The sequence below is a fragment of the Phodopus roborovskii genome, unplaced genomic scaffold (assembly GCF_943737965.1).
Source record: "Phodopus roborovskii unplaced genomic scaffold, PHOROB, whole genome shotgun sequence".
In the NCBI taxonomy this organism is placed as follows: Eukaryota; Metazoa; Chordata; class Mammalia; order Rodentia; family Cricetidae; genus Phodopus; species Phodopus roborovskii.
In genome coordinates, this window is record NW_026125943.1 from 500,873 (window position 1) to 572,961 (window position 72,089).

Consider the following 72,089-nt stretch of genomic DNA (forward strand, 5'->3'; position numbering starts at 1 on the left):
CTTACGGTCACATGTTAGAAAACTGATTTAACTCCCCCAAATTCTTATGTGACAGCCACTACTGGCTTGTTTCTTTTCTTACAGTGCTGGGGATTGAACCCAGGGTCTCCAACTTCCTAGGCAAAGTACTCTACCATGGAGCTATGTCCCTCCTTCCATATCTGAAAGCCAATTGAATCTCATGGTTTAAGAACACACATATATTTTTTATGATTTTACATAGCAATAATTTCCCCCAAATCCCTCTGAGCCATTACATTACACATTTTTTCTGTTTCAAGCACAACCCATGACCACAAAGAGTGGAAGGCAAGAGAAAATAGATGGAAAGCATTTTGAGAGCTATGAAAATGGCCATGAATGCATTTCATCATCTTACGTGCCTGATTAATCAGACACTGGTCCTCAACTACTTCATTTTGTGTCAAACTAACCTGTAATTAGTTTGATACACTCTAATTAGAGGGATGACTCCTCAGGCTTCCAGAGGGTTTATTCCTTTTAACTCTCTTTCATGTACATTCTCCCACATGGTCTTCCCAATCTCACAAGGCAGGAGGAACAAGAATGGCTATAGCCATGTATATTTTTTGCTATGCTCATACTGGGTTATAACTATTGTTAGCACTTGTCTTTTTCATTAATTCTCACAGCTCACCTAAATTATAACATATCTGGATCTGGAAAGTTTGTAACAGAAAGTCAAGAAGTAGAGTATATTCATCTTAATAATCAAATAAAATGTGGTTGAAAGAAAAACAGGTTTTTCCAGATCTGTTAGGACATACTCTTAATGATTAACACAAACATTTGCTAATTTTTTTTAACCAAGAAAGTCATAATCCACATGTTTCAAAACTCAATGAAAAATAATTTCAGACTGTTTCCCCCAATTTCAGAAGATGAATTTTAAAAAAGACAAAAGATTTTATAGGGGGGTAGGATTCGGAGTCTATTGTTTTAATAGCAGTTCCTTGCAAACATCAGTTGGTGCTCACATACTCTGATGTCTCTCTTTTGCTTCAAGACAACTGTTACTGATCTCATGAAGCAGAGCCTAATTTCTGGCAAAATAAGTTCCAGTATTTAATGAGAAAGTGCATGTTTGATGCCTTCACCAAAAAAACAAAACTCTTTATGGAAGAAATCCCTAGCATCTAGTAATGAAATAAAGCTAAAGAACACTTGTGTTTAAGGACATAGACTGACAGACACACACACACACACACACACACACACACACACACACACACACACACGAGAAATGAATGTACAATGAAAGTTTATTTTTAAAATGTACATCAGGGGCTGGAGAGATGGCTCAATAGTTACGGACATTGGCTACTCTTCAAGAGATCCCAAGTTCAATTCCTAGCACCCAGATGGCAGCTCACAACTGTCTGAACTCCAGTTTCAGGGGATCTGGTACCTTCACACAGTCATATGTGCAGGCAGTACACCAATGCAAATAAAAACAAATAAATCTTAAAAGAGAAAGAAGTGTATATTGATAATTTTCAATGTAAAATACATAATTGGGGGTGAGGGTGAATAGCTCAGTGACAAAGAACTTCCCTAGTGTAAGTGAATTTCTAGGTTTGATCCTGGGAAATGCTAAGACTATACCTATCTAAATATGTGCATACATATTGACAGTAAAAGCTACTGAAATAATTAAGATTTTGAAAGCCAGACATTGAGGTGCATGCATGCCTGTAATCCCTGATGGCCAGCCTGAGCTGTACTAAACCCTGTCTCAGAAAGAATTAGATTTTGGAAAAAGACTGCTGATTTAGTACACAGTATCTCAATTATATTCTACGTTTCCTTCAGTTTAAATTCTTCTGTGGAAAGAATAATGAAAATCTGATTCTCCTGGGTTCTAACTCTATTTGAAATCATTTAAGCTTAACAAGTATAGGCCCATTCAAAAGACTTCCTGTGCTGTTGTCATTTATTATGAACAATTACTTTGTCTTGGAAATCTCATACAAACTAAGACTTAAAATACTGAACTGTCTGTCATCTAACCTTGAACCTATCAAGATTATTACTTGAGTTATAATATAGACCTATGTGTTCAACTGATACAACTCTCATCATCTGTAGAAGACTGAGACCTTAATCTGCTTTTTGTTGCCACACTTGAAAAATTTCAGAACTGGAAAGAAATCAGAACTGTTAATATTATGAATTAGAAAGGCCAACTCTTTCCAACTCTGAAATCCTTTCCTTCCAAATTAATGGCTCACATTTCACTCAAGTGTTGGCTCTGTGGAATCGAAGATCCGAAGATCCGTTCTGCACAAGCTCATCTGGTTGCTGTCACCCTCCAGCACCTCCAGCTGAGCTTCCAAATCCTTACTTTCATTGCTTGATCAAAGGGTGGTTTTGTAGAATTGTATTTGTGTGTGCGATATGAGTACATGCACAAGTGTGTCCTAGCATATATGTGAAAGTCAGGAAAACAAGCAGTTATTTTTCTTGTTGTTGTTTTGTTTTTTTTTAACTTCTGCCCTATGGGTTTTGGGGATCACCCAAGTCATGCTTGTTTTTAACCTGTTCAACAAGCTTGCCAGCTCTTAAGAGCATTTAAGGGTAATAACAATTTGGAATTACTGAATTCAGCACTGGATGACAATGTTATTATTACAAAGTTCAAATATATTCTGTATGCAGGAGAACATTTTTTGAAAGGGAGCTGGGTTCATGCCTACAGTCTCAACACTTAAGAGGCCAAGGCAAAGGGGTTGCTGTTTAAATTCACCTGTGACTAAGAATTAAGACCCTACCTCAAAGCCGGATCTGTTGGCAGTCTTTTGTTTGTCTTTTGATAATGACAGTTTTTGACAGTGATAATATTGTCAAAGATTAACCAGTCCCTACACAGATGGCCTGAAATACCTTTCTCTTTTTGAAAACAGTGTCTCATTTATTCTTTCCCTTCTACATGCTGGGTTTACAGGCAACATGTGCCATCACACCTGGCTGGAATATAATGCATTTAAGAACCCATATTATGAGCTGGGCAGTGGTGGGGCGGGCCTTTAATCCCAGCACTCGGGAGGCGGGAGGCAGGTGGATCTCTGTGAGTTTGAGACCAGCCTGGTCTACAAAAGCTAGTTCCAGGGCAGACTCCAAAACTACAGAGAAACCCTGTGTTGAAAAACCAGAAAATACAAAACAAAAATCCCTGATTGTGGATTAGAAGGGACAGGACAATAGCTATGTGAAATAGATACTTGAAAATTTCCATCTAGGAAGTCTGTGTCAGATCAAAATGCTCTCACATTCTGAAAACAGCCAGTATGTAGCCTAGCTCACAAAAATGCCCCATTGCTGCCTGCCTTGACGGCACAGTGGTTCTTGGATTCCTTATCACTTGCTTGCTGGACCTTTGATTTTACAGTGACTTTATGATCTTTGAACACAAACTACTGTGAGGAGAGGTGTGTTAACCACTCATATTTACAACTGTTAACTATTTATATTAACAATTGTTTTCTGGTTCTAGGGATTAAATCTAGCTTCTCATGTATGCCAGGCAGGTGCTATGCCACTGGGCTACACTTCTGGCCCTATTTTAATCTATATTTTAAAGTATTCATTACTTTTTTTTTTGGTTTTTGGAGACCTATCTGTGTAGCTCTGGTTGTCCTGAAACTCACACACGCACCACCTAGCTCATTATTTAAAAAAAAAAAATTTATGTGCATTGGCGTGAGGGAGATCAATCACCTGGAACTTGAGTAACAGACAGTTGTGAGCTACCATTGTGGGTGCTGGGAATTGGACCTGGGTCCTTTGGAAGAGCAGCCAATGTTCTTAACCGCTGAGCCATCTCTCTAGCCCCCATTGAAAAGGGTTTTGTGTCTGTGTGGTGTGGTTCAGTGGGTAAGGGTACCTACTGTTAAGCCTGCTGACCTGAGTTTAATCTACCTTAGTTGGTAGAACTCAGCATACATGAAGTCCTGGGTTTGTTCTTCAATGCTACAAATATCAGGCAATCCCAGCACTAAAGAGGTAAGGGAAGGAGGATCAGAAGTTCAAGGTTACTCATCCATACTGAATCTAAGGCCAGCAGCCTGGGTTGATATATGAAATCCTGTCTCAACAAAAGAAAATCAAACCCCAAGATATCATTTTAAAGAATAGTGCTTTATTGATAAGTCTTATTCACAGAAAAATAAGCTTTAATCTATAACAAAGGACAGATTATAGAGCAGAAAGCAGTTTTCATAAATTTCCATACTGAAAGGTATCCACTAAATGAAAAAAAAAGCCATAAGATTATATTCACAAACATAGTATTCTGTCTCAAAATGCTGACCATAATTATTCACAAAACTAACACAATGACATAAGAATTGGTCATTCTGTCAGGTGAAGTATAACAAAACATGCAAAACCAGAAACTACATTAAAGCCATTATTAACATCAAATTTAAAATGCAAGCTTGCTGTTAAGTATTTACAGAGTGATAAAATAAACTTACACAGTAATCTTAAATGTTACATTAATGATACAGAAGCACATAGTAAATGTCAAACAACTATGAACTTGAGCCTCCAAATGAGAACTCTACCACACAAGCATTAATGGCTTATTACTTAATTTTAAAGTATTAGGGATTATCCTACTGTAACAATTATAAAGCACCATTTACTGTGCAGTGAAAATTAAGAGTATCATGGAAGGAATTGCTAAAAACTAAATATCGGACACTTCTCAGGACAGGCAGCTGGTGTGGTAAAGGGTTTTCCAGCTTCAAACTGTGTCCCAGTAAAGGATCTACCTCAATGATAAAGTGAGGGCGGTGGTGCTATGAATAAGCTATTCTCCAGGGTAATTTCTAGCTGACAGTCTGTGATTTTATTATGTAAGGAAGGAATCTATTATGTGTTAAATGTTTCAGACCCAAATTGAAATATTAGGATGGGAATAAGTTGATTGTTTCTCTTAGGAAAACTCAACTGAATTTAATAAGAAAATTTTTCTAGCTTTTGAAAAAAAAGAATTTAAATCTTTATGAAGGATTAATGTATTTATTGCAATTTATAGTTTCATTATAAGCACCCAGAGAAACGAGTAACAGTGACAAAAAGTTAATATATGAGATTCATTTAAGCTTTAAAGATTACTTTTATTTTATGTGTGTTTGTACATATGTACATGCATTTAGGTACCCATGGATCATGGAGGCCAAAAGAGGGCACCAGATAGCTCAAAGCTGGAGTTAACATGCAGTTGTAAGCTACCCTGTGGCTCTGGGAACTGAACCTTGGTTCTTTGCAGAGGCAGCAAGTAATCTTAATGGCTGAGTTATCTTTCCAGGCTGTTTTTTTAAAGCTATAGTCTAAGTCCTCCATTAAGGAAACCCATGGAAGGCCTACAAGTTTTAGGATGAATCTGGGCTGTAGTGGCACACACTTTTAATTCTAGCACTTGGGAGACAGAGGCTGGTGGATCTGTGAGTTCGAGGCCAGCCTGGTCTAAAGAGTGCGTTCCAAGACAGCTAGGGCTACATAGAGAAACCCTGTCTTGGAAAAAAAATTATAAAAGTTTTTAGGATGAGAGTTAACACTTAGAGCATTTAAGGTGTGTTCTTGAGTTGAGTTGCATCATCTTGGAGAAAATGGTTAAGGTAATACTCTTATTATATAGATAGCTGCCTTTTTGGTTTTTCTTTTGTGTATGTGTCTGAGTATAGGTGGACACCTGCCATGATGCACCTTAGAGGGCAGATAACCCAAAGGACAACCTTCCTACCTTGTTTAACAGTGTTTCTTTGCTAATGCCTAAGCCAAATTAGCTGACCTTGAGCTTCTGGCCATTCTCCTATCTGCTTCCTGTTTCATGTAGGCATTCTGGGATAACAGATGCTTGGGCTAATGTACCCAGCTTTTATGTGGGTTCTGGAGATCTGACCTCATCTTGTGAAGCTTATATGGTCAGCTCATTTCTTTACTGATGGCTAATTTTTAAAAAGAGACGATGTGACTAAAATGCTGTCAAGTATTTTTCCATTTTCTTATTTTTCTAATAGCAACAACCTACAATCTATTTCATCTCTCCTCTTATTCAGTACCTAGGCAGTCACATGTAAAACAAGATTTAGAACTAATGGGAACAATAAATGCAGATAATGCTGGGGTGGTAGTTTCCACTCAGAGAGCTCAACATATAAATTTTACCTACTAAAATTAAAACAGAAAAAAAAATACACATTTTAAATAACAAAACAAAAAAATGTCATAACAACATAGATAAATCACACTATATTCACTTACTACACTAACCTCACCTCTACCCCTAACCAAAGGAAGAGGCAAAAATCTAGCAGGAAAGGGAATACTAAGCCATTAATCAAATAAACTGTATTTATTTAATAAATGCTAGACACTAGCAAACATTTTGATTAGCACAGTAAATTACAAACAAAATTAACTATTACAAAACAACTTCAAATTTCACATGACTAATATGTAGTAAAATAGATGGTTACTTCAAAATCTTAGAGTGAACTTTATACAGAAAAGAACATCAACACACAGATACTGAGAACTCTTGAGGGTGGGTGATTTGGATCTGGTTATATTTTGACCTTCCAAGTGACCAATTTTTTGCACAGCTATGTTGGAAAGGATCCAATGTTTTGTGTGTTTGTTTTTTATACTTTTAATTTTTTTTTTTTCAGCATGAGCTCGGACCAACTCTGGTAAGTCTCCAACAATTTGATTAGAGTTGGAGTGCTGTGTGTGATTTTACGAACCCGAAGCAACAGCATTTTCTAAACAATTCTTAAAATAAACTTGTTAGCCACATCAGCTTCATGAATTCAATTTCGCAACTCATGAAGAAAAAAAAAAAAGGTCTTGCTTAACTCTCAGCACACAAGTTTTAAAAGGAGAGTTTTAATGAACTGAGGCTCCCAGAACAAGAAAAGCCTTATTTAAAAACAATTCAGCTCTTGAATTCTTGGCTAACAGCTAGATTAAACAAACTATCTACGTGACTTGTACCTGAAGTGTCTTAGAAAACATTTTTCTAAATTAACACTTTTATCCCCTTGTGGAATGCTTTAAATGTAAATTTAAATTTAAACCTTAGTCAATTCAGATCAAATTCAACTTAATGACTATATAACTGAACCCAAGTAGGGGACAATGCAAAGAACTAAGGATTTTTATGAATAAGCAAAGAGGAAAAAAAGGGCAGTCATTTACTTAATTCAGTCAATTTCTATTTAAATTTGCAATTAAAATGACATCACTTACCATAGTAGTCAACAGAAGTTAGGAGAACCTAACAATACTCTCTCTTAGAAAATACAACAAAAACCCAAATTGTAACAGTTTCACTCCCAAACAGTGCTCTGTAGTAAAACAGACCAGTCTCTGTAAGAGGTCTATCACCTTAATCGTTTAAGGTAAATTCTGTGTTCTATGAAGCATTTAGCTGGATTTTATTCATAATGACAAGTTGTTAAAAATACTTAAACAACTATTCTTTGTCAGTATGATACAATTTCCAAGAGGGCTTAAGGATCTTGAGAAAATATTTGTATTTACTACGATTACTAGTCAAAAAACAAATAAACATAAAACAGAGACTTACCATTCTGTACTATATACATATTAATCTTTCTAACAGTAAAAAACTCACATGAAACTTTTAGGACACAAAATGACATGAGAATCTCAACATGGAAAGCTGTCACTAAAACTACAAGCAGCATACAAACATGCTTCTACTTTTACCTACATAAGCAGACAGATGTTTAAAATACTGGGTTAACAAAGATCTTTTAGTAAAGTGACTTAGGCAGGCTTAAACTAGCAAGGATTAAGGATGAATCCTTACTAATTAATTGGAAGATCTGAGACAATATTTTATATTTCATTTTACAAAATCAGAAATATTTATTTTGAAATAAGATAAGAAGACATGGTCTATCTGTCAGAAAACTACCACTCAGAAAGATTTTCCATCCATAAAGCAGGTAAAACAAAAACATTTAAATTTCACATTGGCACCAGAAAAGTTAACTGGCCTGCCTTCTTGGATCAGAAAAACTAAAACTGAGCGATAAGTAGTTTTGCAGACGTATGAACATGCCTAAGCCTTTAAATCAGTAAAATATTTCTAAAAATTCTGATTATACAAAAGTAATACATACTCATATAAACTTCAAACAGAACAAAATGAAAAAAAAGAAGGGCTCCCATAAGCCCCTCTAAGACCCATACCCCCACCCCCCTCAAGAAAAAAAAACATATTTAGGAGTATGATGCATATCTTTCCAAATCTTTTTTTGTCCTATATAGATATAAAATTCACACCTTGTTTGGCTTAAACTATACAGTGTCTTGCCATTTGTATTTTACATTTACTATATCTTTGTTGTCTTTCCATGTTGGTATATGTTGGTTAGATAAGCAGTTTACCATTAAATATCTTTTGGGAGATGGCAAAATCACTTAAAAATCATTCATACAAGTACATTTATAATTTTGAAAGAAAATGGACAGAATCCTAAAACACAGAGACATATATCTACAAACCGATGTTTACCCTCCCACCAGTGTGGAACAGTTCATTCCCTGGTCACAATAAACAGAATAAGTGATTGGGTAAATTAACTCCAATCTCTCTGCTTATACTCAACACTCCATTTGTTAAGGTTATCCAAAAGGAATGGAAAATGCTAGTGATTAATTCACTTACACATAGAAGTCAGTGTACTATATATACACAAGGTGAAAAGTTGTACTATTAAGTGCTTCTTTGTCTAAGGCGTTAATTGAGTAAAGTATTGGATAAATGATATAGCTAATAACCTGAAAGTTCCAGAAATTCAAAGTTTAGATTGTAACAGTGCTGTTAACATTTGTTTCCACTTGGGAGCAGATGCTAACGGAATGCAATGCTGATTACTTAAAGTTTGCTCACATCACACATTCAATTAAAGTAAGAAGAACATAACATGCCTACTGTGGCTCTGAATTAAGACATAAAAATTTTTTGCTTGAAAGTGATGATTGTATAGCACATGGGACATTTGTCAACTGCTTCAGCACATTGTTTACAAGTGACCAGATGTCCACAAGGAACAAAAACTACAGCAATATTTCTATCCATGCAGATTTTGCAAAGTTTCTCCTCTTGTAGGCGCCTCAGTTGCTCTTCAGTACTAATGTCTGCACAAAGAGAAAAACAACATATACTAGTTTGGGGGTTTGTTGTTTAAATTGATTCAAACACTCAAACCTCCTGTGTGCTAGACACTCAAGTCTTGGGAGACATTAAGATGACTCATACATGGTACACATTCTTAAGTAGTTTGTATGCTAGTGGGAGCGGCTGTGAAGTGCAGCTAGAGAGGTGAGTGCAAAGTATAAAGTAGTCAGTGCTTTAATGGAGCTACATACAATGGGGCAAGGTGAACAAGTTCCTCTGGCTTATTGGGGAAGGCATCATGAGAAGGAGGAGGACCATGGTGGAGCAACATGTTAAGTACAGACAACAATTTGCAGGCAGAAAAGCAAGGGTGAAGTAAAAGAAACAACATATCTGAAGGGAACTGGTAATTCTAGAAAGGGTTCCATTTGATGGACACTTCTACGTTGGGATAAGTAGGATTTGATGCCTAGATGTGAGGGCTAAAGAGAGAAAGAAGAACTAAAGTTGGGTTTGCTGATGTATCAAGGAGATGGTGATAATTACTGCAAATATAAAAGGAGATTGCCAACATTTGACATGTTGGCAGGACATCCAAATAAAAACGTATTTGAGTATGAGCAGCATACATAGGATACTGAAGTAGCTGCATAGTTGAACTTTTGTCAAAACAGATTATTGTGAAAGTCTAACAAATATGGCTCAATACTGTGATTGTGGTCATATAGAATAGCAAAAATCAACAGTAATAGAGCATAAATATGTGCTAGGCACTACAAATAATTACATATTTTAACTGTCTTTGTAATCACTGTATACGGTTTATATAAACCTGGCCTCAAAAGAGAATCATTTTTCCCCCTTTGGTATGTGTGGAGGTAGGGTGGGGGTGTCAGCGATGTTGGGTATGAAGTCCAGGATATTGTATACCATTTATTGTAGCATAATTCTTACCTCTTATAGCATTTTTTTTCAAAAACAAGTTTTCTTTAAAAAATAATTTATTGTTTTATTTTTATTTGTGTGGGTATGTAGATTGCAGCACATATATGTAAGCGAGAAGGCAACTTTTCAAAACTTGGTTCTCTCTCAAGTTAGGTCTTCAAGCTTAGAAGCAGATGCCTTTACCCACTGAGCAATCATAGCATCCTTGCTAAGTTCTCCCTCTGAATATGGAGATTATATATGTGGACCACTGTCTGGCTTTTTCTATAAAATATAGAGTATTAGGATGCATTTTAATTCAAAGCCTACATAATAGCATTATCCTCTCATGTTTTCATATATGAAAAGTTGAAGAACACTTTAAAACTAAACTGTTTCAGTTACAAAACTTAAGATTCTACACACAATGATAAAAGACTACTGTTCTTTGTCTAAAATACTCTAACCCAAACAACAGTGGTGATGCACTTGGGACACTTGGGAAGTAGAAGCAGGTAGATCTCTGTGAGTTTGAGGCCAACATGGTCTACAAAGTGAGTTCTAGCAGAGCCAGGGTTGTTACAAGGTAAGATCCCATCTCAAACAATCAAAAAAAAATACTCATACTTTTAAAATCAAGGCTGGGGATGTTTGTCTAATACGCACAAGGTCCTAGGCTCAATCCCAAGTACCTCATAAACTAGGTATAATGCTGCATGCCTGTAATCCCAGAACTTGGGAGGCAGAGGTAGGAGGAACAGAAATTCAAGGCCATCCTTACCTATTAAGTAGTTCAAAACCAGCTTGTGTTAAAGACCCTATCTCAAAAAAAAAAAAAAAAAAAAAAAAAAAAAAAAAAAAAAGGTGTGACTCCTGTATCAGATCATCCAACATTAGGTCAGCAACATGAAAAGGGGAGAAGGGGAGAGAGGCTCCTAGGGCCCCACTCTTCCCTGAGAATTCATATGTAGTTAATGGTTATCAGAGACATTTTATTTAAACTTACACTGAAAACTGAATTACCCATTAAAAAAAACAATAAGGTGGAGAGCACCTGAGGAATAATGCCAGAGGTTACTTCTGGCCTTTATTATATATAAAATCCATAAGTCCCCTCCCCAAAGCAAAACCCTAGTGAAACTCATTGGGCCACAAAGGGTGTGGGTAGGTGACATGAAATTAGAAAGGGATTAGTGGAAGGATGGGGGAATGAATGTAAGTATATATGTACATGTATACCCCTAAACCAACCAACCAACATACCTACCTACCTACCTATATAATTGAGGCATTTAAAAATAAAATGGAGAAACTGGTGAATCTTACTTAGAGATTTATTAAAACGGACCAAGTATAGAAACGTTGTAAGAAACTGGAGGAATGAGGGGTGTGGCTCACTGGTAGAGTAGTTGCTTAACATGTAATCAGGCCCTAGGTTTAACATACAGCACTAAAAAAAGGAGGGGTATTAAAATTAACTGGGTCTCTGATGATTTAGAGAAGTGCAATAACAATGTGATGAGGACTGAATGTTTGTGTTCCTAACATTCATGTGTTGCAGCTTTAACATTCCATATAGTGATGTGCAGAGGAAGGGCTTTAGGAAGTATGGTAATGTGCTAGTGAACAATGCTTTGGTAAACCAGAAAACATTATTTGTCCCAGAAGATCACAAGTGAATTGAAAAAATCCTATCAGCCAGCTTAATGTTATGGCATAATGCATCATGTTTGTTACGATGCTGCCATTATCCAATCTCCTGAGCTGCTAGACATATGAAAACATAGCATACAGTTAATGGTTTACATATTACCTTACATTCTTTATTATGAGAATATACTCCTTCATGTAAATAAAACTACCATGAAACAATATGCCATATCATGTCAACAGAAGCATCACAGAAGACATTATGTTTACAAAGTATCTGAATTGCATCAAGAAACCTGATCAAGTGGTTGACATATGCCATCTGTTTGTGTAAGTATATTCAATGACATTCATTCAATGATGACCTTGTTTAACAACACATTTCTCAGAACGTATCTACATTGTTAAGCAATGTATGAATACAATTAGGTTTATATGAAGTCATGACCATGAGAATTCCTGGGGGAATTAACACTCTTGTAAGTAAAGGAAGAAAGACCTGAGAGGTTATTTATATACACTACTTTGGGAAGGCAATTACCTGCAGGAAGACCTAGATTTTGGCCTTCTCAGTCTGTTATAAACAAATGTATTTTGTTTAAGCTATCTATTTTGTAGAATATTGCTATAATAGCCTGAGAAACACAGCACTGAAAGCATGATTAAAAAATAGCCTTCTAGGCATGGGAGGATGGAAGAGAAGAAGGGAGGGAGGGACGGAGAGGGAACTGGGATCGATATGAAAAATAAATAAATAAATAAAAATAGCCTTCTATGTTGAATATATCAAAAGTATTTGTAGATGACGATACACAAGATATCTTACATTTACTTTGAAGTGCTATGGCCAGAAAGATAGGAGATAAGAATCAAGGTGGGAAAGAGTTGCTTATTATTGAAACTGCTTCACTGTTCTTTCTACTTATCATAGTAATACTAAAAATGCTTATTCCATGGGGTATTATAAAATGGAAATGAATGGGCTGCAAAGTTATTTTTGTTTAAAAAAATAATGCATACCTTTCTGTAGTGAAGTCTGATTTGACTCATCCTGTGTATTATCTTTCTGAGCACTCACTAGATCTGCAATCAGAACCTCAAGGGACAGATAGCTGCTCCCAGATGTTTGGATCTTTTCTTCCATTGTTTTCTTAATGTCCCTGAAACTGAATCCCATTCGTATAGCTTCCTGTACCATAGGATTCTGGAAGATGGTATCATCTGAAATCAAAGTTGGGTAGTAGAAACAAGTATTTTCATAAACATGACTAAACAGTGAAACAGTTTAGGGCTTTAGGACTATGATATGGCTAAGGAGGAGTAGTTCACTGGTAGAGTATTTGCCTACTATGTGTGCTGTTGTGGCTCTGATTCCCAAACTTGGAAAGAAAAATGCGAGATAGGTAAAACAGGTAAGAAAAGTATCCAAGGGATGACGATAGGGCTGTTGGAAGAGTGTTTGTTTAGTATACATGCATGCCTGGTGTTTAATCCCCAGCAAAACATCAACCTAGCATGGTAGTGCAGGCCTATGACCCCCCAGAAATGACAAAGTAGAAGGACTAGGAGTTTGAGGTCATATTCAGCTATCTACCAAATTCAAGGCCAGCCTAAGATACACTAGACCCTGTCTCAAAATAAAGCAAACAATAAAGATTGCTGGATTCATATAAGAAACAATATAGATATTTGAGGCTACATAGATGATTCTACATATATTAAATGTCCAAAACAGGTAAAAGCAGTATCGTCAGGGCCTGGCAGTAGGAAAATGGAGAACAGCAGCTGCTGGGTGGGTATAAGGTCTCCTTCTGAGGTGATGACAATTTAACAGTGATGCTGTACAACCTGGTGAATACACTAAGAAATACCACATTCTATACTTTATCAAGTTAGATTTTTGCTATTTGAGTTATATTTTAATTTACAAACATTAATCCAATCCTAGAGCAAGAATCTCATTAATCATATAAAGATAAGTGTTCATCTTAAGGATGATTAAACACCAACTATTCTCTAGAAATACAGAACATTTTTTCTTGTGGGTTAGAACTGAACTTCTACATGCTAGACAAAAATACTATCACTGAAACACAACCCTAGTTCTAGATATCTTTTTGATTTCCCCAGAATAACTTTAAAAATGTATGCTAGACAAAAATGATTTAACTGTTATTTATTGCTGCCAAATCCATACCAAGTAATGTATTTTAAGCATATTTATGAATACATGTAGTATTCTTCTGTTTTGCAGTCTTTGATACACAAAACAGATATTACAATGTCAAAGGATAAGGACTCACCAGGTATTCTAAATGAAACCGTCTATTTTTGAAATATATTGCCTCAACTGAAAAATGAGATCTAAAAATATGAAACATAAGATCTAAAAATATGAAACATAAGGGACATCAGAGCTGGGTATGGTAGTACTTACCTTTCATTTCCCTATTCTGGAGGCAGAAGCAGGAAAGCGTGTGAGTTTGAGGCCAGCCTGGTCTTCATATAGAGTTTCAGGACAGAAAGAGCTACACAGAGAAACCCTATTCCATAATACCACCTCCACCAAAAATTAAATCCACAATGTGTTATGGGATTTAGAAGACCTTGTTTACAGTTCTAGTTCTACTAATAATTTACAATGTCACATGCTTTTAATCCCAGAACTCAGGAGACAAAGGCAGGCAGATCTCTGAGAGTTTGAAGCCAGCCTGGTCTACAGAGTGAGCTCCAGGACAGCCAGGGTTACACAGAGGAACTCTGTCTTAAAAAACAAACAAACAAAAAAATTAACAATAAAAATACAATTTATAATGTGGCCATGATTAGATCATATACCCTCCTTGTTTCTGCAGTTGTAAAGTAGGAATAACTACCTGGGCTGTAGCTCAGAGTACTTATCATGAGAAAGGCTCCGGGCTCAACCACCAGCATCAACAAATAATAAACACCATCACAGGATCTGCTTTTAGCCTAGTGTGGAGGCACACACCTACAATCTCAGCACTTAAAAGATGGAGGCAAAAAGACAGAGAGGTCCAGCCAGTCTGGCCTACACAGTAAATCAGTAAGATGGCTCAGAGGTTAAGAGCACTGGCTCTTCTAGAGGACCTGGGTTCAGTTCATGGCATTCACTTGGTGGTTCACAACCACTTATAACTCCAGTTCCAGGGAATCTGATATCCTCTTCTTGCTTGGGAGACCAGGCATGCATGCATATGGTAGACATTTGTGAAGCTGAACTCCCACACACATTAAACAAACAAATATATAATTAAATGGAACCAAGATTTTAAAATCCAAACTTCCAATATCTGCATTGCTTAATGTTTTCCTCTCTTCCTCTTTATTTTAATCCATGAAGTCCAGATTAGCCACAGATGAAGACTTCTCCTGCTTTAACATCCTGAGTGCTAGGATTACAGATTTATGCCACAACACCTGGCTGGCTTTCTTTCTTTCTTTCTTTCTCTTCCTTCCTTCCTTCTTTCCTTTTCCTTGTTTTGTTTTTTCAAGACAGGGTTTCTCTGTTACAGCTCTGGCTGTCCTAGAACTTGCTCTAGGGACAAGGTTTGCAGGGTACTCAAGAGATAGATCCACCAGCCTCTGCCTCCCAAATGCTGGGATTAAAGGTGTCACTACCTTCACCCAGTAACACCTGGCTTTCTATTAACATCCTCACTACAGAAATATGATATAAAATTATAAGTATCTCATAAATTTATAGCAACCTCATTAAACATCTATAATAATTTGGCCACAAAATTAAACAGATTTATTTTAATAAACATATTTACCAATTCTTTTAGTTAGTGAAGCTGTTTTTTCAGCAGTTCTTACCTAAAATAGAAATATGAATGGTAAGAATTCACTTTAGTGGAAAGCAATTTTTTTCAATTTGAAAAGTTAATAAACTTAAAACAAACTGGCTTTATTCTAATTTAAAACATGACTATCCATAAGGGCACAGCCTGGTGGAACAGAAGTAAGACTATTTAATCCATTATCACTACTTTACAGACAAGAAGGTGAGGGTCAATGAGATCAAATGACTTCCTGGAGGGGAAACAAACACAAACTAAACTAAAAAACTAAAGGTAGAACCATCATGTCAACTCTAGACTCCCATTCCAGTCCAGGGTTCTTTCCACATCTTATTGATGCTGTGACTACCCTTGTCCTATGTATCTATTCAGATATATTTTCATATTTTTTGTACCAAGGCTTTGTTTATGATAGCCAGATAAGATATAAATGATATATTTTGCAATTTTAAGTACTATGGCTCAGCAGTTGAGAACACTTGCTGCTCTTGCAGAAGAACAGAGTTCAGTTCCCAAGAATCCACATTGGGCAGCTCACAACTGCCTATAACTGTAACACCAGCTCTGCAGAGCTGATGCTCTCTTCTGTTTTCCTTAGGTACCTGTGGTGCACAGGCGCATGCAGGCACACACACTAGATCATTCAATGATTTTTTTGTAAGGTGAAAACTACCAGGCATGATGGCAGATACCTCAACATTCAGGGGACAAAGGCAGGCACATCTTGTGGGTTCACAAGGTCGGCCTGATCTACAGGGCGAGATGCTGGCTTTTTTTTTTTTTTTTTGTTTTTTGTTTTTTTAAGACGGTATAAGCTATTTGTGAGTGAAAGTATATTACGCAAAAGCCTGGTTTCTGAAGGCTAAATGATTTCAGTATTTTGAGTTCTTCATACCCATTCAGACTACAGTGATATATTATTTTGCCTTGATCTTTTCAAAAATTGCTTCAGAGTTAAGAATTAAAAGTTTTCTTCAAGTTCTCCCCTTTAAAGTTTACAACACATTAACTATAATAGTATACCATATGCATTTCACTTGAAGAAATGATATAGAATTCGGAAACATGTACTATATAACAGGCAACTTACCAAAGATTCCCCAAGTGAATGGGTTAAATGAATATTATTTATATATTCTTGCCCCTTCTCATCCAATAGATATTTACACCTAAAAGATTAAAGACATTAAACTCTATTAGCTGATACATTAGTGAAATATTGGTAAAGTTAGTCCTTATATGATTCAAGCTGGTCTTAAACTTGCTATTTAGCCAAGGATGACCTCAGACTTCTAATCCTACATATCTCAATTGCTGGGATTACAGGCAGGAATAGGCACAAATCACCCTGGTCTTTTAAAAATACAACTTTTTCTTTGAGATAGGGTCTTGATAAATCGCCCAGGCTGCCCTTGATTGAGCTTTCTAACCTAGACAGGCCTTGAAATTTCCTATCTTATCAGACTCCTAGGTAGCTAAGATTAAAGGCCTTAGCTTCACTGTTGCTAGGGAGCCACAAAGCAAACTGCTACCCAATTCCTTATCCAGCTGTCATTTCAAGGCTAAAACAATGCTCCTATTATTCAAACTAACAATATCAATTTTAGAACTTTCAATTTCCAAGCAAGAATTACTAAATTAACCAATTTTGATGGTATATGCCAGCAATCCCAGCACTTGGGAGGCTGGGTAGGAAGATGACTGATCTGAAAACTAGGTTAGCCTGGACTACATAGACAGAACCTGTCCCCCAAAAGGAAGAAAACAACAGCCAAAAAAGTAGTTAGCCAGTTACAGTGGCAAACATCTAGATACATGCACCTAGGGGGTTAAGCCAAGGAAATCAGAAGTTCAGAACCACCACTGGCTACATAGTAAATTCTTGCTAGCATGAGCTCCAAGAGTCCCTGTCTCAAAAAAAGAAACAAACAAAAAGGCAGGCATGATACCACACCTCTATAATACTCAAGAGGTAGAAACTGGAGTACTGCCACAAGCTTTAAATCCAGTCTGGTCTACATAGGAATTTGCAGCCACTCAAGGCTAGATATATAACAAGTCTCTCTCTCTCTCTCACTCACACACACACACACACACACACACACACACACACACACACACACACACACTTAAGGCTGGATATAACAAGCTTATATTACACACGTGTGCACACCCAAAGAAAATCCAAAACTGAAACTCCCCACTCCTGGCCCCATGTACTCCTTCAGAGGGTGAGGCTTCCCATGGGAATCAACAAAGTCAGTCACAAAAGGCCCTCCCCTCCTGTATCTAGGCTGAGAAAGGTTATCTCATAGGGAATGGATGGGCTCCAAAGGACCTGGGGTAAACCTTTTTTTAAACCAATACTGAACACTTAAAACCTTAGTTTTTATTTTCCCATTTAATTTTAAGGTAGCTTAAGGATGATTCTTCTAAAATTTTAAGGTATATTATTTCATATATTATAAATTCATAAAACTTATATAATCGAGTATTTCACAGAGGCAAGATGACAAAGGAACTTAGACAGGAGAGTTTCATGATGGAGGCCAGCCTGAAAGACATTGTGAATTCCGGGACGTGAGCTAATGTGAGAAATTGTTTCAAATTAGAACCTAACAAAATATAAATAATAAATAATATACATTATGACAGCTCTTCAGGACTTCTCATTGTACCATGGCTCAGGTCAATCGCCAAAGAGAATACTTCTGAATAAAAAGCATATATTTTTTATAGGGTACTAAATAAAAAGTACACATTTTTTTACAATTTGTTGTTTAGAAATGGAACCCTCTAAGTATCATATATGAACAGTAAATGCTTTGGTTACCAGAAGGTCTTAGGCGGTTTTTTCTTTTCTTTTTTTTTTCCCTACAAAGTAGGTGACCCCATTTCTATTAACCTGGTGTGAATTTCAAGCCATAGTGAAAGCAAAAATAGTTGAGGTGAAAAGTAATTCAAGTCTTTCCACTGCACAATGTCCAACTTGCCTATTCCTGAGCAACAATTAAGAATCTTACCCTGGGTACCACTTAGCATGCTGTTCCCAAGGGTCTTCACTTGGCTTCCAATCTGTGAGTCCTCCTCCACAGTGAAAGCACTTCACTTTATCACCTTCACCTAAGAAAACATGCAGGTAAAACTATGTGTATCTGTGCAAGTAGACACTTTCAGAAAAATGCCCATTCTAACGTTTAAGGGGGGGGTCTAAGTTACATAAAATCTCATGGCTTAAAAGAAAATATTCACGTTCCATCTAGATATATTTTTTTTATCATTTGAGGGGCAACACATACTAAATTCACCATCTCAATATGGGGTGCTTTGTAGAAGACAATGAAAGTAAATATCAAAGTTTTTATGTTACAATCTACAATTGAACCATTACTATTACACTTACTTCATCAAACTGAAATTTGTACAAGTTATATTCCAAATGTTAAGTACCATAAAATTCAGCATAAATTACAAAATGTCTTTAAGGATAGAACTCTCTGACATGAAACAGACCTTTAAGATTACTATGTTATATAAATGAAAAGATTTGAAATAATTTGTATTTTGAATTTGGCATTATTCAGTCTTAAAATAAATGGGCCAGGCATGCAGATATAAAACATTCCTAGAAGCCACCATACTACTGGCTTTTCTTGATACACATACAGGAACTGTTTGAAAAATACTCTGAAGCAGTAATGCCTAATACAGGGCAGCTTTCAAATATATAGTGTATGTTAAAGGAAGATGTTAATTTTTCTTTGCTATTTTTTGAGAGGTTATCATGATGTAGCCCAAACAGCCATCAAACTCATTCTGACCTCAGCCTATGGACTGCTGGGACTACAGGTACGTGGCACCATGCTTAGCTTGATGTCAATTTACCAGGAACCAAACTAAATTCTCTGTTAACTCTTTTTACAGGGTCGTAGTAAAACTTAGAGAAAATCCACGTAATAAGTATTTTAAGCTACAGAATAGATGTTCAATAAATGGTAGCTATTCTTACTTTTAGACCCATTATCTTTCAGGAATCAATACCATCTTTTTTATTCTCTCAACTCAACCCTCAAACAATTATATGAACACAGATCTGACTCATAATAGCATAGCCTTTTAATATAAATTCAGTAATGACACTGAAGATTTAACATATGTGTTCAGAGAATGATACTGATAATGAGCAATCCTGAAAATGTATGCCTAAATATTTATCAGTTCAGAAGATGAAGGCAAAGATTTTCTTTTTAGGAGCTCTATGACAGTTGCAAAGTAATTTATTGGTTAAGTTTAACCTAAGTTGGAAAGTAATTTACTGGTTAAGTTTACCTAAAGCATAAAATCCAGCTCTTGCAAGCTGCTCCTTGTTAACTGAGTATATCCATGTTCCAAAAGTAATGATCCGTGCTTCATACTCTGCCATGGCTGGATTTCTTGGAGAATTTGCCGAATTTGGAAAATTCATATCAGAACTCACACCAGATTCACTTCGAACATTAACATTCCGGCCCAAAACAAAGAAGCAATTGGGAAAGTGTCTCCTGTGTTCTGACCAGGCACGATCACAGGGTTCCCAATTTTTCAGTTTTCCACCACAACAAAAGCACTGCACTTGATCATCAACCCCTGTGTAGTAGAGTCCAGCACTGGCTAACTCTCTGGGGGTTAAGTGGGCATAGTCTGGCCAGTTCTGAAAGGACTTCAACCTGGCTTCTTCACTACACATGGCAGGGTTCCTCGGGTATATGGTATCTGAAATATCTACAACCTGTCCAGTTCTCAAAAGATAATCTGCATGAGTCTCAGATGGCCTGTCAAGGGCAAAATGATTTCTGTTTCCCACATAATTTTCAGCTTTGTACTGGCCATTTTGGATACCAGGATTTGTAGACTGTGTGGCACTGTTTTCAAAGTAAAAGCCATTGATAAATCTGCAATTTGGGGATATTTGCCTGTGTCTTCCAACAGCTGAGTCTCCATATTGCCATCTATCTATTGCCGCATGACAACTAAAGCATTGCACAGTATCTCCTTCACCAGTATAAAGAAACCCTGCTCGTGCCAATGTTGATGCTGAAACAGGACTACTACTTGGAAAATTAGCAAACGTTTTTAATCTATTAAACTCTTCTATAAATTCTTCATCCTTATTGGTGTCTGCAGGTACACAAGTTCTAGATCCTTCAAAACTGTTAAAAGTCATCTTCTCTTGAAAATAGGACTTGTCCACCTTTTCTAAAAAGAGAACATTGCATTAGGAAATCCAATACATAACATATGTCTGATACTAAGCACTAGCAGATTATCCAGTGACAACATAAAAACAGTGGTGCAATCACTAAGACACATGTAATTCTAGAGCCTTACATTACCAAACTACTCGAGTTTTAAAATCTGGTGCTTTTGTTTTTTCTCTTTCAGTGTTAAGGCTTCACATAATGCTAACGCGTGTTCTAACACAGAACTATATAAACCAGCCTGTTTCTCTCTCTTATTTATTGTAGTCTTGCATATCCACCTCAGGGCCTTCTGCATTTTAGGCAAGTGCTCTCTACAAATGAACCTCAATCTCAGTCCCGCCTTCTCTTTTGATGGAAAACAATGCGTAAACAAATAGCAGAATTATGAATCTTAAGTACTCATTTATAGAAATACAGAAACTATGACGCAGAAAAATTATAAATATTTAACATGTGAAGCCATTAATTAGGAAAACATGAATGCAGCATAAAATGCAGATCATTAAAGACTATGCACGATAGTTATAATGAATCACTTCATATTCAAGGCATCAAAGTTCAATTTTTCCTATTTAAAAAGAAATGAATGTTTAGAATGCTCATGGATTAATTTTAAATATATTTTTACTTTCTTGCTTAGCAAAAACAAAAGTGCTCTGGTGGATGCCATGGCCAAGAGTATATAGGAAGCACAAATTAAACTTGCTGCATTTAAACAAAAGGAGGACAAAGTCAAGGTGGTGTATTTAGGAGGAGTTAGGGAGGTAGGTGACTGTGATCAAAATGCAATGTATAAAATCTCAAAGAACTAATAAAATATTAAACATTCACACTATTGTTTCTAGCATGTTAAAGATACCAAATGCTTCTTGTTTTCATAGAGTCCACTTTTGCTAGAACTGGACCATTCCTGATTTTACACACACACACACACACACACACACACACACACACACACACACACACACACCACACACACACCACACACCTATATACCCAAAACTGCCAGGCAGATAATGGCTTAAGAAACATTCTAAACAGTAACATATTAATTGAAGTTACTTTTGCTATCAACTTCGGTTGGTCAAGGACCAGCCTGTTTAAGTGGAAGAGAATTTAGCACTCCTTACAGTTACCAAAGTATAACTATGTCATGTTTAGCCCAAAAGGAGTCAGCTGTGTTATAGGAAGATGGCAAGACAGTTTGTCTTCCAACACGGTAAAGTGTTAAATGATGCTACTAATAATTGCACAAGGATAAGAGGCATAAATCATGGTCACCTTAGTCAAAGCAGACAGAAAAAATGTATATGGTCACCCTAGGTACAAGACAAGCTGGTTCTCCAGAATCTTCCACATTGCCATACTGTCTTCAGCATGTTTGTCAAATGCAAAGTAAATGAATGGCTAAAACTCAACAGAAAAAAATGAAAGTTTCTGATGTAAAAATGAATACGTATCCAGATATTTCTCAAAGGGGGGACATACAAACAGCCAACCACCACACTACATACCAGGAAAATGCAAATTAAAGCCACAATGAGGCATCACTTCACTCCTATTAGGATAGCTATAATTTGAAAGACAAAAATCAACAAATGCTGCTGAGGAAATGAAAAAAAGGGGATCTCCAAACAGGAATGTAAACTAGCACTGCCATTATGGAACACAAAATGGAGGCTCTTTTTGGTTTTGTGTAGATATGTGTGCCTGGCATGCATGCGAGTGCACAGATATCTTTCTCTTATCATTCTATATTTGTTAAGACAGAATCTCAGAGTTGACCTCAGAGTTGGCTAGTCCAGGCAGCTTCTGCCTCCACAATGCACTTGGCCATCTCTCCAGCCCCTAAGCTGAGGTTTGGAGAAGTGGCTCAGCAGTTAAGAGCACTTAAAGCTCTTTCAGAGGACCCCAGTTTGGTTCCCAACATCTATATCTACATCAGGCTGCTCTCAACCACTTGTAACTTCAGCTTCTGGGGATCCAATGCCTCTGACCTCCTTGGGCACCTACACTCACAAGCACACAATCATACACACACACACACACACGTGTAAAAGTTTCGAAACCAACTAGACAATGATGGGGATGTTGCTAACCCTGGGTTTAACCCTTAGTACTACATAAGCTGGGTGTGGTGGTACACCAACAATCTCAGAAGTCATGAGGTGGAAGTAAGAGGATTAGAATTTCAAGCTCATTCTCAGCTTCATAACAAGTTTTATGCCAGCCCGTGATACACAATCTCAAAAACAAACAGAGACAGCTCTAACACAGGAGCTAGCAGTCTCACCACTGGGCATACATCCAGGGAAGTAAAATCAGTATGCTGAAGAGACACCTGTATTTGCACATTTATTATAGCACTATTTGTATGTAGGTGACCATTGTGGAATAAACAAAGAAAATGTAGCATATGTATACAATATAATCTTTAGCCCTACAAAGATTAAAATTCTACCACTGGTAGAAAACATGAATAGAAGTGGATGAAATTATGTGAAGTAAAACATGCCAGGTACATTTATGTGGAAGTTAAAAAGTTAATGGGCACAAAGGCATAGTTGAATAGAAGTTAACTTTCTTTCCTTTTTGTTTGGAGACAGTTTCACTACATAATCCAGGCTAGCATCATATTTATTGCCTAAACCTTCAGAGTCCTGGGATTAAAGGAATGTACCACTGGAACCTGCAGGACAAAGAATTTCTTTTCTTTTTTTCCTGTTCCATGTGTGTGGGTGAATGTGCAAGTGCAGGCCTATGCATGTGGAAGCCTACTGTTGACATTGGGAATTAGCCCCAATTTCCCTTCCATCTTATTCTTTGAGACAACATCTCTAAATCAAGTATAGATCTCACTGATAAAGTCTAGTCCATTAGCCAGCTTGCCTTGGAGAGCCTGTCTTCTGCTCTGGAATTAGGAGTGGGCCATCATGCCCACGCAGCCTTTATTTGGGTTTTGAAATAAAAACTCAGGTCCTCATGCTTGCATAGCATATGGTTTAGCTACTGCGCCATTTATACAGCTCTGATTACTAATGTTCTGTAGTAAACTAGGAAAATTATGGTTAAAAATAATTAGCCAGATACTTCAAAGTAGTTAACAGACTAGCTTTCAATATTCTCAATACAAAGAAAATGTCTGAAATAAAAGAATATATTACTCTATCTTATTTAATGCATATTTCCCACATAATAAACACATGGCACTATTATCACATATACTTACAATCACTGTGTCAATTAAAAATATATTTTAAGGGCTGGAGAAATGGCTTAGCAGTTAAGAGCACTGGTTGCTCTTCCAGAGGATCAGGGCTCATCTTCTAGCACCCATATGGCAGGCAGCTCATAGTTATTTGTAACTCCATTTCCAGGGGATCCAACACCTTCATACTGACATACATGCAGGAAAAACACCAATGAACATACAATAAAAGTAAATCATTTTAAGAATCTCTCTCTCTCTCTCTCTCTCTCTCTCTCTCTCTGTGTGTGTGTGTGTGTGTAGATTCAGGGGAATGAGACAGGGGACACTGAATTAGAGACCAGCCAGCCTGGGCTACATGAGACCCTTCTGAAAACACACACAAATGCAAGCACACACGTACACACACCACACAGAATGGCAACAATGTCTTATTTGCTTCTAGACATTAATTTTTTGGTATCTTGAAAAGACTTATGAAGAACTTTGGGCATTATGTTAGCATAGTATGTCTTAGAAAATCAATTCCCTTTTGCATAATATTAAAAAAATGCCTCTCTTGAAAGAAGACAATAAACTTCAGACTTGTGTGGCACTGCCAATTTTCACTAGTATACATACATCCCTCAAGAGCTGACTTTTATCTATCTCTGAGCAATTTTCTGAATACAGTTTAAGATACTTTCGACTAGCACCCTTTCTATGGAGCAAAGAGGGATGGGAAGGGGGGCCAGTGGGGGAGCATGGGAGGGAAACTGGGACTGATATATAAAATAAGATTGTTTCTAATTTAAAAATAATAAAAAATACATTAAAGTTAAAAAAGAAAACATTCTGGCAATAATGTTCAAAGTTCTTTGTTGAATCTGCATAAACTAGATGGTTAAATAAGAGATTCAAAGAAACAAAAAGCTAGTTGATAATACAGAAACATGTAAAACTTTGTTATTTTTAAAACTGTTGCACAACTAAGGAAAATAAATAAATGATTTAGTAATGAAGTCATATAAAGGCAAACTTCCAGTTTAAAACCTTGGGATTTTAGTTAATTGCAAATTCATTACAAGCCAACATTACATGGCTGATAAAAAACTCACAACATTCAGATTGTGTTAGTGTCCAGATGTGGAACATTCACATCTAATTCAGCTACATAATGAATATTGCCTCAGTTCCAAACACATTTTAGGAGGAACACTGACAAATTTTCATGTCCTTAGAAGAGCAATCAAGATAATATCATATGAGGAATAGTTGGAAGAGCCAAGACTATCTATCCTAAAAGGAGGGAGGGTTGACATGTGGAAAGAAATCCAAATTCCATGTACCGTTACTTTACAGTGGAATTAAGGCCAACTTAATACATTTTACTCATTTTTTATGTTTTAAAATTTGCACAAACATTTATGTGCACGCCCCCACACACACACAGCAGGGCATGTGCCACAGTACATGTGTGGAGGTTAGAGGACAACTCTCAGGGTCCAGTTTTCTTCCACCATGTGGACTCTAAACAAAAAAATCAGGGCATCACTTAGTTTGTGGGAGCTCAGGGACTTAGATCGACAGCTAGGGAACCTGCATGAAACCAACCTAAGCTCTCTACATGTGGGTCTGTATAGCTTAGTCTGTTTGTTGGGGCCCTAGCAGTGGGACCAGGATCTGTCCCTGGTGCTTGAGCTGGCTTTTTGCAATCTACTCCCTGTGGCAGGATGCCTCTCTCAGTCATGATGCAGGAGGGAGGAGTTTGGTCCTGCCTCAATTTGATATTCTATGCATTGCTGACTCCCATGGGAGGCCTTACCCTTTCCAAGGAGTAGATGGGAGGGTGGGGTACAAAGGAGGTGGAGGGAGGGAACAGGAGGAGAGGAGGAAGGAGAAGCTGTGAGTTGGTATTAAATTAAAAAAAAAAAATCAGGTCATCAGGTTTGGCAGCAAGCACTTCTACCTGGTGATCCTCCTGGCTGGCTCATAAACAATACATTTTAGCCCTGTACATGAATCAACTTTGAAATAAGCAAGAGCAGTACAAAGTGACTTGGGTTCCCTTGGGGATTATGAGTCCTTCCTCATCAGTAAAAGAGACTTCAGTGTAGACTCAAAGACTAAGCATTTTCAAGTCTGTAATTATCCTCAACAATAGCCAACATAAACAAAACCACGAAACTCACCTTCCCTGAGACAATCAAAACATAAAATTTCCTTGCATATTCCACATAGATGGATACTCCCTCAGCCTAGACACATGGGGGAGGGCCTAGGCCCTGCTCCAAATGATGTGACAGACTTTGAAGATCCCCATGGGAGGCCTCACCCTCGGGGGGAGCAGATAGAGGATAGGCTGGTGAGTTGGGAGGGGTACAGGAGAGGAAGGGAGGGAGAAGGAACTGGGATTGACATGTAAAACAAGCTTGTTTCAAATTTAAATATAAAAAGGAAAAAAAAGATCTAGTCTTATTTTACAATGGCAGAAATTTAGTGAGGACCAATTTTTCATCCTATTCGAGATATGTGAAACTGCTAGAGGATGCTACAGGAGCATCTCTTGTGAGGCTTTGAAGAGGAGACTTAAAGTGGATACAGTGGCACAACCGCTGTAATCCTAGCATTCTGGGGTCTAGGGCAGGAAGATGATGAGTTCAAGGTGAGTTTAAGACCTTACCTCAATAATAATAATAATAATAATAATAATAATAATAATAATAATTAGAGGAAACTTCACTTTCTATGCTATTGGTTTAGGTTACATGGGTTTGAAAAGCAGGTATTTGAATGAATACTACAGGTACATTGTAAGATGTAGAAGGCTGTCAAACGGTTAAGAGACAAGTGACAAGAGAAACCTGGGGGGTGGGACATCCTAAAGATGGCTCGGTAGGTAAAAGTGCTTATACTACAAAGTCTGTGGCCCAAGTTAAAACCTGATAACTGATATAAAGAATGGAAACAATGCTGCGAAGTTGTTCTTGACTTCTGATCATGCATTTTGTGTGTGTCTTTCTCAGTGACTGAAAGGTCATGTTCCTGGCACTTGCTATGAAACAAATGCCTTTTGATCCCCTGGTTAGATGTAAATAACTCAGCTACAAAAGGGGTGAAAATCCCCAGTTAACATTTACTTTATTACCAGGCGTTGGTGGCACACTCCTTTAACCCAGCACTCTGGAGGATCTGTGTGAGTTTGAGGCCAGCCTGGTCTTGAGTTCCAGGACAGGCTCCAAAGCTACACACAAAAATTGTGATCTTTCTGCTTCAGTCTTCTGAGTGCTAGGATGATCAGCATGCCATGCCTTTGAAACAAATTCCTGATAGGATGGAGCCTACTTTCTTTTTTTCCTTTTCCCACTACAAAAATAAACTGCTCTATCAGAAAACAACTTTGTTGTCTATACTAAAACACTGGTAGGTTTATCCTGTCTAGGTTTAAACTTACTATGTATCCTGGGGTTGCCTAGGACTCCTGCTCTTCCTCTTTTTACCTACAAAGAATGGATTTAATGTCTTCAAGTACCAAACACTACCTTGCAATTTTTATTTTCCTTAATACCATATTATAATTAAATGCTTATCTGCAGGTAACTATTTGCTCCAATACAGAAAAGCCTGATGAGATGAAATGAGAAATTTCCTTAATTTAAGCATAGGTTTGTCATTCTATATCCCGTCCTTTTTTTTAAATAATAGTTTCAATTTGTCAGTGTACTTTTAAAATTCAGTTAGGATGTTTTGATATGTGATATATATAAAACACACTTATTATAGCTTTCATGTATAAAATGGGCAAACTGTGTTAGGACTGGTATTTACTTGTCAGCGTAATACAGCAAATGAAAGAAAAAAAAAATCAAACCCATTTCTTGTGGTTATCATATTTCTAAAGAAATAACTGCTGGGCAGTGGTGCACACATCTTTAATCCCAGCACTTGGGAGGCAGAGGCAGGAGGATCTCTGTGAGTTCGAGGCCACCTGGTCTACAGAGTGAGTTCCAGAACAACCTCCAAAGCTACACAAAGAAACCCTGTCTTGAAAAACCAAAACCAAAAGAGAGAGAGAGAGAGAAAGAGAGAGAGAGAGAGAGAGAGAGAGAGAGAGAGAGAAATCGAAATCAAATCCCAGCTAAGTGGCCTTTAGGCAGATCTCTGTGGCTTCCTGGTTTACAGGAGATCCAGGACAGTCGGAGGTTACACAGAAACCCTATCTCAAACAACTAAAACAAAACAAACATAATAAAAAGAATTCAAGTCCCACTTGGGCTACATAGCAGAGCTTACTTCAAATTGTAAAAAGTCTACATTTATTCACTCTGAACACCCAATGAGTGTTACTTATTCCCAGTCTACAATTAGTAATTGTCTCAAAATTTAAAAAATAACTCTAAAACCAGATCATGAACCAGGTAGAGCAGAGAATATCTATAATCCCAACTCCCCATGAGGCTGAGGTAGGAGGATCCCAAATTCAAGGCCTCCTTGAGGGCCACAGTGAATATCGGTCTGGCATGGGCTATACAGCAAACACTAATATACAAACATGGCTTTAAAGATGTTTCACTGGATCAAACAGCTTGTCTTGAATGAAAGCCCTGAATTCAATCACCATAAAGGTGGGTGAAAAGAACTAATTACATAAAGTTATCTTTTAATCTCTACACATACACTATGGTGTCTGCTCTCTGTCTGTCTCTCTTTCTCTCTCTCTCTCACACACACACCAAACCCCACAACGTAAATCAAATGTAACAAGAATGTACATGAAATCTTAATTAAATCAAAATAACAAGACTACAATTATACTATAGCCCAAAACAATAAAAACCCATTTTAAAATTCAGTAAAATGGACACAAATCTAGTTTTGCCACAGAATAGAAGAAACTATTAAACAATAATTGAGCAGATAAAATGTACAACTCACATTTAACCTTAAACTTGTGTATCTAGTACAATAATCAACAACTTCATCCAAATTTAAAGGATCTCTCTTTTGGATTACCCTGAATACCTTGAAGTTTTAACTTTCCTGTTAACCCAAGGAATTTCTTTGTACAACCAGAGACATTCAGTTAGTAAATTTTTAAATCTATGTGTGTCTCTATGCATATGCCATGAGTAAGAAGGTACTCTTGCAGGTTATAAGAAGGCATGTTTTCTGGAACTGGCTTTACAAGTAGCTAGCTGTGAGCCACATGATGTGGGTGACGGAAACCAAACTGGTCCTGCAGAAGTACAGCAAGTACTTTTAACGTCTCATACAGCTCTGGCTGGCCCAGATCTCAGCTTGTAGAGCAGGCTGACCTCAAAGCCAGAGAGAGATCATACTGCTGTTGTCTCCTCAGTGCTGGGATTAAAGGTGTGCACTGCCATATGGGGCTTCATGAAGGTCAGAATCTATGCATAGGCATATGAAGCTATCTCTACAACTGTTTGCCCAGAAAGAGTTTCTGACTTCCCATAAGTCCTCTTCATCTCAAACCCAGAAGCCTGCTTCTTCCCCTTTTTAATCCTATTCTGCACCTACCACACAAAACAAAACAGGCCAGCAACCACCATTTACACTTTCAAAAAATTCAATTTCAAATACGTAACACAAGAGGCTCAAAATTAAATGCCAGGGAGCTGGGAGCAATCCTGGCACTCAGGAAGCAGAGGCAGGAGGATTTCTGTGTGTTTAAGGTCAGCCAAGAGTACACAGGGAGGCTCCAAATCTCAAAATACCACCACCACCACCAACAACAAATAATACATAAAAGTAAATGAAAGAAAGCTGGGTATGGGAGCATCCATCTATAATCCTAGCACTCAGGAAATTGAAGCCTAAATAAGGAAAAGGGAGGGTTCTAGGTCACCCTGAAGATACATGTCAGGGCCCTATCTATCTCAAAAAAAAAAAAAAAAAAAAAAAAAAAAAAAAAAAAAAGAAAGAAAAATAGGAATCACAAGTTACTAAGGTTTGCATTTCCATATTTTTTGTCTCTTTAAAATGTAAACGATTATTATAAGTCTTTAAAAAATGGCATAGCCACTGGGCAGTGGTGGTGCATGCCTTTAATTTCAGCACTTGGGAGGCAGAGGCAAGAGGACCTCTGTGAGTTAGAGGCCAGCCTGGTTTACAGAGTGTCAGATAGGCTCTAAAGCTACACAGAGAAACCCTGTCTTGAACCACCCCAAAAAAGGGGGGGCAAGGTCAGTCAAGTGGTGGTAGCACAGACCTTTAGTCCCAGCACTCTGGAGACATAGGCAGGCGGTTAGAGGCAGGAGTTAGAGGCAGACTGTTTTACAGAATTAGTTTCAGGACAGACTTCAAAGTTACACAGAGAAACCTTGTTTCTGGGAAAAAAAAAAAAAGACATGATCTCACTGTTCCTGGGCTGCTGTTCTTAAAATCCCAAGTTCAAGAGATCTTTCTGCAAAGATCAATTAAAAATGAAAACAAAACCAAAACCAGATCCTTCTGCTTACTTAAGCTTCCAGAGTAGATGGCATTATATGAATGTGCCAGCGCAGGTTACATAGCAAAACCTTGCCACAAAACCTAAAACACAAAATAAGAGCCAGGTGGTGGTGCATGCTTTTTATCCCAGCACTCAGGAGGCAGAGGAAGGTGAATCTCTGTGAGTTCAAGGCCAGCCTGGTCTACAAAATGAGTTCCAGGGCAGCCAGAGCCACACAGAGAAACCCTGTCACAAAAAAAAAAAAAAAAAGAAAGAAAATAATGATAAAATGAGGTAATAAAAATATAAATGAGGTTGGGTGTTGGTGACACATGCCTTTAAACCCAGCATTCAGGAGGCAGAGGCAGGCGGATCTCTGTGAGTTTGAGGCCAGCCTGGTCTACAGAACAAGTTCCAGGACAGCCTCCAAAGCTATAGAGAAACCCTGTCTTAAAAAAACAAAATAAACAAATATATATGCACACATATTTCAATATATATATTGAATCCGAGTCTTTGGAATCAAGGAGCTCAAATCCATACAACTAAATAAAAACTATAGTTTGTTTGAAAGACCTTTTTTTTTTTGACACAGGAATCAAAACAAAATCCTGAATGTGAAAGCACTGAATAAGGGTCCTGTTTTCTGTCCTACCTCAAATTCCATAAATTTTATAGAACATGCCCTTTTAATTTGAAATATTACAAACATCCTTTTTATGTTTTAATTTAAATGGAATAAACATATCTTTGTGTAAAAAAAATTAACATGGAGATACTAAGAGTTGAAATACCAAAGCTAAATAGATAGAACGCCAAGACTCCTGCCCCCCTCCCCCCAAATTCAGGGCATTTTCCACTGCATATACTTATTTAAGTTTAGTATTAATTTCTCATTTTCTAATACTGTTTGTCTCCTGGAATGGACATGTGCAATGACCTTAAACAATGCTAACAGGTTACATAATACTATTAACAGATTACCCCAGATATAAAATTTAAAAACTGACAGCTTATCATAATCTCTGCCTCAAAATAACAAGGGCACTTTTCCATATTCATCTTTTAGTGCCTTTTTGAGATGGGTGATCTCAACATGCAGCCCAGGCTGTCCTAGAACATGTTACCCGTACTTTCCCAAGTTCAAAAATGACAAATGTGTATTACTGTTTGTGGTATCTACTCATCTTTAGAACCCCTAACACAACGTGCAGTTTTTTGGAACATACCAGGTACTCAATAAATGTTTATTTTCCAAAACAGAGCCTTTTCCATCCTCTTAGCACTAGCTACTAGATTTAACTATTAAACCAAGCAAAAACGGAAATCTCATTAAGTTACATTAGGAGTCTCCAATCATTAAATACAGAGGATCTACTAAATACATTAATGCACACAATGAAAGTTAAGGGAACATTTATATATTACAATTATAAGTGCTGCTGGTCATTGGTGACACACGGCCTTTAATTCCAGTATGAAGGAGGCAGAGGCAAGAGGATCTCTAAATTTGAGGCCAGCTTGGACTACAGAATGACTTCCAGGACAGGCAGCGCTGTTACACAGAGAAACCCTTCTCGAAAAACCAAATAAAAAAATTGTAAGTGCTATACTAAATTAACTGCCACATTAATTATAATACTTGACAAGTTGGCCTCGTTGAACGAAAGCAATAAATTTACATGTGATCTAGACTAGACCATAGACCCCAGTCCAAAGTCTACTAATAACAAACAATGTAACTCTGAGCAATTCATTTTTTTCATCTTTAGCTCCTCTTAGCCTATCTGTAACAAGAGAACACCCTTTTTATTAGTTCTAGGGACTGACTACACTTTGAAGCTTTTATCCTCAATCCAAAACATTTACTATTTTAAAAACTGTTTAATGTATATGAGAACTGGTAAAGATGGCATAAAAAGCAAACAATTAAGTATCAAATAATGCCATGCAATATAAAGATTTTATTGATTGTGAATATGTTTGTACAGAATTTGATGTAGTCCAAACAGGCTTTGAACTCTTGATCATCTTCCTACAAAATGAAGAGATTAGAAGTCTGAGCCCTGACTCTGCTTATGTTAGTATTTTACGAGTATGGATGTTTTACATGCAGTGTCCATGGAGGACAAAAGGGGGAGCTGAATCCCCCTGGATTGGAGTTTCAGCTGGCTATGAGCTACCATGTGAATGCTGGGAATAGAACCCAGGTCCTCTGGAAGAACAGTCAGGGAGCTTAAACACTAAGCCATTTCTCCAATCCAACTTTGTTTTTGAAGCAGGGTCTCACTATGTAGTTCAGGCTGAACTTGAATTTGCAGTTCTCCTGCATTGATACAAAGAACTAGGATTAAGCCACCAAGTCTGGCATTCTTTCTCCCTTATTTACTGACATATATTCATTGTACAAAACAATGGGTTATGTTATTTTCCACAAATTATATAATGTACTCTGATCAACTTTTAACCTTTTCTTTGATATGTTCAAAAATTCAAACCCAGAGCCTTGTACATGGTAAGCAAGCACATATCCCAATACATTTTGTACATGCTTAACCTTTTCAAAATATAATCCAGAAAGACCCTGATTCAGATTTAGCTAAGTATAATATGTGATATCTGAATTCTACAGCTTGCTACACTTTTTGATAACTACCATGGTAGACTAACCTTTTTACCATTTCACAGGAATAGGGAAACAATAAATGAAAGTCAAAATAGAAACAAGTAAGCAATCCTGTTCTGTTAATACAACATAAGCCACAAGACTTTACAGCACAAATCAATGATATATAAATAGATAAGGCAATAAAAACCGATTCCAAATACTTACATTGACATGCATTTATGTGTGCTTTATAAAACTTCCTATTAATAAAATAAAAACTTGTTTATAGTAAATCATTCAAACATCCATACATTGAAGGTGTAGGAGAAAAGCAAAGTGTAAAGTTTTCCAGCCCTATTCTTCAGAAGTAACCAGTGTTAACCACTTTTTTCCTGTTTATCTTTCAAGGATCCATGTGACCCAACCCAAGTAGACAGAAACTTATGTCCCTGTCTCTAGATATAGCTGTGTCTGGCCTACGGTGTTCCCCAGTGTTAAGTAATGGGGGAAAACAATACCAGGCACAATCTTTAGATACATGTTCAGTACAAAGTAGTAGTATGCTGTATAGAAATGTTGAATCAATAAAATATACTTTGATTTTGTGCTTAGAGATCACACGAAGCAACACGAGTGAAGTGGTCAGGGAGCCACAAAACCCGAGTTCTAATCTAACTAGCCTTGTAACCTTGAGCAAGGCATGAAACCTTGAGCATTAGTTTCTGCTTTATAAAACACAAGGACTGGACTAAGATCCTTCCCAACTCTAAAATGGCATAATTACTTCTAAGATGGCCGGCTCTAACAGTGTTCTCTTGAACTGGCTACAGGAAAAAAAAAAAAAAGGTATTAAGGAGAAAAATGAGAAGAACAACAAAGAAATACTTCAGTAATCTCGTCTTACAAAAGTAAATATCTATGACTAGTTCATTATCAAAGCACACATGTCATGATCCATTCCTTATCCAGGTATAGATGTAGTCACTTTATTATAATTGTACTTGAAGCCAAAGTTACATTCATTATCAAGGTATAGATGTGGTGACATAATTGTAGGAGATTATTAAAATCTGACAGGTTTGTTCTTCCCAAAGTTTCCACTAAACACTTTGCTTTTCAGAGGAGAGAGCTACTGCTTAGTTTCAGCAACACCACTCCCCTCCCTTAAAAGACTACTACCCCCCACAGTTTAAGTAAACTGTGGAGTTAAAAAAAATGAAACTGAAAGTCAGTTTGGCATTTGTCTTTCAGAAATAACGCTGGGGAAGTGACCGGAGGGGGGGGGGCAAGAATGACCAGCTATTCCCTCCTCGGGAAGCTCTTTGGCCCTCAGTATTTTGGTTTCACATACCATTGCGGGAAACACACTATCCTGATCCATACATGCCACAGGCATCAGATGGGAGGGGGGGCAGGTTGATCGTTATCTTTTACAAAAAAAAAAAAAATTTAACTAGATTTACCTTAGGTGTCACGAAGTTTAAGGAGGCTGACCGGAAGGCTTGGAGCCAGCCACCCTACCCACGGCTTCCAGGGGGCAATCCCGGGAAGCTTGGACAAGGAGCGCCGTCCAAGCGTTCCCCGCGGGCGGGCGCGGCCTTCCCGCCCAATTAGGCAGAGCTAGCCCAGGCGGAAGGGCGGGGGAAGAGGAGGAGGGCGGGGAGGACGCGGGGGAAGAGGGAGGGGAGGGGAGGGCGGGAAACCCACGACAGCCGTACCCACCGCGCCAAGTGAGCCCGTCCAAACCGCCGAGAGCGACCGTTCCCGAGGGGAGGGTCCGGGAGGAGGGGCAGGCCGAGCCGGATCAGGAAACCACGACTGCGCGGGGCGGCGGGCCGCGGCCTAGGAGGAAGCGGAAGTCGCTGTGTCTCCCCCCCCCACCCCCCGAAGCCCCTCGGCCGCCACAGGCCGAACGGTCCGCTCTGAGAAAAGCCGGAGACCGGAGCCAAGAGCGTCCAAGTCAGGGCTTAAAAAAAAAAAAAAGAAAGAAAGAAAAAGAAAAAAGCCTCCGGCTGGTGGAGTTCGCCAGCTTCCCGGGCCTGCCCAGCCACTGGCCCCGGGCCAGGTCCTTCCCACCTCCCCCTGGGAGCTGGGCTCCCGCCCGACAAAGCCCCTCCTTCTTTCCCGCTCCGCCATCTTCCAACCTACCGCTCGGGCCCGGGGGGGGGGGGCTCGATTAACGTGGCGACCGCTCAGGGGACCAAAACCGGCCCGCCGCTTCTCGGAGCCGGAAGGGGGCACCCAGAAAATAGCCAGGCCCCCTCATTATGCAGCCCGACCCCCCCACTCCCCAGCTCCGAGCCAGAGCCTGACCCAGCGCCTGCACATGCGCACAGGTCACCTCGCAGTCCCCGCCCCCAACTCCAGCGCTTCCTCCTTTAGGATCCAGGACTTTTTTTTTCTCTCTCTCTCTCTTCCCAAGGCCTTTATCTGGACTTTAGGGTGAGGAGTAGGGGAATTCAGGTAAGAGGATTAAAAACCGAGGGAGAAGAGTCAGAACAAACTGGATTATTACCGAACACCAGGGACTCTACTACGTGTAAAACGGATGCTTTGTTGTTTTGAAAGGCAGGACACCCCTATTAAACTCTCTGTCCCGGGGAAACTGAGACCCAGAGAAGGTAATTAGGCCAGTATCACTCACCTTTAAAAAGAGAACTGAGAGGAGAATCGGTTGTTTCCAAATAGAGAAAGATGAAAAGAATGAGAAGAAAGGGAGACAAAGAGTGAGAGATGTTTGCTTTGTGAAGAGAAAAAAAGAAATAATAGAACGAAGTTGGATAAGAAACACAAAAAGTCTTTGTACACAAAATGATGACCCCGCCCCTAGGTTATTCAAATATGCTTGTAGGGTTGTCAGATAAAAGTGAATTTAGGCTCTTAGTGGCTAGTATAGTAAAATGTATTCTGAATAGCATTTCAAAGAAGCTCATGGGTACCATTTTTTGTCCTTAAACTTCGGCTAACATAATATTTCTTCTAATGCCATCTTTATTATTTTAAAATATTACATTTGATTTACTGTGTGAGCTCAGAGTCCAACCTGGGAAGCCCATTCTCTCCCAACATGTGGATTCCGGGGATGAATTCAGGTTCTCAAGCTTGGTGGCAATGCCTTTATCCACTGAGCCACCTGTGTCCTGGGCCCTGGTGTGCTCTTACAGCACTGAGAATTACATCTGACTTATTGCCATGACAGGAATTGCAAAGACTGGAGCACTTGTCTAGCATGTGCAAGGTCTGGATTTCAAACCTCATCCCTGCCAACAAAACAAAACTACAAGCAAATATTTGTCTCATTTCTCAGGGAGAAAAATATGTACGTCTGTAAATTAGTAACCTCCCCTTTTTTTCTGTAGATGGGAGTCTTACCAAGCCACCTTCAAATTCGTCAAGAGAAGGGTCAGGAGTTCAAGGTCATCCTCAGTAGCAAGTTTGAGTGCAGCCTAAGATGCCTGGGACCCTGTCTCAAAACAAAGCAAACAAACAAAATTCAAGCTACCCTCCTTTGTCTTATAGTAAGTTGGTCTGCCATCACCTCGTTTGAAAAGAAGCTGAAGTCAATTGTGCTAGTCTGTGTTATTCAACCCTTGATCTTTCTGCAGCCAGATTTGCCTGACCATCACCCAGTCTGAGTTCTCTGGCCTTAGGCTTGTCCCCTCTTCCCCCAGTCTAGCTTGTATAAAGCTGAGTTAAATCTTTATATTCTGACTTCAGGTTAAGAATAAATCCCCTTAGCATTGAGTTCACTCTCCACTAAGACAACGTATAGTGGCTTCTAAGAAAACTTCTTACCATACCCTGGCTCTTGCCAGTTTGCCTGACTTCCAGTCATTTATTGAAACTAATAGAACAAAAGCAGATCCTTCTCTAATTCCCTTACCTGGAGATTATATTTTCTCATTTTTTGTTCCCTTTTATTCTTTGAACATAGTGTTTTATAGAATCTTTATTGTTGTTTTGGGCTTTTTGTTAGTTTGGTTTTTGAGATAGGGTCTCACTAAATATTTAGCCCAGGCTGTCTCAGAAGTCACTGTGTAAGCCAGGCCACCCTGATCGTTATGTGTCATCCTTCTAACTGCTGGGATTGCACAAAACAGCAATATCACCTAGCTAGTACTGTTTTGCTTGGGTTTTTCGAATCAAGGTCTCATGTATCTTATGTTGGCTACAGACTTGTTATGTAGCCAGGGATGATGACCTTGAATTCCTGATCTTCTTGCCTCTGAGTATTGAGTTTATGGGATTGTACCATATCTGGCTTTATTTTGTGAGGCAAGGCTGTTATATAGCCTTGTCTGTCTACATGTTCCAAGCTGGGCTGGAACTTATGGCAATCCTCTGCCACAGCCTCTTGAGTGCTGAGAGTATGAGCTTGAGCAACTACCCCCAGCCAGCTAACATTGTTTTTATTGTAAAATGTACACAAATGTACTATTTTAGCGATTTTATTTTAGCAATTGTAAGTGAAAGAAAATGAGAACATGACTTCCCCAAGGTATGGTTGAGGAGAAGGATTTTATTGTAACTGTGTGGAAGAGTTCAGCCACGGGCATCGGGGAGGGTCAAGAATGAACTGGGCCATTAAGTGGGGGGGGGGGGAGGGAGCAAAAAAGGAAGAAAAGAGAAGAGACAAGGACCAAGAGTACTCATGGCCAAAATGGCTGGTTTATATATATGTCTAACCTCTCCTCTGGTATAGCTCATTTATGGGAAAAATCTATGTCAAACTTAGTTTTGGAAATCCCTTGAAGTCATCTTTTACAAATTTTAAATGTATTCATGGGAGCCCATGCCATGTCACATGTGTGGAGGTCAGAGGACAGCTTGCTAGAGTTGACTCCCCCTCCCCCACCGTTTGGATTCTATGGATCAAACTCAGGTTACAGGTCCCTTTACCCATGTCTTCCTCTCTCTAGCTCCTTTCATTCTTCAAGACAGAGCTGTATGTATCCCACACTCATTCCATGGCTGGAACTATTTTCGCTTTTTTTTATTATTATTAAAGCGCGCGCGCGTGTGTGTGTATGTGTGTGTGTGTGTGTGTGTGTGATATATATATATATCGAGAGAGAGAGAGAGAGAGAGAGAGAGAGAGAGAGAGAGAGAGAGCTGCGTAAGTACAGGCCCGAGTATACCATATGGTATGGAGGTTAGAGGGCATATTCTGCAGTTCTCTACTTCTGCCATTGGTTCCAAGAATGAAATTCGCATCACCAGACTTGTAGGCCCAACCTTGAACTTATCCTTCCTTTCTCCACCTCCCTGTTGCCAGGATTGCAGGTGTGTGTCACCCTGCCCAGTTTATGTGCTGGTGAACTCAGGGCTTTGTGCGTACTAGGTAAGCCCTCTCCTCACAGCGTCTCATATAGAGCCCAGGCTGGCCTGACTTGCTCTGTACACCAGGCTGGCCTCGAACTCACTGAGATTCACCTGCTTCTATCTCCCCAGCGCTGGGATGAAAGGGGTGCAACACCACCATCTGGCTAGTTTTTGTTTTTTGATGGAATATCTTTTATTTATTCCTTGACAATTTTATACATGTAAGCAATGCATCTTGATCATATGCAACCAAATTCCTCTCTCTAGCTCCCCATAGGAACTCCTTACTCCTCCTTCCCATTCCCCCTTAAGCAACTCCAACATTTTCTCTTGTTTTCTTATTTTACGTGTTACTAATGTTTTGGATGCATGTATATCTGGGCAATATGCGCATTCCTGGTGCCTGCAGGGGCCAAAATGGTACTGAATCCACGGGAAGTAGATTTACAGATAGATGCTTGTGAGCTGCCATGTGGGTGCTCATAATCGAATCCAGGTCCTTTGGAAGAACAGCCAGTACTCTTCACCAGTGAGCTGCCATCCCAGTCCTCATTTATTTTCTTTACTACATATCTCTTCCTTTCATCCCGCTAGAATCAAACCCTCAAGAACAAAGGATCAGGAGCCAGGCATAGTCCTGCACTTCTGTAACCCCAGCATTTAAGAGGGTGTGGCAGAAAGAGTAAGAGTTTGACAACAGCGTCACTAAATAATAAAACCTTAAACAAAGATAAAACAGCGACTAGAGAGATAGTCCAGTGATTAAGAGTATTTCCTGTTTTTGCAGAGGACCTTCCTTAAGTTCCCAGTGCTCACATAGTGATTTTAGAATGTCTGTAACTCCAGGTGCTGGTGGTCTGATGTCCTCTGCTTGAACTTTCATCAGATAGTACACATGAACTCTTACAGACTCACATAGAATTAAAAAGAAAGGAAGAAAGGGGGAAAAACTTTACAAAGAGTAGAGATCTTTCAGTTGTTCACAGATAGAGTTCAAGTACCCACTACAACATTGACATGATATGTGTTTAGCAGATATTTGTAGAATGAACGGACAAGCATTTCATGGCTATTTGAGACCCTTGGTAAATGAGTGAGTTGTCCACTTGGAGATATGATCTTGGTTCTATGTCCAGTGTTACATTTAAAAAAAAATCTATTGAAATCTTGTTCTTAGCTGTGCAAGAATATTTGCTTGGAATTTTAATAAGCTAAGAAAAATATTGAGAAAAAAAGTGCACCAAGTACAAGACGGCAACCAATGAAAGCAACAATCAGAAGTTCAAGGCCATCCATGGCGGCATATTGAGTTTCAAGCCAGTCTGAGACGGCTGAGACCCTAACTCAAAACAAACAAACAAGAAACAGAGGAAAACCTGCCAATGGCCCTCTAAATGATTCAAACAGAAATTTAGTATGCTGCCACATAGTAGGAAAAAAAAAAAGGATGGCATAAGGATTCATAGGAAATTCAGAAAAGATAAATGATAGAATCAAGTATAAACAGAAACACTTGCTTTGAATAGGAAAAGGACACACCTCCAGAGACTAAAATAAATAGAGGAGAATATTTAACAGTAGTTACCACAACTAAGTGGCAACTAGGTTTTGTTGAAAGTAAAATGCATAGCTACCTGCTGAGTGCGATCACAATGTTTAGCATTGGAACATTTTGCAAAGAAGTTATAAGATAGAGCCCAAATAGAGTAGATCAACAGCCAAACTGCTTTGATTGAAGGGGTGTGGGTGGGGTGAGCCCAGGCTTTGCCCTTAGAGCTATTGTCTTGTGCTCTCTTATGGGAGGGGTACATACCTTCCAAGGATCACACTGGTATCAGTCAGGATGGCCTTCATGAAGATCACTCACTGATGGTAATCAATTGACATCCATTTGCAGCATCTGCTTTTCTGTCCTCTAGCCCCTTCCTTCTCCCATCCCCCTCCCCTCCCCTCCCTCCCTCCCTTAGTTTCTTCCTTCCCTCCCTTTTTCTTTTTCTGTCCTTCTCTACTTCTCTCCTTTCTTCTCTCTCTTTCTCAACAAGGTCTCATACGGTGTAGTCCAGACTGGCTTGGAACTCCTGGGACTCCTGCTTCAGCTTCCTGACTTTCTGGGATTATAGATGTGGACCAATCACATCTAGGTATTTCCTCTTGACTTTTGCTCTGGTGTCTGCATAGCTAAACGTCTCCTCACTAATTGCAGCTGTAATTTCCTCATGGAGCCATAAGCTCCCTTTCCGTTCATTCTCTGCCTTTATCTTCCAAGGAACGGGTCATACCGTTTGGGTGTGGCCAAGAGAGCACAGTCATCCAAGGCTAAGGGCAAGGTCCATCCAAGTTTTCTATATACTAGTCCAGTCCTATGGGAGTCTGGATCGGAGAGAGGAAAAAGGATGTAGAGTTAAGGTCCAGGATAGAAGCTGGCTTGTTAGAGGATCATTATGAATGGTGGGATGTGTGCTTAGATAGAAACTCTGTGAAGCAGAAGCCAAAGAGCCAAATGGATTCATAGCGTAAATGTAGACAATTGCACATAGTGTGTGCTGAAGGTCATCATGGTCTAAGTGGTTTTTGTCTGTGTTTTCTTTTCAAATTTTTATTTTTATTATGTGATTGTGTGTGTGTGTGTGTGTGTGTGTGCGCGCGCGCAATACTCTGGGTTTGGAGGTCAGAAAACAATTTTCATGTGTTCATTCTCTCCTTTCATCTTGAAGCCTGGGAATTGAACTCAGACCCATCAGGCTTGCAAGGCAAATGCTTTTACCCACTGAGCCATTTTGTGGGCCCTCGGAATTTAGAAAAGGACCGAAGATGTAATAACTTGGTGATTGTTAGACTAAAGCTTGGAACCTTTCATGGGTTCCATATAAAGCGTGAGGGGAACCTTGAATGATTCCATGGCAGGCAAGGGTGACCGAAGTGGAGGACAAACATGCCAGGCAGACTGAGCTTAAGTGAGAAGTCTTATTAGAAAGGGAAGAGGGGAAGAGAAAAGCTGTAAAGAGACACAGAGACAGAGAGAGGACGACGGAAGAGAAGAGGGAGACAGGAGAAGTCCTGTCTGCCCCCAGGGAAACAGAGGGAAAGAGAGTGGAGAGAGCAGAATGAGAGCTGATATGAGCGGAGGTCTTTCTTTTAGAGGGGTCCTTTGCACCTGGGCTGACCAGGATACTGCCTGAGTGCATTCTGACAGATGACAGGGACAGGCCAGCGTAATGCCTGAATCCTTACAGTGATAACTGCTTATCTAGCACACGAAAGGTCCTGTGTTCAGCTCCTAGTATCTGGAATGGGGAGTGGGGTGAGGAGAAAACCCTGGCTTCACCAGAACCAACTGGAAAGGACAGAGGAACTAAACTTCTCCCCAGAACCTAGCCCAGAGTGATTGAACATGAATCATGTTCCAAACTAGAAGTTTCCTAAAGATCTTCCTGTGATTCTGACTCACCACCCTCTTTCAGACTAACTGGTCTATAGATTAAGGTTCGAACCCTTTACTGAGCCATGCATGACCTCAGTCATCTCTACCCCAGTTTATATGCTGGGTCCCTGTCTCCTAGTATTTCCGGATGTGACTACATTTAGAGAAAGGGCCTTTGAAGAGGTAGTTAAGTTAAAGTGTACCTGTCAGGGTGGAACCTGCTAAAACCTGATTGTTGTCCTTATAATGGGAGAGGGGGCCAGTAAAAGCAACATCAGTCGGGCTTAGGTGATTCACACCTTTAATCCCAGCACTCAGGAGGCAGAGGCAGGGGGATCTCTGTGAGTTTGAGGCCAACCTGGTCCACAGAGCAAGTTCCAGGACAGGCTCCAAAGCTATACAGAGAAACCCTGTCTCGAAAAACAAAAACAAACAAACAAAAACAAACAGCAGACACCCACAAACAATAGCCATGCCCGTGATGCACGTACACAGTGAACATAAGAGTGCCTAGGAAGGAGAACAGAGGCCTTCTAAGAAAGTGGACTTGCTCATGCCTGATATTAGACTTCATCCTTCGAAAACAACAAGACTTCTAGCCTTCTGACCTGAGAGCAAATGGATTTGTATCTGGCACTTTTGTTATGGCAGCTTCAATGGACTAGGACACTTTTTTGGCTTCTGGCTCTGAAGAGTTCCCTAGAGCCTCTGTCATTCTTTCCATTGTCCATCCCACTCCACCCTTTTACATTCTGAATCCTCAGGAAGCTTCTGCTCTGTCACGATGGGCATAGAGACCATCACGAAGAGATTTTTGCAGCAGAGGAAGGAAGTTAGGCTCAGCTTCACATCTAGCAACGAAGGACCGTAATTTGTAGGCAAGGGGAAGGTTAGGGGTCAACAAATGGAAAACTACCAAGAGGAAATGTCAAATCTAGGGGAATTCTTGCTGGAGGTAGGCCAGAGTGATGAGCACAGAATGAGGAATTTGATCAGATACTGAGGGTAGTGGTTGCTAGAAGAGACTCACTAGATTCTTAGTAAAACTGGACCAACTGGACTTAGGACTCAGCCCAGTGTCCAGGAGCCAGACCCCAGTTGGGTTAAGGAGGGATCCTTTGTCACTATGTAACAATTAACATAGTGTGAGAACAGTAAGCACACAGAAAGCATTAGCTGCCATTCCCGTGTACAAGGTGTTTTGTTCCAATTCTGTGCCTTATTATGTTCTGAATAGTCAGCTTAAATGCTTCTGTTCCACTGCTCCGTTTACCTAATTCTTATTTGTCCTCCAAGACGGAAGTCTTAGGAAGACGTGGTGCTGAATACCTATGATCTCACACAAGAATATCAAGAGTTCAGAGCCACAGCCCAGTTTAGGGGAGCACACCTTTAATCCCAGGGTGCAGGAGGCAGTGTCAGACAGATCTCTGTGAGTTCAAGGCCAGCCTGGGCTATAAAGTAAGTCAAAACAGTCAGAGCTACATACTGAGACCCTGTCTTGAAAAAAAGCAGAACAACAACAACAAAAAATATGTTCATGCTCTATAGCAAATTTGAGGCCAGCCTGGGCCAAAGTACTGCTGACGTCTAGTGTAGCCTGCTTTGAATCTGTGTCCAGGGCCCCTCTTGTTTGCTCCACCAGAGAGAAGTTACTGCAGTGGTGGGCTTAGGTAGATGAGTGTAGAGGGCTTTGGATAGAGGGACCCTAACTTGAGAACATTCTGCATGCTTGGCATTCTTCCAGGTTTAGGATCAGAACATGAAGGAAAAGAACACCTGGAGACGAAGACAGACTTTAGTTGGCAGAATGCTTGTGTCCATATCATTTAAAACAGGTATGGGGCCATCCCAGAATTTAGGAGGTGGAGACAAGAAGATGAAAAATTCAAGGCAAGCCTGGGCTGTGAAGCCCTGTCTCATGAAACAGAAGAACAAAACAAAAACAACTAAGGTCAAAGTGCTTTGCATGGGGCTGGAGACACAGTTCAGAAGTTCAGAACACTGACTCCTCTTGTAGAGGACCTGAGTTTACTTTCCAGAACTCATGCAGTGACTCAAAACCATCTTAACTCCAGCCCCAGCGTGTTCTAACTCCCTGTTCTGACCTCCACAGGCACTGCATGCACGTGGTGTACAGACAAAACACCCAACACCAACATAAAATAAAGTGAATCTTTAAAAAGTGCTTGCCATTGTCACGCACAGGCCTTTAATCCCAGCGCATATGGAGAAACCTTGACTCAAAAAAAAAAAAAAAGTGCTTGCCATGCAAGCTTGATGGTTTTGAATTCGGTCCTCAGTCAAGGACTGACTCCCCCAATCGTCGTCTGGCCTACACGCGCGCGCACACACACACACACACACACACACACACACACGCACACACACTAGGTTCTGCCTTCTAGTGCAGCCTCACACACACACACACACACACACACACACACACACACACACCCTAGGTTCTGCCTTCTAGTGCAGCCTCACACACACACACACACACACACACACACACACACACCCTAGGTTCTGCCTTCTAGTGCAGCCTCACACACACACACACACACACACACACACACACACACACACACCCTAGGTTCTGCCTTCTAGTGCAGCCTCACACACACACACACACACACACACACACACACACACACACACACCCTAGGTTCTGCCTTCTAGTGCAGCCTCCCAAGTAACTGAGAGCAGAGGTGTAAACCTCCAGACTTGGCTGGCTTATGGTACAGTCAGGGTTTAAGAACACTTCTGTGGAGAAGAAACACGGAAAGAATTCAGGATGTGTTCTTTGTTTTGTTGTATTTTGTGTTTTCTTGAGACAGGCTTTGTTATCCATCAGCTTCAGCCTCCCAAGTGCTAGGACTGGACTCCTGAACCACTATGCCTGAACCATTAAAAGAATTTTAAATCAAAGTTGGGTTTCCAAAAATCACTGTGATAGCATAATATAGTGAAAGGATTCAAGGGAAGAAATGGAAGGAACTTAGGAAACTATTGCAGTAACCCTGGGAACAAAGAAGGTCCCAGAAGAGAGAGTAACAATATGTCTAAAAGACATAGTCTCAATCTGGCATGATGAAGCATGTCTATAACTTCAGTACTTGTCATCTTATGGCAAAAGGATAGACTGTTTAAGGAAAGCCTAAGTTATTCATTAAGTTCTGGGTCATCCTGGGCTATGTAGCAAGCCTCTGTTTCAAAAACAATTAAGCAGAGGCAGATGGGTCTCTTAGTTCGAGGCCAGCCTGATCTACAAAGCTAGTTCTTGTAGTTCTTGGACAGCCAGAAGTATTACATAGCGAAACCCTGTCTCAAAAAAAAAAAAAAAAAAAAAAAACAAGAAAAGAAACAAACATACAAACAAAACCCAAATAAGCAAAAACACCTTAATAGTGAAAAGGAGAACAACTCAATTACAAAATGTAAAAAAGCCTAAATAGAAGTATAGAAGTTTCTCTAAAGACAGAAGAATGGCTAACAGCATGATATATATATATATATATATATATATATATATATATATATGTTTTTGTTTTTTTTTGAGGCAGAGTTTCTATGTATTGTTTTGGAGCCTGTCCTGGAACTAGCTCTGTACACCAGGTTGGCCTTGAACTGACAGAGATCTGTCTGCCTCTGTCTCCTGAGTGCTGGGATTAAAGTCGTGAGTCACCAACGCCCTACAAGTCATGGGTCTTGAATCCCAGCACTTGGGAAGCAGAGACAGGAGGATCTCTGTGAGTTTGAAGCTAGCCTGCTCTAAGTAGTGAATTCCAGGATAGCCAGGGCTACATAGCAAGAACCTGTTTCAAAAACATGGCTGAAAGCATGTGGAAGGCATTCAAAACCACAATGTGCTATCACTTCATAACTGTAAAAACTGTTATTTTTAAAAATATCAAGGGCAAGGGCTGGGGCTTAGTTGAGTGCTTGCTGGGCTCAAAGGCCCTGGATTCAATATCTGGCATTTCATTAAACTGGGCATGGTGACACATTCCAGTAATGCCAGTGGTAGGGAAATGTAGGCATGAGAATAGGGAGTTCAAGATCATCCTTGGATACATAGTGAGCTTGAGGCTAGCCAAAGATACATGAGACCCTGTCTCAAGACAAATCCAATTTAACAGTTGATGATCAGAATGTAGAGAAAAGAAAACCTCTGTACACAGTTGGTATAAATGTGAATTAGCACAGTCATTGTGGAAAATGGTATGGAAGCATGGTTACTTATACCTGTAATGCCAGCATTTGTGAGATTGAGGCAGAAGGATGGCTACAACTTTAAGTGTAGCCAGGGTTGCATAATCAGTTCCCAACCAGCTTAATCTGTAGCATAAAACCCTATCTAATGAAAGAAGAAGCAATATGAAAGTCCCTAAGAGGCCAGGTGTTGTGACTTTAATCCAAGCAAGTAGATATGTGAATTCAAGGCTAGCCTGGTCTACATAGTGAATTCCAGAACAATAAGAGATATGTTAAGAGACCCTGTCTGAAGAAAACAACAACAAAAAGAAAGTTCCTAACAGAATTTAAAGTATTACTACCATGTGATATAGCAATTACACTACTGGGTGTATATCCCAAGAAAATGAAATCAACTATGATGAAAAGTCACCTGCACTCCATGTTCACATTAACTGCAGCAGTAGTCATAATAACCAAGAAACAGAAATAACCTGAGTATCCATCAAGTGATGCTTGGCTAAAAAATGTGATTAGTGACATGAATGGAATTAGAGATAATTACGTTAAGTGAAATAAGCCACACAGAGAAGACAGAATTAATATAGAAGTTGATAGGATGGTCGTTAGCAGAGAAGGGAGAGGGTAAGGGAATGAGAGGGATGGAGAGGTTAATCAGTGGATAATTAAATTGCATTTGGGTAAGAATAAGAACTTCTGGTGTGTCAGGAATGGTGACATGCCTTTAATTCCAGCACTCTGGATGCTGAAGTAGACAGAGCATTGTGCCTTAGAGGCCAGCTGGGGCTACATAATGAGGCTCTGTCTCAAAACAAAACAGGCTTTTGAAAGTTTTTTACCAAAGAAGTAAAACTGATAGAAAATATATTTTAACCTGATTTAAACACATATAAAATGTATTTAACTATCACTTGATGCTCAATTGTTATGAATGATTTTTATGCTTGTATGGATTAGTTTAAAATAGATTTAGCTGGATGTTGAGGCATGTGCAGTCCTGACTCTGGAGGTTGAAGCAGAGGATTGCCGAGCTTCAGGACATCAAGGTAACAGTAATATCCAATCTCCGAATAAAAGATGGAGGTTACTGGTCATTGGTAGAGTCCTTGCCTAGCATATGTTGAAACCCTAGTTCTATAAAATGTAAGTTTCTTTTTTTTCTGCTTAAGCATAGTTTTGCCATGTAGCCCCCACTAGCCTAGTACTCGCTGTGTAGGCCAGTCTGGTCTCAAACTTGCAGTGATCCTCCTGCCTCACATATCTCCCAGTTGCTAAGATTACATGCATGCAGCACCACACTTGGCTTTTTGTTTTTATTTATTTAGTTAGTTATTTGTTTTTTCGAGACAGGGTTTCTCTGTGGTTTTGGAGGCTGTCCTGGAACTAGCTCTTGTAAACCAGGCTGGCCTCGAACTCGCAGAGATCCGCCTGCCTCTGCCTCTCGAGTGCTGGGATGAAAGGAGTGTGCCACCACTGCCCGGCTTTTGTTTCTATTTCTTTTGAGATAAGGTCTCATATAGGCCAGGGTGGCATCCAATGTGAATTCAATATGTAACCTTTACTGAACTTGAACACGTGTTCCTTCTGCCTCTACCCCCCAAGAGCTGGGATTGCGTGCTTGCACCACCATGACCTGCCTAACACTGAACAAAATATTACTACTGTAAAAGTGAATCAGCTGGGCACAGTTGGGTATACTTATAATTCTCGCCCTTGGGCAGTGTGTGTGAGGCATGAGGATCAGAAGTTCAAGGTTTTCCTTAAAACATAGGAAGTTTGAAGATAGCCAGGGTTACATAAAATTACCTGTAAAAAAAGCAACAATGTTGGGCACTGGTGATGCATGCCTTTAATCCCAGAATTTGGCAGGCAGAGGCAGTTGGATCTCTGTGAGTTTGAGGCTAGCCTGGTTTACAAAGTGAGTTTCAGGACAGGTAGGACTGATACACAGAGAAACCTTGTCTTGAAAGACAAACACAAATAAATAAATAAATAAATAAATAAATAAATAAATAAATAAAAAGCAACAATAAGTGTACTAGCACATGCCTTTAATCACAGCATTTGGAGGCAGAGGCAGGCAGGGCTCTTGAGTTTGAGGCTAGACTGGTCTATATAGTGAGTTCAAGAACAGCCAGAGCTATATAATAGAGAATCCCTGTATCAAAAAACCTAAAATAATAATAATAACAATAACAATAGCTAGAAAGTTTATATAAATTGTCTTTAATTCTAATTCATTTTCCATTGTACTTAACCATTGAATTTTATTTTAATTCTTTTTTTTTTGGTTTTTCTTAATGTAACATGATTTTATGCTTTAAAGATCTATGAATTGAATTATTTCTTCCCAAGATTTATATGTGGGTGTAGGGAATAGGGTTTTCTGCCTGCCGCCACTCTTGACCCGCCGCCGCGCCAGCCCCAATTAACACACTGAGACTTTGTATTTGATATAATTCTGTTGGCCAGGTACTTGTTTCTTATCGGCTAGCTCTGTCTTAAGTATTAACCCATTTCTGCTGATCTATGTATTTCTCTTACCGAGGAGCCGGCCAGCATACTGCTTTCTCCAGACTCTCCATCTTGGCTCCTCCTTACTACTTCCTCTTTCCTCCTTGTCTCCTAGTCCCTCCTATCTTGCTTTCCTATTGGCCAACAGTGCTTTATTCATTAATCAGCATGAGAAACATATATACATAATGGCATCTCCCATCATGTGGGAGCCATAATAATTCCCACTGGATGTTAGAATATAAGACCTTTTGGACATAATTAGGGTTAAATGGGAGGTCTGAGAGCTTGGGGGGTGCCTTATATCGGGATTGGTGCCCTTGCACAAAGAGAGCTTTGTGGGAATGCTTACGTGGGGACACAAGGGTAGGAAGACTGTGCACAGTCAGGAAGAGCACGTGCACCTGACACTGGTTGCGTTCATGCCTTTGTCCTGTAGCCCTAACCTCTACAACCATGAGAAAATAACTGTCTGTAATATTTGGTTATGGCAGGTAGAGAACAATTTTTACTGACCACTTCTCACATTTCTTTTCAGCAAAAAAAAAGTCAATATAAAACAAACATTTTTGGAAGATCATGGTAACATACACCTGGAATCTCAGCACTTGGGATGTGGACACAAGAGGATCAGGAGTTCAAGGTCATCATCATCTTGCACTGTGAGTTCAATACCAACCTGGACTATATTAGACCTCCTGAAATAAGAGTACTTTAGAGAATATTAGCAAACCACGTTTTAACTATTAGATGTTTTCACTTCTACATATGAGCGAACAAGTACTACTTTTGATTAGAATATGAGAGTTCAGCACCAATTCTATTTCTTGTTTTTGGGGTGTGTGTGTGTGTGTGTGTGTGTGTGTGTGTGTGTGTGTGCCCACAAATAGGCACTGGATTTCTTGAAGCTGGAACAGTAATGAACTCCCTCATATGGGTGCAGAGAACTGAACTCTGATCCTCTGAGAAACCAGTAAGTGCTCTTACTTTTTTTCAAGACAGAGCCTCACTCTGTAGCCCTGGCTGTCCTGGAACTCACTATGTAGACCAGGCTGGCCTCAAAGTCACTGAGATCCAACTGCCTTTACCTCTCGAGTGCTGAGGTGAAAGGTGTGCACTACTCTGCCTGGCTTCCAGGAAGTACTCTTAACCACTGCTCCTAGCCTTGTCACTTCTTTCTTTCTTTCTTTCTTTCTTTCTATCTATCTATCTATCTATCTATCTATCTATCTATCTATCTATCTATCTACCTACCTACCTATCTGTTTATTTATTTATTGTGAGCAGTTGTGTTTTACCTGCCTGGCTTCCAGGAAGTACTCTTAACCACTGCTCCTAGCCATGTCACTTTCTTTCTTTCTTTTTATTTATTTATTTATTGTGGGCAGTAGTGTTTTACCTGCACGTATGTCTGTATGAGGGTGCTGGGTCCCTGGAATTGGAGCTACACACAGTATTGAGCTGACATGTAGGTGCCAGAAATTCAACCTGGGCCTTCTGGAAGAGCATTTGGTGCTCTTAACCCCTGAGACATCTTTCTAGCTCTCTATTCTAGCTTTTATTTTCAAAAAAGATTTATTAATTTTGTTATATGAGTATGAGTGTTTTACCTGGATGTATGTCTGTGGACTGCATGTATGCCTGTTACCAGTGGAGAGCAGAATCAGTCTTGGATCCCCTCAACTGAAGTTACAGGTGGTTGTGAGCTGCCATGTGGATGCTGGGAATGGAAGGAACCCAGGACCTCTGGGAGAACAGCCACTAGGCTATCTCTCCAGCCCCCACCCTTGTTTTTTCCTATTTTTATAGACATAATACGTGAAGAGACATGTTCAAACACATAAGAAAATACAAACAGAGTGTAAAGGCAATGCAATTTAATTATTTGAACTCTTCAGGGGGATTCTGGCAAAACAAGAAAAGCCAAAAGAAATATAGTGATGTATAAGAAATGATATTTTGTGATCTATCTACTTGGTTAGACTTTCCCTTAAATTTATTGAAAGCAAATGATTAGAATCTACTGAAATTGAAGAATATTAATCACTCATTACCTAGAGTTGTTTGTTTTTGTTTTTCAGTTTCTAGGAACTATATGAATAAGCTTATCAGATGACCAATAGTTGTTAATTTACTTGATATATTCAAATAGTCTTGGAAAATAAACTATTGCTAACTTGAAGCAATTTTCACCAGTGTAGACTTTAAAATTAAATGTTCCTATCTTCCCTTCTGCTTTGAATATGTTTTTATTAATGCCTCATAACTGCTTGTTTATGTTCATTAATTTATGGGACTAGTGCACCATATAGTCTCATTGGCAGGATCAGTCCTATGGTTCAAAAAATTCCTGTCAATTGAGATTTACAATGTTTTTACAAACTGACTTTACTTTCAATTCAAATGAAAGCATATTAATATAGTCTTTGTAAACAACCATCTCATTTATGAAGTCTATTGTAGTAAATTTTACTTATTTTTAAATTAATTTGAAAAATATATATTATTTATTTTATGTGTGTGGGCCTTTGGCCTGCATATCTATATACCATGTACACACATGGCCTGTGGGGGTCAGAAGAGGATGTGGGGTCCCCTGAAAATGTAGTTACAGAAAGTTACTAGCTACCATGTGGGTGCTGGGAATCAAACCTGAGTTCTCTGGAAGAGCAGCCAGTGCTTTTAACATCTGAGCTATCTCTCCAGCTCCAGATTAATATTTTAAAGGGTATTTTTCAGAGTTTCACTATGTAGGCCTAGCTGGCCTGGAGCTTGCTCTGAAGACCAAGCTGGCCTCATACAGAAATTCACCTTCCTCTGCCTCCCAAGTGCTGTGATTAAAGGCGTGCACCACCATCCCCAGCCTTTCAGATTTATATTTGTGTGTGTGTGTGTGTATGAGTGCATCCACAGAAGACAAAAAAGATCCCTTGGAGCTGGAGTTAGTTACATCAGGTTGTGAGCCCCTGACATGGGTGTTGGGAATCAAACTCTGGATTGCTTGTAGAGAAGCAAGCACACTTAACTACTTAGCCATTTCTCTAGCATGCTTCCCCCCACTTCCCTCCCTCCCTCCATCTCTTTCTTTTTTCCATTCATTCTTTCAGTTTTTTCTTTTCTGTGTGTGTGTGTGTGTGTGTGTGTGTGTGTGTGTGTGTGTGTGTGTGTGTGTACAAGTGCCATGTCTTATGGAGGCCAGAGGACAGATTTTAGGAGTCAATTCTTTTCTTCAAATGTGTGAGTCCTGAGGATGGAACTTTGATTGTCAAGTTTGGTGGCAGGAACCTTTGTGTGCCTAAGCCATTTCTGAATTCCAAGACAGAGGTGGCATAGTCTTGCCATGAAATTGTTGCCTGGAATAAGGCTCTGTCATCATCTGTATTTCTTACTTGACTCTTCTTTACTTTCTTTTTTCCTGGTGGGACTTCCTCTCAGGAACAGAAAAAGACAAACTATAGACGAGGCATCAGTACTATTCCTTCATTATCCCTTTGCTATGTTATTGTGAAACATTTTAAACAGATGGAGACATTGACTGGCTGGCCTTGAACTCTTGAGCCTCCTGCCTCATGTTTGCAAATGCTGGGATTAAGGACATTGGCCACTAGGCCTGACAGCATGGACACTTTTTAACATCAATATATTGATTTGCTCCTTTGTTTGGTTTGTCAGAGGCTTTCTGCCTGATTCAAGTGTAATTTAAGGGTTTAACATGGTTCAACTTGGGAATGGATGCAGGCACACTTGTGAAAGCAAGGTTGGGAAAGGAAACCGAGAATGAGGACCCCACACAGGAACTCTTGAGGTCTTGCAGCTTTAGGCATGAACAAACATGATAGAAGGGGAGTTGGAGCTGGGGATACAGCTCAATTGGTAGAGCACTTGTCTGGCATAACCTGCCCGTTAAAGTCTTTCTCAGCAATGTAGCTAGTTGAAGGTTAGCCGGTGCTACAGGGAAACTGTCTTCAAACAAATAAACAAAACCCCCACCAGAGTAGACATGGAAATTGAGGATGTGGCAATAAGTCCCTTAAAGTTATCTATATTTGCTTTGGTTTGTTCGTTTGTTTGGTTGCTTCCTTGCTATTGTTGTCATTTGAAACACGGCTTCACGTCCCAGACTGGTCTTGAACTCACTATATACATACTCAAGGATAACCATGAGCATCTGACCCTCCTGTCTCCACTTCCTAGGTGTTGGCACTGTCAGTGTGTACCACCATACCCATTCTGGTTTAGTTTTTTATATTTATTTATTTTGCACACATGGAGGTCAAAGAACAACTTGTTGTAGTCTGTTCTCTGCTTTCACTGGTTGGCATTCAGTGATGGGACTCGGGGACTCGGGCTGTGTAGCTCGTCAGCAGTCACCATTCCTCCCCAGCCCCACGTGTATGCAGTCTGGGGCATCGAATGAATGTCCTTGTGCATTCTAAGTGTGCACTGTGCCAACTGAACTGTATTCCCAGATAGTTGTTTTTTTCTTTTCTTTTCTTTCCTTTTTTTTTTTTTTTTTTTTTTGAGGTATGGCCTCATGTAAAACAGTCTGGTCTTGAACTATGTAACTGTGGCTGTCTTTCAACTCCTTATCCTCCTCCCTTCTCCCTAGTGGTAGGAACATTGATATATGTCACTGTACTAGGCTAAGCCATCTATATACTTGAATACCTTAGAAAGTCTTCGTATACCTTTCAGGAATATTAAGAATATACCCCAGACTTTAAGACCCTGGTCTTAAATAAGATAAACTATAAACTGTAAAAGAACATAGAATTGGGAGGGCCTGGGCTCTGTTCCAACTGATATGACAGATTTGGAGATCCCCCATGGAAGGCCTCATCATCCCTGGGGAGCAGAAAGGGGATGAGGTAGGGTGCAGTGGGGGGCAGGAGAGGACGGGATGGAGAGGGAACTAGGGTTGACATGTAAAACAAGCTTGTTTGTAATTTAAATAAACAAAATAAAAAATCTGAAAAAAGAACAAATAATTATAGATTTGACTGTATTAAAAATGTAAAATTCTGCATTAAGATATATATATATATATATATATATATATACACACACACAAAGTAAAAGCACAAGACATTTACAGCATGTTAGAGACTCATGATTAGCATCCAGAATAAGAGCTTCAAAAAAGAAAATCGTTAAAAGACAAACAACCCAAACAAAAGCAAGCAAAGTATATGGGTAGAAAATATACAGAATGTATATGCCTATCATAAAATGTGTTCAGCCCTACTAGTATTCAGGGAAATGTAAATTAAAACAATAAACTGAAGATAAATGGAGGTATACATTCACAAAGAATGATGACATGGGCCAGCCATGGGCTCGGTGGATAAAGGAGCTTGCTGCCAAGCCAGAGTTTGATCCCTGAAACCCATATGGTGGAAGGAGAGGCCCAACCCTCACAAGTTGGTCTCTGAGTTCTACATCCATGCAATCTGTGGTATACACATACCCATACATATGAAAACACATGAAATAAATGAATTTTTATCAATGAATAGTAAACAACTTCATTTATAATACCTAAAACCTAAAAGTAGAACATTGCCCATCATGGAAATGTGGATGAACAAACTGGAGTATTCATATAGTGGGATTCTATTCAATAGTAAATGGGAACATATTACTGACAGATGTGACAACCTGGACAAATCTCAGAAAACATTATGTTGAATGAGAGAAACTACCCACAAAACACTACACAGTATCCAGAACAGGAAAATCCAGTACATTATCTAGAAAAAAAAACAGGACAGATAGTGGATGTGTATAATCCCAGTGTTCAGCAGGTAGAGGCCTTGAACATCAGGAAGGAGTTCAAGATTAGTTTTAAGTACAGAATAAGTTCCGGACCAATCTGCACTACAGGAGACCCTTTCTCAAGAAAACAAAAAAGGGAGCAGTGACTCAGCAATGAAGAGTGCATGCCGCTCTTACAGAGGACCTGGGTGTGGTTCCCAGCATTCAAGATGAATGGCTCACAACTGTCTATCACTGTAGCTTCAGAGGATCTGATACACTCTACTGGCCCCCTTGGACACGTACACGTACATACCCACACTCAGACACACACCCGTACATATAAATATATATGCCACATATTATAAAATTATGTATATACATATACGTTTATATGTATAATATGTGAATGACAAAAGTAAACATATTCAAAAAGCTAAACTAAAAACAGAACAGTGGTTGCCCAATGGAAGTTGAATTAGTGAATTTTCTGGCAGAAATGATTATGTGTGTGTGTAGAGAGAGGGGGTTTATATGTATATGTAATGGTATGTATAGAGAGATCTATTGATATAGATTATATACTTAACAGCGTATAGATAGAGAATATTTCATATAGCTCAGGCTGGCTTCAAGTTCGTTATGTAAAATAGGATGATCTTGAATTTCCGGTGCTCCTGCCTCTGCACCATACATGCTGGATTATGGGCTTGGCCTACCATATCGAACTTTTTGTTTGTTTGAAATAAGATCTTAAGGTTTAGACCAGGCTGGTCTTAAACTTGTGATCTTCCTGCCTCAGTCTCTAGAATACTGGGATAACAAGCTTTACCTTATACTTACATTTGGGCAATAAAGTATAGTAATGTTTGCTATACTGGCACATACCTGTAATCCTAGCACTCAAGCGGCAGTAGGTAACCAGCCTAGCCAGGGTTACATAGTGAAACCCTGTCTTAATGGGAAAGAGGGGCCAAGAGTGTAGCCCAGTTGGTAGAGTGCTGACCTTACATTAAAAAAAACCAGGGGTCCCCACCCTAGCATAGTATGAACTGGAAATAGGTGTGCACACTTCTAATCCAACACTTGGGAGGCACAGACAGAAGGAGCAGAAGTTCAAGATCACCCTTTGTTATGTAGCTAGTTTGAGGTCAGGTTGGGTATGTGAAGCCCTGTATCAAAACAAAACAAAACAAAACAAAACAAAAAACCACCACTGATATTTATAGTTTACTTTGAATTAACTAACAAAATTAGATAGACTGAATTATGTTTAATGGGGTTACATATAAAAGCAAGTGCCACCTGCATTCAAATTTTGTATGTGTAAAATTTTTATAGTACAGTATTGAGGGAAGAAGTGAAGAGATACGAGCTTACATCATTGGAGTAGCAGAGACAAAAACCAACAGTCCAAAGCCTTGATCGTACAGTGAGGCTGAAGGTTCTCAGACTTTATAGTTCACAAACTGCATCTCCGAATATAGCCCACAATTTCGTGTGCTCAAAGAAATATACCCAGAAATATTTATTGCAGCATGGTTTTCTTCATTGATACGTATTAGTTTCAGAACATTTCAAGATGGTCCTGGTATCGCACACTTGTCATACCAGCACATTGTGGGTACAGGCTGAAGGAGTTCAAGGACATCTTCATCTGCATAGCAAGTTGGAAGCTGAGCTAGGGCTGTGTGAGAACCTAGCTCATAAAACCTAAACAAAACTCCTGTCAAAAACATTTAAAAAGATTTGTTTACTTATTTATTATTTATTTATTTATCTGTGTGTGCACACTCACATGGGCACATGCACTTTTCAAAGCTGTGCCCTTTTCTGTTTTTTTAAGTTCTGGTTGTCTATCTGTCTACCTATCTACCTATCCATCCATATATATTCTACTTTCACACATCACACAAACACACAGACTCTCTCATATACAGATATATGATTTTATGTATCTGTATAAAATCTAGGAATTTTCTGTGATTTATGAATCATAGAAAACCTGAAATTTGTCTGAGATTGTCTTAATTCACGTCATATATTCTCTAGTTGTATCTATTTCCAGCAAAAGAAATAATTTTAGGGGCCAGAGAGGTGGCTCAGTGGTTAAGAGAGCTTGTTGTTGTTGAAGAGACATAGGTTCAGTTTCTGGCAACATGTCTGGCTGCTCAGAACCTCCTCTAACTCCAACTCTAGGGGATGTGGTGGCTTTTGGCCTCTGAAGACACTTGTACTTCTTTGTACATGCCCCCATATAGAAACATATATACATGCATAGTTATAAATTAAAAATAGGAGCTAGACAGATTGCTCAGTGCTTAAGAGCACCCACTGTTCATTTTTAGGTTTTTTTAAGACAGAGTTTCTCTGTGTAACAGATCTGACTTTCCTGGAACTCACTTTGTAGATCAGGCTGGTTTCCAGTTCACAGAGATCCGCCTGCTTCTGCCTCCTGAGTGCTGGGATTCAAGGCATGCACCACCACGCTTGGCTCATTTGGCATTCTTGTAGAGGACCAGGATTCGGTTCCCATCATCTCATTGTGGTTCACAAATAACCTAAACTTCAGTTCTTAGTGATCTGACACCCTCTTCTGACCTTCAAAGTCACCAGGTACACACTGGGTACACCTGCATTCCTGCTGAAAAACACTCATACACATACAATAAAAATGAATATAAAAAAATTTAAAAGTAAGAATACATTTAAAAAAAGTATTAGAAAATAGATCATCATAGGCTTATGCAATTTGCAAACCAAAAAAATAATATGAGAGAAAATCGTGGTGGCCCTTAGGTATGCTGATGCCTTTTTTATATTCTTTTGAGATTTTTTTTAATGTATGTTGGTTTTTCATCTACATGTATAGGCACCAAGTGCCTGCAGTGACCACAGAGGCAAGCAGAGGACATTGGATCTCTTTGAAACAGCCCGTGGTGAGCTAGCTGCAATGTGAGTGCTCCAAACCAAGTGTAGGCCTCTGGGAGAGCAATCAGTGTTCTTAACTGCTGAGCCATCTCTCCAGCCCTGCTGCTGACTTTTTAGACAGAAAGAAGTAATCCATGAAAGATCTAATTGACGAGATGGATTTCATTGAAGCTAAATTGTCTTTTTCTGATTGAGTCTGGTGTCACAGGATTGTAATTCCGGCTACTTAAAAGGCTGAGGTAGTAGGATCAGAATTTCAGGTCCTGCTTGAGCAATTTAGGGAGACCCTGTCTTGAAACAAACAAACAAACAAAAAAAATGGCAAGAGGGCTGCGATATAGTTTGGTGGCAAAAATGAGGGAGCTTGTCTAGCATTTACAAAGCCTAGGTTCAATCCCAGTACTTCAATAAACAACACAAACCCCCTTCTGGCCAGGTGGTGGTGCACACCTTTAATCCCAGCACTCTGGAGGCAGAGGCAGGTGGATCTCTGTGAGTTCAAGGTCAGCCTGGTCTACAGAGTGAGTTCCAGGACAGCCAGAGCTCTTACACAGAGAAACCCTGTCTTGAAAAACCAAACAACAACAAAAAACCTTCTGTTGTGTAACAGTGTCAAAAGAATAAGACAAATTGGAGAGGTAATATTTTCAAAGGTACATGAGATAAAGGGAGAGTGGAGAAAGACTTATCCAAACTACAGAATGGACTCTGAGATGGAGGCAGATGGATTTTTCTGAGTTCCAGATCAGCCAGGCCCGTCTCAAGGAATAAAAAAAAAAAAAAAAAAAAAAAAAAAAAAAAAGAAAGAAAAGAAATGTTAAAAATCAGCAGTTTTTCACAACTGTCAAAACTTGTAAGGAACCAAGATGCCCTTCAGTTTGTAAGTGAATAAACAAAATGCAGACAATGGACTGTTTTTAGCACTAAAATTAAATATGCTACCGAACCATGGAAAGATGTTGCAGAACTTGAAATGCATACTAAGTGAAAGAAAGCAGCCTGAATGGACTTCATAGTGTAAGACTAACTGCGTGACATTGCCGAAGAGAATAAATGAGTTTGAGACTAAGAGGTCAGTTAGCATCCGGGCAGAGATGCATACCTTTAATCCCAGCACTTGGGAGGCAGAGGCAGGTGGATCAATTCCAGGTCAGCCTCGTCTACAGAGCTAGTTCCAGGACAACCATGGGCTGTTACAAAGAGAAACCTCATCTCAAAAACCCAATCCCCCTCAAAAACAAACAAACAAACAAACAAAAACAAAATAAAAGGTCAGTTAACCCAGGATTAGTTGGTGAGAGGGACCAATAGGAAGATCACAGAAGAAACTATTTTGTGTGACAGCAATAATGGTGGTAACATGTCACTTTATATTTTTCCACTAACATAGAAAACTTGTCCGGAATGAACCTTCCCTTGGAGATTGCAACAGCCTCCAGCAGGGAGGATGACTCAGAGCTTTTCAAAGTATCACTCCATCCTCAATCAGTCAGTCATGCCTTGGTCATTAGTTAACACCTGGTTGTATAGAAGGCCCGAAGATTTGCAAAGTTCACACTTTCGAGACAAGGTAGAGCCAAGCTTTTTATTATATTAATGTCTATAGAGATACGAGTCACTTCTAGATTTACACATTTTAAATCCTACAGCAAAAATAAGTCCACCTAACCCATCTCCCAGAGATCCTTGTCTGCCATGGTAAAGAGGGCTACAATGAAGTAGAAGGAGCCAGAAGGCTGCAACAGGAACTGAGTCACGCTGCTTTGGAGGAAGCCATTTTAGGCTGCCTTTGGGGACATCCTATTCCGTGACTTTACAGTCTGTATGGAGTATCCATTTACACAAATGTGTACTTTGTATTCACATAAAACTTTTATTGTAGTCAGGCACTGGTGAGGCATGTCTTTTACCCCAGCACTCAGGAGGTAGAGGCGGTGGACTTCTATGAGTTCAAGGACAGCCTGGTCTACAGAGCGAGTTCCAGGACAGCCAGGGCTACACAGAGAAACCCCGTCTCCAAAACAAAACAAAACACAACCAACCCCCCCCCCAAAACGAACAAACAACAAACAAACAAACAACCTCCCCAATCTTTTATGAATACACATATTTTTGTACATATTCTACATGAAAGCACTTTTGTATTCTGCAGAGACAGGACAGCAGCAGCCATTTCTCAGCAGAACCTGGGAAGCAAAAACAAAAACAAAAAACATAAAACAAAAAAACAAAAAGAAAGAAAGAAACTGGCTCATACCGGTCTCATAGGGGACAGAGGACAGTGACTGAGAGTGTCTGGTGATGTTCCTTACTGGCTGTCACACTCTTCTGTTCCAAAGGGTCACAAGGCATTCGGTCAGAACTCAGGGTAGTTATGGGTCAAACCTTCACCTATGTGGATACATGCGAGGCCAGGGTGCCATGATGAAGTCATTTCCCTGCAATCCTAGTTCTTTTTATCTTTATTAATTCAATTTCTGGGCTAGAGAAATGGCTTGGTGCTTTTGGTATGCTCCTAGCACACACGGGGGTTTAAAACCATCTGTAAGTTCATTCTAGGGATGCCCTCTTTTGATTTCTGCAGGTAGCAGGCACACACATGCAGGCAAAACTCATACACGTAAAATAAGCTAAGTGGTGCACACCTTTAATCCCAGCATTCAGGAGACAGAGGCAAGCAGGTCTTTGAGTTTGAGGGCTATATAGAGAAACCAAGTTTAAAAAAAGAAGAAGAAGAAGCAATGTCTGGGGAGTTTTGCACATTGACACAGTGTACACTGACCACTTTCACCTCTCACCTCCCTACCACCCCTTAGGAGTTCTCTGACTCATTTATGACTGTTTGTTTCTTGATCCACTGGGATTAACCGGGTCTGTCTGTGTGACTATGGATTTGAGTTATCTCTTGGAGCCTGGTGGACTCAGTCAGCAGTAGGTACACAACTAAAGATGCTGGTTCCCTTCTTCCAGAGTCTTATCAATAGCCAGTATTAAACAGTAGGGTCCTGTGAACCTTCGCCCCACCCCCACCTTGATTTACTGATAGGGCTTGTCTTATATGCACCCTGTACAGGTAGTTAAGTTGTACGGAAATAACTGCAGTCGTTGTATGGAGTCTAAAGAATGGTATTTCCCCTTCGCCTTATCTTCCAACTATTGCATACTTCCTGGCTTCTTTTCCATACACCCACTCCTTGAGCCTTAGACCGGATACTATAAAATGCCTTTTTTAGAGCCACGCCCACAGCAAGCCTGTTTATTGAAAATAGTTTTTGTAATGGCGGCGGCAGTCTTGTGTGGATGGAAGGGTGCAGACCCCCCTTGATTGATCATGATTTGCAGAAAATACAAGGCCTTATTTTCTGACTGTTAGCTCTTAGAGTCTTTATGTTGTTCTAGCAATTGATTCGTTTCCTCCTGCCACGACTGTCAGGAGAGCGAGGGCTTAGTGGGAAGTTAACAACGCTGGCCTTTGAATTCTGATGATTTCATTTGTAGTATATTGGCCTTTCCAGAGTATAGTTCCGTCTTCTCAATTAGTTCATTTTATTGTCTTAGGAGGTTTTTAGGTTGGAGCATTACTGAGTGGTAGAGTCTGCGCTTAGCATGTGAAACCCTGGACATTCCGTCCTCAGCCCGGGAAGAAAAAAAAAGACCTTTGCTGTGTGGAGAGCGCTCTTAAGCAGTGGTTGGGCGTTACCAATGGTTACAGCCACGTTTCTGCCCAGATAGAGCAGACTAAATCAACAGTTCCTCTTGAGAGTGCTGTCTGAACAAGGCCTATTCCTGTTTGGGTATGCCTCATGTTATACGGCATTAGGAAAAATGAAGGCTAACATTCACAAAGTCAATAACCCACAGGAAACCTGTGGATTACTTAAAAAATAAAAACAAAATACTGCATTGAAAGCCTGGAAAAAAATGTATGCCAATGTTAAAAAAAAAAATCTAGGTACATGGGAAATCAAATAGGCAGTTTGGTTAGCTGCAAAGTCAAAGAGGCTGTTGTAAGAAGGAAAAAGATGTCTTTCAAACTTGGAAATGCCGTTTCTAATTCAGAGAATTTGGGAGTTAGAAAAACATGGCAGCTCAAATACTGAGTGAAAGTTACACAGACTCAAAGGAACGGTGACTCCTTTGCTAGGGACTCTATGGCTCCTCTCTGCAACATATCTGAGAAAATGCCAGCTAAAGAATCAGTGGGATTAAAGAGATTAAAAGGGGATTTTATGTGTGGCCAGAGGCTGGGAGGCGGGGGTTTCAGGTCGCTGGTGGCTTAAAGGAAGGGCTACAGTACAAGCTTTGAGAATGACAGGTGACTGAGTTAAAAAACAATATTTTTCCTTCTCTTGCTGCCTATTTTGTCAGCCATATATTTCATTCTCACCTTGGCCTTTTCCTAAGTCAGCCTGGCTTCTTGTCTCTGCCTTGAAATTTTTTTCTGTTTTCTGACCTTATCTTTGTCGTTTCCAAATTATGATGCCTAGTCAAAAGGCTATAAATAGGGCTTTCTGTGCAGACAGGAGAGTCCCCACTTAGAAGCAGCCCTGTGACATTTCTCCATCAAAGTAGGGGAGACCAGGAGCAGGTGAGGGGCAAAAAGTTGCATCCTTGTATTTGCCTCTTTCTCTGGTGCTGGACAGGACCATGGACTAGGCCACCCTGGCCTGTAAGGGTTTAGCTGTGGGATGCTGACCCCTGGTGGTCAGACATGGGAGGTGCAGGAGAGTTCATAATGGCCTCCTACCTTTACCACCTACTGACCATCCAATGTGAGCTATTTGCTTACAGAATTATCTCTTTTAGATATCATAACAAGTCATGCCATGCATGCTGGCTCACAGCACTCAAGAGGCTGAGGCCGGAGGATTGTTGAGAGTCCAAGGTAAACCTGAGCTATAGTACAAAACCTCTTTCTCTTAAAAAAAAATGAGGGGGCTGGAAATGTAACTCAGTTGGTAGAGTACTTGCCTACCAACATGAAGCTCTGGGGTTGAGACACAGCACTAAATAAGCCCCATGTGGTGAAACGCACCTGTAATCCGAGCCCTTGGAAGGTAGAGGCAAGATCAGGAGTTCAAGGTCATCCTCGGCTACATAGGGAGTTCAAGACCAGCCTGGGCTATATAAGACCATGCCTCAGAAAAACAAAACAAAACAACCAACCCAATAAAAATAAAAAAAATTAATGTTTCTTATAACAATCCTAGTGAGGCAAGGTAGCTGAGGCCTGTAATGCCAACATTTGGCAGGCAGAAGCAGAACTGTCTTGAGTTCCAGGCTAGCCTGGACCACGGAGTGCTCCAAAAGCAAACCAAATCCCTGGGGTAGGCATCACCATCCCAACTAGGTACATGGATTATATCAAACTGTTAATTTAAGGACCTGAGTGTACAGCTAAGATGCTGGAATGCTTGCCTAGCATGTTTGAAGGCCCAGCCTTGAGCTCCAGTACCATATAAGCTAGGAATGCTAGCACGTGTCTGGGCTCTTGACATTTGACAGGCTGAAGTGGGAGGATCATGGAGAATTTGAAACCAGCCTTGGCTAACGTAGCTAGTTCCAGGACAGAGTGAGATTCTTGTCCTCAAACCCAATTATTTTATTAGTCTGGTCAGTGTATGTTATAAACTCAGCAGGAAACCAGAAAGATATGCCACCTAATGCTGTTCAGTTGCTGCTACTTTAGACTGTCCCACCTGGATGGGTTCTGCAGATGAGGTTTTACTCATAGAAATACTGCAGTAAAGGCCAGTGAGATGGCTTGGTGGGTAAAATGTGAGCTTCATGAGCCCTGTGACTTGCATTTCATCAACAAGAAGTTGCAAGACCTCCACATGCACACTCTGTCACCCATGCCCATAACACATCAGGTACATACATACACAGTAATGATAATTAATTAAAAAAAAAAACCAACCAGACCCGGTGATGCATGCCGCTAGTTCAAGAACTCAGGAGGCAGACACAAGTAGATCCCCCTGAGTCTGAGGGCAGTCTGGTCTACAAAAGGGATTCCACATGTACACATGCCCAGTATTCTGACAAGGAAGACTGTGAGACTGGTGACATGTTCAGTGACAGGCTGGCCAGGATGTTTTTTGACAGTTTCACCGATGAGCTGATGATAGATAGCAAGAAACTCACAGTAGCAATATTGCAAGAATTGTTGCCTAGCAGAAGCAGTGATGGATGGAGATTGAGAATCTGAGGCCATCTTGAGCTACAAACACCAAGAGCAGACCTTGTGGAGAAGTCAAAGTCTTGTTGGGCATGGCTGGAGTCGAGACAACTTACAAAGGTTGGGCAAGGCTCCAGAACTGAAACTGTGGCATGGGTGGAGTAGGTGTGGTGGCCTTGGGCATTGTCCAGGGCTAAGTGAAAATGCAGAGGCAGAGATGTGGAAAAGCAGGGCCCTATGAGTTACAGAAGCTCATGTGAAGCAGTTGAGTCCCATTACGCGGATTAAGTAGTCGGTTTGAAGAGACGCATGGGTGCTGACAAACTATTTTCTAGCCAGGTTGCTTTAGTCCCAGAGGTTCTCTCCTGGGTAGGTCTTTGAGGGTCATCCACTATGATCCATTACAGAGTCCAGAAGTCTAACTTTGCACAGAGACTAAGCAGTTAGGCTGTGTGATAGGAAAAGGAAGGAGAGAAATGAGGACAGTTGATGGGCAAGAAGCAGAACTGGATGAGGGAATTTAGGAGAGTAGATGGTCTAGTTTTGACTGTGAGTAAAGACATATGTCTGAAATAGGCACTTGGAAGGTGGAGACAGGGGGCCCAGGCAGCCTTGGGTACTTAGTGAGTTTCAGCCCAACTTGGCCTACATTGGGACTGGAGAGACAGGCGGCTAAGCAGTTACGAACACTTGCTGCTCTTCAAGAGCACCCTCCATTTTATTCCTGTCACCCACATAGTGCTTCATACTATCTGTAACTTCAGTTCCATGGGTCCATGGGACCCAATGTCCTCTTCAGATCTCCATGAGCATGCATGCAGTACACATACATGCATTCAGGCAAAACACTCATTCAGATAAAACAAAATACATATTTTTAAAAGGGGACATAGTGTGTGTGTGTGTGTGTGTGTGTGTGTGTGTGAGAGAGAGAGAGAGAGAGAGAGAGAGAGAGAGAGAGAGAGAGAGAGAGAGAGAGAGATGTTGTAAAGCAAAACAGAGTATAGGGTTTTGTGGGCTAGCCTATGACTGTAAGTGAGAAAGAAGAAAGCTAGGTTTGGAGATACAGGCCTGTAAGCCCAGCTACTCAGGGTGCAGAGGCAGCAAAATTGCAAGTTCAAGGTCAGACTTGGCAACTTAGTGAGAGCTGGTCTCAAAATAAAAAGTAAAAAGAAGTCCTGGACTACGGCTCATAACTAGAAAGACTTGCTTAACAAAAAGAAGGCCCTAGGTCCATTTCCAAGTACTAGGGGCTGGAGGAGGGAAGGAGAGATTGAATGTGGGGGTAAATATGAATACATTATTTGAACATGTGAAAACATCATAATGAAACACATTATTTGGTATAATTAATATATGCTAATACAAATGTTGAAAAAATATAATGGTAAATTGGCTCAGTTAAGAAAAACTTTAAAAACTAATAAAAAAAAAAAACAAGATATCTTAGTGGGTCAGATCACTTGCTGCCATGCCTGACTGCCTGAATTCAATCCCCATGAGCCATTTTGTGGGAAGGGAAGACCAACTCTTGCCCTCCACATGTGTGCATTGTCACACATGCCTGCACATACACACAAAATAACATACGGTAAAGTTGGTAAAGTTAAAATATATCTCTATGTAGATAGATAGATACCTGGAGCCCACATATGTAAAATCTGGACGTTTACTTCTAATTTTGAAAACTAGAAATCTGTAAAGTAAGTATTATTTATTGTGGTAAGGGAGAAGCCTGCAGGAAAAGCCAGAATACCTGATTAAAAAAAAAAAGAATGGAACTGGGCAGTGGTGGCTCACACCTTTAATCCCAGTACTTGGTAGGCAGAGGTAGGTGGATCTTTGTGAGTTAGAGGCCAGCCTCGGCTACAGATCGAGTTCCAAGACCAGCTCCAGATCGAGTTCCAAGACCGGCTCCAAAGCTACAAAGAAACCCTGTTGCAAAAGAAAAACAGCAACAACAACAAAAACAAAACAAAACCTGGCAAACAAAGAAATCATTGTCCTGGTGGCCATGGTACATAGCCCAGTGGTTTAGATCCATTATTACCGATGGCTAACAGATTAATAGGGAGAAATATTGGGGGTGGAGGTGGAGACATTGTTCAAAGCTGGGCACATGCCCCTGGACAGCTCAGAATATAAGGAGACTCACATGCCAGGCTAGATCTCTCTATCTTCCTATGGCTCCGAAGTCAGGAGTAAGACATGGTCTCATCTGACCCAGTGCAGGCACTATGAAGAGCCAGCTTCCCACTCAGGGCTTGATGTATGCTAATCAGACCATCGAGCTAACCCCAGTCCTCCATGGACGCTGTCCTCTGGGCTCCCCACTCTGTTCTCCAAAGCTTCCCAGTTCACACGACTTCTGTGGCCCTAGTCTGCCCACGTGTCCCCATCACCCAAGAACAACCTGGTGTTTCCTCTCTGTCTCAGTGCGTCAAGGTGATGATCCTGGGTACTCCCTTACCTCCTCATGATAGGAAGCCCCTGTCACTGCACTCACCCCAGGTCTCCCAGGACAGGGCCATACAGAACTGGGCTCCTCCCCAGCCAGAGGCCAGTGTGTTAGGAGGGTCCAAGGGGAGGGAGTAGCTGTGACCCTGCACAGGCAGTCAGGAGCTCACACAGACAGGCAGCAGAGGGCACACAGGCCAGCACACCCTTGGGCAAAGGCTGACGAAGGAGGAGGCAAGAGGGGCTGTGAAATGAGGACTGCTCCCAGCAAATGGCTCTGCTAACTCCAGAGGGAGCTGAATTGGCTTAGATGCTGGTGCAGACTTAGCTGTCATGAGAGGCCTGGAGGGCCCTTGAAGGCCTGCTGTTAGTGAAGGTAATTTGGCAGGCTTGAGAGAGCCAGGATGTCCTGGAGGCATAGAGAGCCACACTGGGCTGCAGCTCAAATGGTAGTGATGCTCCTCCAATTCCAGGTCAAGTGATGGCTTCTGAATGCCCACAACAGCCAGGTCTCTCTGCATGCAGGGGCCCAGCATCCTTCTGGGCTGCAGGGGGAGGTGCCCATCACAGGGGAGACACTGGGCCAGCCTTACCAGGTCTCCTGGGCCTGGAGAATTGTGTAAGAAATGAGAGCTAGGCTTTGCATCTGAAACATCAGGATCAGCCAGGCATGGGTGATACAAGCCTGTAATCCCAGCACTGGGAAGGCTGAGGCATGGAGGTTCAGGAGTTTAAGGCCAGCCTGGGTGACAGTGAGACCCTGTCTCAAAAAAAGAAAACCCCGGTAACAAAAGCAAATCAGGATAGACTGCACAGAGGGACATCTGGTTCCTCCCAGGTGACATTGGAAAGCCTCACGGTGTCAGAGCAGAGGGCGCTCAGGAGGCTGTTCTCTGAGTTACTAGGGTTGGCCTTGGGACATTGATTCATATTCTGTTCAGCCCTGGAGGTGGCATGTTTTAAGCCTTCATCTGCTAAGACCAACACTGGTAGAGGTTTTGTCTCAGCTTCAATTTGGGGATATGATTTGGTATATTTATAAAGACTGTACTTATACCATTCTGTGAGGTTCTCAGCTAGGATTGGTGTGTACCCCACAATCGTGTTGGGGATGCCTCAATCTTGGCGCAGTTGCATCCTATAGACTGAGTTTACATGGGTATGTGATCACACTTGCAGTCAGTGTCCCGTGTTCAGTGGGGAGGCGATCATACACTGGTCTCAATGAAGCATGTCTATTCAGTATTCAGTGGAGGCATGAGCAGTGTCTCAGGAAAGGTGTTTGTGTGTCTAGCTAAAGGTTAGCCAAAAACCTTGGTGTATTTAGGAAATTCTTTATCTGGGTGTGTTTGTGTGTCATGTCATTGGAAGTGATATTGTGTCTCCCCTACTAGTGGTGTCTCCTGAGACATGATCAGGAAATGGGCTCTGACTGTCTCTTTACACAACAAGAGAGAGTTTTTAGCTTGTTTTTTCTAGACTTTGATTTCCTTGAGACTCATGTACTTTTTAGTGACAGACTTTTTGTTTTGTGTGAGACAGGGTGTCACAAAGTGAGGAGGGCCTCACATTCTGTATCCTTCTGACTCCTCCTCTAGACTGCTAGGATTACAGGAAGGTGCCATCATACCTGACTCCAGAATTTCATCTAAAGAAATAAAGGGACATCAGCGCCTATGTCGCCCCTGCCCTGGGACACTAGATTGGCTTCCTCTGTGCATCCATGGGATACAGTGCAGGTGGCAGTGAAGGGCACCCAGCTGTGCAGTATGCTGTGGCATTTGTCAAGGTCATTGTGTCATGAGGTGATGCTGGTAGTGGTTTCCAGGACAACAGATGGAGCTTCTTGAGCCTTGTGTACATGTAGTGGACTAGAGAGTCTCTGCAGCAACCACCCCTTCGCCCCATGCCAGCAAGAACCCTGAGCTGATAGCTGGAACAACCAGCAATGTCAACCTTGATGGCCTCCCACAGACCCATTAAGGGAATCCTGAAGAACAAGCTTCTCCAGTGGTTGCCAGGGGAAGAGATGAACAGAAAGTTCCAGAAGTGGGATGAAATGAATATCCTGGCAATGTATCTCCAGCTGACAAAGACAATGGTTTGATGCAGATAGATGAACCAAACACTGTTTACCACAACATGGTAGGTGATGATGAAGATATCTATAGCTATTCAGAAGCCGATGATGTCATGGCTCCAGATACCTTAGCTAAGAAATAGGCTGCTGCTGAAGGCTAGGAGCCCAAGTATCAGATTTTGGAATAACAACACAGTGGAGAGAAAGAGCCAAAACAGAAGCAAGAGTTTGGAATGAAAAGGAAGCCTCACTCGAACGAAGGACTAAGTATTAAATTAGCCGGATAGTTCAATAGATCTGTATGATGAAGATGAAGATGAAGAAATGGCAGATGAAGATGAAGATGAAGAAATGGCAGAGCCTGCAGATGGAGGCAGCATGAATATTGAAGAGTCAAATCAAGGACCTACAACAAGTGATGACAGCAAAACAAATCACAAAGAGCATAAAAGAAATATTTCCAGCATTGTGGTCGTCTGTCAAATACAAACATTGAGTATATAATACACTACTTCTTGTTCGCTACAATTTTCTAGCTAAGTATCAAAATACATGGCCAGTTATTGTCTATGCCAAAAATTAAGTAATAACCACAGAGAGCGATTAGACTGAAAATGCCTGTTCACTGAATGTATTCTTGTGTCTTGTACTTCACACAAATACAGTATGAGATCATTAGTCCAATCCAAAACTGCTGTGTTTTTATAAAACGCTGGCTAATTTGTGTAAGGTTTTTTATGCTTTAGAGATGAAATGTCATTGGGGAAACTACTTTGTTTTTGTCACTTCTAGATGGTGGCGCCTCTCACAAAAAATTTGTGAGGGGGGTTTGATTTTTCTTCTTTTAATCAAAAAATGTATTGATACAGTGGGATATATAGGTATATATTTAGGGTGAAAGTTTTTTTTTTTTTTTTTTGAGACAGGGTTTCTCTGCATTCCTTTGGAGCCTGTCCTGGAACTCACTCTATAGACCAGGCTGTCCTCAAACTCACAGAGATCTACCTGCCTCTGCCTCCCCAGTGCTGACATTAAAGGTGTGCACCACCACCGCCCAGAAGGTGAAAGATATTTTTTTTTTTTTTTACCTATTTTCTTGAACTTGTTTGGCTAATTGAGGAGATTAGGAGTTACCGCTGCAGCTTTTTTATCTATGGCCTCTAAAATTCCTGTTGAATTTTTTTGTGCTTGTAAGGGAAGAACTGAAAGTTTTCTCTTTCAGACTAGTTTCCCCCCTCCTGCCCAAATAAATTACCATGTCAAAGTGGCACCGACCGTTTCTGTGCTTGTTTTGGTGCACTGGGCAGATAAATGGTAAAAACTAAAGTATCGGCTTGGTGATGAAGCTCAGTTGGTGGATTGTCTAGCATGCTTGAAGCCCTGTTTGATCACAACACTGAATAAATCAGGTGGCTCAGGTACCTATCATCCCCACACACATGAAGCAAAGGCAGGAGGATCAGGAATTCAAGGTCATTATGGCTACACAGGAAGTTCCATGCTAGCCTGGGCTACATGACACCCTGGCTTGACAAAACAAAATACTACCGACCCAAACAAACAAAAAGAAAAGAAAAAATATGACAAGCCCCAGTTGAAGTCCCTTCTCTATGTCTTGGCTCACTTTTCCTAACTCCAGAGGTAACTACATCCTGAAACTGAACTTCATATTTCTCATGCTGGAACTCTTAGCTAGTCTTCTTTTTATTTTGCTTTTCAGAATTTCATCATCCAGCAAGGACAAGAAATACTAGTTTTTCAAGCTCATATAAACTCCCCAATCATTTTCCTTACACCTCTGATGAGGTGTACTTTGAACCTTGTTGTTTGGAGTCTAGTGTCTTTGTTCTTGATGATTCTAATCTATTCATGAGTGTCGTTGCCAGCAAGCAAGGCGGGTAGTACTGAACAGAACTGGAGTCATGGCTAAGTTATGTCAGCCACAAATGAGTGCTCCTCAGGCCTGGGAGATGGCTCCGATGGTAGGAGCACTTCCCATAAAGGGTAAAGACCCAAGGACCCACATGGTGGAAGAAAATAACCTACTCCTTCAGCTTGATCTCTGACCTACACACACACACACACACACACACACACACACACACACACACACACACAGAGAGAGAGAGAGAGAGATGACATAATTTTTAGTAAGTAGTTCTGAGTGTCATCAAATTTGACACTTTGGGCCAAAAGCAAGCATAGCAGAGTCACTTATGAGAAGAATTTCTGTACAAATCATATTCCAGAATACATGCTGAAGTGGGGCTGGTTAGTATATGAAAACATCTCAGTCAAAGGGGTGAAGAATGAAGGAAACTGGAAGTTGAAATTTAAAGCAATGGCAAGTGTTAGCATCAGAGCATGCTCTTCAATGTATAATATGAAATTAGTTAAGCAGTAGTGACAAGGGTAGGTCCTAGCTGGTGGAAAGTCCAGTGTAAGTCAGATGGTGAAGACACGTGTGGTAGCATAGGCCTGCAATTGCAGCACTTGGGAGGCTGAGGCAAGAGTATCCAGGTATTGGAAGCCTACCTGGGTTGCACAGCGAGTGCCAGACCAACCCGGGCTGGGTAGCAAGATTCTCTATACAAACAAACTGGCACAGGTTGAGTTAAAGAACTAGCTGATACGAAGAGGAAAGAACAGCAGGGACCTGGGGCATAGCCTTTATTGATTTGTTCCTGTAGATTTACTCTCCATCTGAAGGGCTCCATGGCCTCTGGCTGTCACATTGGTTTGACCTTTGGAGTGGACTGGCAAGCATTTGCAGAACATTGTCACTTGATGAGTTTCTGTGGGCTGGTTGGTGGATTGTTTCCCATGTGAGTCTAAGCTCCTCCTGTCTGTGGCTCATTTCAAAGAATACTTGCTGTTCCCCTATCCAGGTAGAAGCCCCTCTCTTCCTTTGTTGTGTCAGGCAGAAGGGCGTTCACAGCCTGTTAGCTCGTATTCTGCAATATTGGCTGTGGCTTCTCTGCATCCTGCCTAGATGTTGTAAACGGTTGCCTCATAAGATGCTTCTTTCAAAAAATACTAAGGTGGGTATGGTGACACAGCCCTTTAATCCCAACACTTGGGAGGAAGAGGCAGGCAAATCGTGAGTTCGAGGCCAGCCTGGTCTACAAAGTGAGTTCCAGGACAGCCAGGGCTATACAGAGAAACCCTGTCTCGAAAAAAAAAAAAAAAAAATAAACCTCAAAAATTAGTACTTAATTAATAAACATTACATTAAGGAAATCACATCTTGGAAGCATGACTAATTGGCAGAGAGCATGCTTATCATGCTGGCAAAGTTTTGGATTTAATCCCCAGTACAAAAAGAGAAAGTGGAAAAATAAATATATTTAGGAGTATTGAGCCCTCAATTTAGGAAAATATATTCTTTTTCAAATACTCAAATTTTTAAAATAATATTTGAGACAATTCTCATGTATCCTAGGCTAGCTTCAAACTCTATGTAGCTGAGGATGACCTTCAACTTCTGATCCTTCCTGCCCCTGTCTCCTGAATCCTGGGATTATAGATGTACAGCACTAAGGATGGAAACTGCATGCTAGGCTAACACTGCCAACTGAGTTACAACCCCAGCCCAAAATACCGAGTTATGTATGTAATGTGCTTACTTGTGCAATGTCTGTTTGTCCTACTAAACTCCACGATGAAAGAGACTTGCTTGTTTTATTTATGTGTTTGCTCTCTTAAGAATGGTCTGTAGTCCTTCCTGGCCTCAATTGCATGATCCAAGCTGACCTAGAGCTCTCTGTAGTCTGCTATTGAGGAGGAAGGCCTCAGCCTGCCAACTGTTGATTTTACAGATGTGATTATCTGTTGTATTCACTGTACTGTCCATAAGGATAAGGCTCGCACCCTTAAACAGTACTTACAAACATTTCTGTTTGTTTATTTGTTTTGCTGTGCTAGAGAGGGGACCCAGGGTTTTGTGTATGTTAGGCCACTTTCTACCACTGAGCTGTACGTCCAGCTCCAAGAAAAGTTTTTTAAAAAAATTTACGAGTGAAAGCCAGGCTTGAGAGTGTGTTCCTATAATCTCAGTATTTGGTGGTAGAGCCTACAGGGTGAGACTATAAGCCTGGGCTACATGAGACCTGTCTTAAAAAAATAATAATAATATATGAGAAAAAA

The 72,089-nt window shown here is 40.2% G+C and overlaps 1 protein-coding gene and 1 pseudogene across 2 annotated transcripts; one reads left to right on the forward strand and one right to left on the reverse strand.

Moving 5' to 3' along the window:
- Nucleotides 1-4,139: 4,139 nt before the first annotated feature.
- On the reverse strand, nucleotides 4,140-34,870 carry Xiap (X-linked inhibitor of apoptosis). 2 transcript variants are annotated; one of them, XM_051179098.1, is made up of 7 exons: nucleotides 34,788-34,870; nucleotides 19,909-20,814; nucleotides 18,603-18,702; nucleotides 16,670-16,748; nucleotides 15,553-15,595; nucleotides 12,776-12,976; nucleotides 4,140-9,201 (listed from the first exon to the last, which is right to left on the reverse strand). In XM_051179098.1, exons 2-7 carry the CDS (start codon nucleotides 20,780-20,782, stop codon nucleotides 9,008-9,010), a joined length of 1,491 nt encoding a protein of 496 aa, XP_051035055.1. In that variant the 5' UTR covers nucleotides 20,783-20,814; nucleotides 34,788-34,870; the 3' UTR covers nucleotides 4,140-9,007. The 2 variants fall into 2 exon arrangements, with proteins under 2 accessions (XP_051035055.1, XP_051035056.1); XM_051179099.1 differs by lacking the exon at nucleotides 34,788-34,870 and adding an exon at nucleotides 34,529-34,641.
- A 32,941-nt stretch (nucleotides 34,871-67,811) lies between these two features.
- On the forward strand, nucleotides 67,812-68,447 carry LOC127218103 (protein phosphatase inhibitor 2-like; annotated as a pseudogene).
- The last annotated feature ends 3,642 nt before the right edge of the window (nucleotides 68,448-72,089 follow it).

Bases quoted from the DNA above. Each gene is read 5' to 3' on its own strand.
- Xiap (XM_051179098.1), bottom strand. From the start codon at position 20,782: ATGACTTTTAACAGTTTTGAAGGATCTAGAACTTGTGTACCTGCAGAC. The intron at 16,749-18,602 runs GTAAGATTCTTA...TTAATCTTTTAG, and splicing joins CATGCTAAGTGGTACCCAGG to GTGTAAATATCTATTGGATG. The intron at 15,596-16,669 runs GTAAGTTGCCTG...TTTCTATTTTAG, and splicing joins ATTCACTTGGGGAATCTTTG to GTAAGAACTGCTGAAAAAAC.